Source organism: Arachis ipaensis, chromosome B3, assembly GCF_059453495.1.
Source record: "Arachis ipaensis isolate K30076 ecotype BB chromosome B3, ASM5945349v1, whole genome shotgun sequence".
NCBI classification, from domain to species: Eukaryota; Viridiplantae; Streptophyta; class Magnoliopsida; order Fabales; family Fabaceae; genus Arachis; species Arachis ipaensis.
Genome location: NC_142438.1, coordinates 34,368,211 through 34,429,207, shown reverse-complemented (window position 1 = coordinate 34,429,207; position 60,997 = coordinate 34,368,211). Strand labels below are relative to the sequence as shown.

Genomic DNA, 60,997 nt, shown 5'->3' with positions numbered 1-60,997 from the left:
TCACAAAAAAAGCAGGTTAGCTGAGATTTTAGATTCAATTTTTTCGATATGGAAGGGTGTGTATGTCTTCTCCAGATATGGAATCATGGGGTACCAGACCAATCTGTGGGGCAGATTTTTTGTTAGTGTCAGATCCAAGAACTCGGACCGTGCGAGTTCATTAAATTTCAAATTTGGCTCCACAAATTGGAGGGTCCGATTTGGAGCTGGTGAAATTTTGAATTTTCGGAAGGTGGTAATCGGACCCTCCGTGTTATTAGTAGTGTGTAATTTTTTTATAAATTCGCAGAGTCTGATTTTCATTCCACCCTGACACCACACCAATGTGAAGCCCCCCTCCTTCTCATAACCGAGTGCAACACCAACTAGGCTTCGATGTACAAATTAAAAAGCGGAGATTTTAAACCTGTTAAAATAAAAAAAAGGCGCAACAGGTTGATTAAAATTGTTAAAAATTGCTAGTGCCAACAGTTTATTTTCCCAATTCTCTTCTTAGGTTCATCCCTCTTTGTAATTATGAACAGCAACAAGTAAAAACATAACTAGTCCAGAACCTAGACACGATGAGCAACTGTGAGCGAACAATCGACAACGAATATGTGATTGCAATTTTGCGATGGTGAATCTGATTTTGATGGCGAAGTTGCAAAGAAGAGAGTTGGTGTGTGCTTGACAGAGGAGGAGGTATGAGTGCATGACTACTTTGATGTCGCCGCAGGGTAGGAGTTTTGGAGTGAGAGGCCGCTGCTCGCCGCCACTGTCTCGAGCTTTCAAAAGACTTGCTTCGTGAAGTTGAAGATGATGATTGATTCGGTGAAGAGAGAATATTAAAATTTTTCAATTATGTTGTTCTGCTTTTTGCTTATTGCGCTTGATGCTACTTATTGATTATGCTAAAAAAATGATTGTGCAAATAAATTCTAATTATGTGTTTTGATTGTGCAAAAAAAATATTTGTTTTTTTATTATGTTTAGGATTTATTGGATTAATCATTAATCTTAGTAATTGCATAGTAATTTAGCTTTATGTTTCGGATTTATATTCTGATTATCTTACTAAGATGGGAGCTAACAATGATGGCAACACATTTGATTGGTTTGCCCCGCTGGTGGAGTTCGATGTCATTGTTAACAAGAAAGCAATGGAGCTTGACGTCATTTTTACATGTTATTTTAAGAGGGATTAGATAGAATTTACCAAATATTATATGCATAAAATTTTAAATATTAATTCCTTTGGTGATATAAAAAAAAAACAAAAAAAAAAAGGAACAACAAAACAAAGAAAAACTAAGCCGAATTTTTGCGTGGTCTAGAATTTAGAATAAATTTTTATTGCAAGTATAGCTTCTAAACCAATAAAAGTTCTTTCTTACAAACGTTTTGGTTGTCACAAGTAATAAACCCCTTTAAAATTGATAACCGAAGTATTTAAACATCGGGTCGTCTTCTCAAGGAATTGTAGGGAGGTATGTTCTTATTATTGGTTATGAGTTTTGTAAATTGGGGGTTTTTGAAATAAGGAGCAAGTAATTTAAATGACAAGAAAAATAAATTAATAATAATAAAATCTCTTGACAAGGTATTAGAATTTAGAATTTCTATCCTAGTTATCCTTATCAAGTGTGATGAGAATTGGGTTTTAATCCCACTTAGTTAAGTCAAGTGGACTAACTAGCTTGATCCTCAAGTCCTAGTCAATCCCCGTGGAAAGACTAGCTTTAGAGCGATCTAGATCAATTAGTAATCTGCCAATTTCAACCACTGCTGAGTTTGACAACTCAAGTGTTACCAATTACTTAACCAAGCCAAAAGGGGAAAAGTAAACTTACTCGAATAAAAATGTCTTCAGATTGGAAGCAACAGTAACATAAATAAAAGAAAGCAGTCATAGACTGAAATACCTCAAATAACCTTAATTAAGAAAATCATAACATGAATGTAGCATAAGCTAAATTGGAAAGATAAATATCAATTAAAGTAATAAAATAAAAGTAGAAAAATAAATTAAAGGATCATTGAACCTTTGATGAAGAAGAAATAATCCTAAATCCTAAAACTAAATCCTAAGAGAGAGGAGATAACCTCTCTCTCTAAAAACTACATCTAAATTCTGAAAAGAGAATAATTGGAGACTCTTCTTTGAATGGATGCATTCCCCCACTTTATAACCTCTAATCTGTGCCTTCTGGACTTGGATCTGGGCCAAAAAGGGTTTCAGAAATCGCTGGGAGCGTTTTCTGTGATTTCTTGTGCGTGGCGTCTGTCACGCGTTCGCGTGGGTCACGCGGTCGCGTCATCTGGAGTTTTCCTTATCACGCGTTCGCTTCGGCCATGCGTCCGCGTCATCTGTGTTCTGCTCATGGCGCGCGTCCGCGTCAGTCATGCGTTCGCGTCACTGTCTTTTCGCGCTAGGCATGCGGCCACGTCGTCCATGCGTTCGCGTCGCTACCAGTTTCTTCAATAACTCCATTTTGTGCTTTCCTTCCATTTTTGTATGTTTCCTTTCCATCCTTTAAGTCATTCCTGCCTTAGAAGATCTGAAACTTCTCAACACACAAATCACGGCATCGAATGGTAATAAAGGGTAATTAAAATAAATAATTTCAAAGCATAGGAAACATGTATTTCACATATATCACATAATAAGGAAGGGAGAGTAAAACCATGCAATTTACATGAATAAGTGAGTGAAGGATTGAATAAATCACCTAAATTGAGCACAATATATATCATAAAATATAGGTTTATCAACCTCCCCACACTTAAACAATAGCATGTCCTCATGCTAAGTCCAAGATAAAGAGTAAGGTAAAGTTAAAGTGGTGGAATCACATGCAGTGCAATCTATCCTAAATGCAACTACCTAAATGAATCATACAATTCTAATTGTTATTCACTTGTATATAAAACTTACATGTAGTTAAATTAATTCACATTCTCAAGGAATCATATATGCATAGCCAACCTTAGATAATGTTAAAGCACTTTTACAATTGAGATGGGTAAAAATATTTTTCAAACTTGCAAGACAATTAACAATTTACGTAGAGATATATGGTGATGAGCTATTGAACCCTCACTGGATTTTGTGTTTACTCTCTAGTCACTCAGTGTTTATTGGGTTAATCACTCTATTCCTCTTTTTATCCTTACTTTCTATAACTTTGTTCTTCATCTAACCAATCAACAATTATAGAATACAGACATACAAAAATCACGAGGTCTTTTTCAAGGTTGTAATGGGGCCAAGGTAAAGGTAAGGGTATATGTATAAGGCTAAGTGAGCTAATAAGTGAATCCTTGATTAGTCTAAGATCTCACCTAACATACATATTTTGTAATTCAAAGTTTCTTAACCTATTTGCCTAACTTTTCTCACTTTGTACTGCAAGCTCATGCATTAACTTTAATTTTATCCCATGTGCATTGATTCTTTCTTATTTTGCAGTTGGGGATTTTTTTGTGTCCCCTTAATTAAATACCGAAAATAATTTTTTTTAATGCACATGGTAATTCAATTGTTTTGAATTCGCATGAGTGTGCTTCTCAAATTTTTGAAACATCTTTATTCTTTTTATCTTTCCACCTTTATTTCTATCATCCATGTTCCCATAAAGTTCCCCACACTTAAACAATACACAATTTCTATCTTAAGCTAACCAAGGATTCAACTTGAGATTTTTATTTTGTTTTTTTTTTTTTTTTTTTTTGCTTAAGGCTAGTAATGTGGTTTATAGAACAAGAGGGGATTAAAAAGCTCAAGGGGGCTAACAAGGGTGATGTAAAAGGTAGGCTAATTTGGGATAAGTGAGCAAATATTTCAAGCAATGGCCTCAATCATCTCTTAGTATGTATCTATACTCTATATTGGACATATAGATTAAAACAAAGCAAAGAATATCAGAATAAAAAGAAGGGCGAAACACACAGGAATAAAAATTATGGTTTGAATGCAACCATACAATTATGCTCAAAACTCATAGGCTGTGTGTTTTCTAGCTCAAAAATCATATATCAGTTACACATGTCATGCAAGTAGAATTTAAGAATTCCCATTATTCTCAATGTAAAATTTTTTTTTTGGTGGCTTTAAAGTTTTAGTGTTCCTCCTTGATGAAATGTTGTTAACTAACTAACATGTTATGTTCTATATACAAGGTGTGTGGATTGTTTTTTATTATGTTAAAGTCTCTAGTTTACTTCCTTTTTATTTTCAATTTAAACCAAACTATCATATGCTAAAAGGGGTAAACTATATTAATTAATCCACATATTCTATAACTAATAATTTTAGAATTGCAACTAAATTAAATGGCTAAAATATAAACTAAAGTGCAAAATACGAAAATAGAGTAAAAATACAGCAAAACAACAGTGTGCAAGTATTGAAAGATAAAAATGAAAATAAAGATAAAAATACAGAAAAATAAACAAAATAAGATAGAAAGAGTCTGTAGTGGTTCACCAAAAAGATACGCCAGAGATGGCGACCTCCCCACACTTAAAATAAAGCATCGTCCTCGATGCTCACTCAAACCGGGTGTGAAGGAGTGTCATCACTGGAAGGATGGGCTGCTGGAGTCTCGGTGGTGACCTGAGGATCTGCAGACTGGATGAGGGTACGAGGATCAGTTTGCTGCAGTGGAGGCTCTGACTGGATGGAAATCTCGGGGTCTGCGGCCTGTATCTGGTGTGGCTCCTCCTGCTGTGGCGCAGCCTGCTCCGGTTCTGCTTGTGCAGCCTGGGCATGTGTCTCCTCCTCATGAACGCTCGCCTCTGCCTCAGATGTGTTAGAAGGGGTGTTCGGCTCGGAGGGGATGTCGCCGCCGGATCGGATCATCAACTTGAGGTGCTCATAGCGTCGCTTGTTGCGACTCTCCATACGGTCCAAACGGGCGAAGAGTCGATGCACCAAATGGTAAATAGGCTCAGGAGCAGGTGGAGGTGCAGTGGGTGGGGCTGGTGCAGCAGTGGAAGAAGAGGGGGCAGCTGAAGGCGTGGCTGTCTAAGCAGAAGTGGTGAGGAATGGAGGTGTATAGCCTAAAGCCCAAAACTTTCTGCTGTGAGGGATAATCTTCTTGCAGTCCGCAGCAGGTGGCTTTTCATCAGCATCCTCCCAAGGTACGTCAGCACGACGGCCTAGCTGGGTAACCAGGTAAGGGAAAGGAAGGGTGCCTCTGATATAGACCCTGGCCATAAAGTGCCAGATGAATCGTGGCAAATACAGGTCCTTACCCTCCAGTACACACCATAGAAGGGTGATCATAGTAGCAGGCAGCTCCGTCTCATGAGTGCTCGGCATAACAAAGTTGCTCAGGATCTGGTGCCAGAGCCGAGCCTCATCATTCAGATACATAAGCTTGATTCCTTTAGGCATTGTGGTGTTCTTACCCATGACCCAGGGGACAGTAGGGTCAAGGGCTATCCTCTCTTTGACAGCATCCCAGTCGAATCTTAGAAAGCGCATGTCCTCTTCAGCCTTTTGGTAACCGTCAGGCTGATCGGGCTTAGGCTGAAAGCGCAGAATATCCTCAATGGCCTCTTCAGTGACCAGTATCTGTTTCCCTCTGAGGTGCACTACATCCAGGGAAGTCTTGAAATAATTGCAGTAAAACTCTCTTACCCAGGAAGCATTGACCTCAGTCAGATTTCTTTCCAAGAAGAACCAGCCTCTCTATTTGATCTGATCGGAGGTGTACTGCTGTAGTTCTTCTGGAATTTTCAAAGTCCGCTCCAGGTACATATTTCTGGAGGTAGCAAACACTGGATACTTCAGCTCACAGTATCGGTTTGCAAACTTAATTGGATCATTGGCAGGGAGGAGCTGGTCAGCCTTCTCCTGCGGGGTAAAGTGCTTTTCCCGCCAGGAGTCATCATGCATAATCTCCAGGATAGACATAGAGGATTCACCTCTTTTCCGTTTGCCAGTGGTAGCCTTGCCTTTTCCTTTTCTTTGAGGGTCATACATCCTGAAAAATAGAAATCTAGGATATAATAAAAACAGGAAAACAAGTAGGCAAATAACAAGATAAGCACATAGTGGCAAAGGAGCAGCAGAATTATGAAATGAGTTGAATAATTGTGTATTTTGGATTGTTTCGGAGTTAAAAATCGGGGATGAAAAATAACAATCCACAATATTTTATGAGTGGAATACTTGTTGAGTAGGAGCAACAATAATCATGCCATGAGTGAAAAAGTTGAAAGAGTTAGTTTAAAAGCAGAGGGGGAAGTTAGAAAGTTAAAAGTGGGTAAAATTGAAAAAGAGGTTAGAAAGCGAAAATTAGTGAGTTAGTAAAAAGAAAGTCAGAGTAAGTGGCATGATGATTGGTTTCTAAGTAACAAGAATTTCACAATTTTAAGCAACAGACAACTCATATTCAAGCAAGGAAATCAAGTTGTTGATGATTCATATAGATATAAAAATAGCAAAAATTAAAATCTAATCATCAATAAAGCGATTTATTAACCGGGAAAACAGATGAATAGGAATGTTGGCCCGTGCATTCATGAATTGGTTTGGTAAAAGTTGAGGAGTGCCAAATTTAAATTGCCAAAACCAAAATATGAATGAATATCAAAACAATTTACAGAAAATTGGACAGCATTCCAGCTAAAATTGGATGTTCCCGGGTAATAAACAGCAAGCAGAATAGTTCATATAAATTAAAACAGATCTGCAAATAGGCATAAATAATATGAACATGAAAGAGCAGTCGCAATAGTAGCATGAACAGTAAGAACATCATATTAACAAAACTAACATCACAGCAACAGCAGAATTGCGAAAATTAGAAAACAAGTAGCAAGAACAGCGCAATGAATCAGGCCTAAATCCACTAACCACATCCTAGCTACCGAACCACCTAGAATCCACTACAACATACATATCTAACTATCCTAAATTTAAACATAAACTGAGAAATATGCAACTAACTACGAATGAAAGAAAAGCAGCGTTCGGCGGAACCTGGTGGTTAGAGGCACAAGTATGGAATGACGAGAGGTGGTGGGAGTGGGGTGGTGTTGGCGGCAGTGCAGCGGTGGCGTAGGGTGGCGCGGCGGCAAACCTTGGTGGCGGCAGGGATGGTTTTGTGGTGTTGGGTTAGGGCTGGGGTGCAGGGAGTTAAGGTTAAGGGGGAAGGAAGGGAGGGGGGTGGGCGTTGGTGGCGGGAGGCGCGGCGGTGAGGGCGCGATGGGGGGGGCAGTGGCGGAGGGGGGGAAGAGAAAAGGGAGGGGAAGGAAGAGGCGAGAAGGAGGGGGGTGTCGGTGGTGTCGCGGTCGTGGTTGGGTGGTTGAGGGTGCTGTGGCGGTCGGAGGTGATCGGCTGGGAGTGGTGGGTGGTGAGGGGGTGGGTTGCAGAGAAGGAAGGGAGAAGAAGGGGAATTGGGGGCGCGACGGGTAGGGTTTCGCGTCACTGGGGGTTAGTGAATTTGAATCCACGCGAACGCGTGGGGCACGCGGTCGCGTGGCTAGGGTGGACGGGCGGTAGACGCAATCGCGTGAGTGACGCGATCGCATGGAATGGGTAAAAGGATGAATGATGCGGTCGCGTGAGGCATGCGACCGCGTCGCTGGAAATTGTGCTAAACACACAATTCCAGCGTTGTTTCAGCGCAACTCTCTGTCTCCTTTGGGGTGTTGTGCGATCCACGCGACGCGAACGCGTCGCTCACGCTTTCGCGTGGGATGGGTGTTTTGCAAGTGACGCGTTCGCGTGATGGACGCGAACGCGTGGGCCCTTTTGTGCTAAACGCACAACAGCCACACGATTCTAGCCCAGATTTCTGGGCGTTGGATTTTACGTCGATTTCCAGATCACGCGGCCGCGTGAATGACGTGGACGCGTGGGAGGTGTTTTTCGCAACTGACGCGAACGCTTTAGCGATGCAGTCGCGTCGCGCGCCTTCCTCTCTTTTGTTTTATATGCGAGTATGCAATTATGCAATATGCAATGCTAATGCAAATGCTATGAATAACATCCAGGTTCAATAAAAATAATATAACATAAAATCAAATAGTACGAAATAAAAATTGAAAAAGAACGACCATACAATGGTGGGTTGTCTCCCACCTAGCACTTTTAGTTAAAGTCCTTAAGTTGGACATTGGATGAGCTTCCTGTTATGGCAGCTTATGCTTAAATTCATCTAGAAATCTCCACCAATGTTTGGAATGCCAACAGCCTCTGGGGTCCCAAACTAGGCATGTAAAGCTTCTGAGCAGCTTCAAATAGATTTTCAGGCTTCCGGGGTGACGAATATCAGAATATTTTTCAGGATCCCAAACTTTGCTTTTAAATCAGCCTTCGTCTTGATCTATATTTTTCCATCCGGGCGGTTTAGAAATTAAATTCTCACCAAGATGACTAAACGTTTTCCAAGATCCATTCGATTGAACATGATACCAATCCGTGCACTTCGAATTGAAGCGTGGAACCTTATTGAACCTTGTGCACCAGCTCTGAGTATGAGCCATTTCCCTCTTACTCTTAAAGCCGCAGAGAGCTCTGAGCTGGCCATCTATTTCAAGCAAACCATATTCAAGTGGAAAAATAAAGTTAAAGGTTAAGGATTGTACCCACTTGAAGCTTATATTGGGTGGTAATGGCCTTGGGATAGGAGTTTCCAGTGGCTTTGTAAGTTCTACTCCCTTGTAATCTTCTGCGAATTCCTCCACTTCCTTGCAAACTTCTTCAAATGCAACCACGTCTTGATCAAAGTCTTCTATGTCTTCCTCATCACTTAAGTTATAAGCTGGAGGTTGAGAGAAATCTACCTCCGCATCATCTTCGTATTCACTTGGGAAAGATTCTTCGATCTCAGAGAATTCGGTTGCGGATGCAAGTTCATTACTAGGAGAACTTGACTTGAGACTATCATCATCAAGGAAACGTGCGTCTTGGGTTATTATCTTCAATCAGTACTTCTTCTTCTTGGATAATTTGAGCTTCCTCCATTGTTCCATAACAAAGTTATGCTCATTACTGCCCACTGGGGTTTCAAGTGTCTCCTTCATGCTACGTTCGTCTTTAGATTCTCCACATAAAGCTATTGGAGTTCCTTGAGGGTCTAAACGTCTGGAAGATAATTGATGTATTGCTTGCTCCAGCTGATGAAGGGTTGTATGAAGTTGGTCTATTGTTTTCTTGAGGCGAGCCTGTGATTCTCGAGGTGATGGATTTGGACATGGTACATAGGGAAGTGGTGGTGTTTGGGAGTAATTGGATTGGAATTGGGGTAAATAAGGATCGTATGGTGGTGAATGGTGAAAAGGAGCTTGTGAGTGTGGTGGTTCAAAGTTATGTTGAAAGGATGGTCTATAGGCACAGGGTGGGGCTTATTGGTAGTTACAAGGTTGTCCACCATATCTATTAGCTTGGTATGCATTGTAAAGTGGTCCTCGTCTGTGATACTGTGGAGGGTGTTGTTGCCTAAAGGGTTGATCAAGTCCTCGTGGCTCCATCCATCTTTGATTGTTCTGACCTTGATGCATGTTCCTGCTATAACTTCCGTTTCCTTCAACAATATTAGAACCAAACTCAAAGCGAGAGGGGTGAGAATTCATAGTAGCTAATGGAAATAAAAGGAGAAAACAAAAACAAATAAACAAATAAAAGAAAAAATATTTACAATAACCAATAATAAGGCACACGTTTGCAATTCCCCGGCAACGGCGCCATTTTGAAGAGAGAACTTTTGCGTGGTCTAGAATTCAAAATAAATTCACGTTGCAAGTATAGCTTCTAAACCAACAAAAGTCCTTTCTTACAAACGTTTTGGTTGTCACAAGTAACAAACCCCTTTAAAATTGATAACCGAAGTATTTAAACCTCGGGTCGTCTTCTCAAGGAATTGTAGGGAGGTATGTTCTTATTATTGGTTATGAGTTTTGTAAATTGGGGGTTTTTGAAATAAGGAGCAAGTAATTTAAATGACAAGAAAAATAAATTAATAATAATAAAATCTCTTGGCAAGGTATTAGAATTTGGAATTTCTATCCTAGTTATCCTTATCAGGTGTGATGAGAATTGGGTTTTAATCCCACTTAGTTAAGTCAAGTGGACTAATTAGCTTGATCCTCAAGCCCTAGTCAATCCCTGTGGGAAGACTAGCTTTAGAGCGATCTAGATCAATTAGTAATCTGCCAATTTCAACCACTGCTGAGTTTGACAACTCAAGTGTTACCAATTACTTAACCAAGCCAAAAGGGGAAAAGTAAACTTACGAATAAAAATGTCTTCAGATTGGAAGCAACAGTAACATAAATAAAAGAAAGCAGTCATAGACTGAAATACCTCAAATAACCTTAATTAAGAAAATCATAACATGAATGTAGCATAAGCTAAATTGGAAAGATAAATATCAATTAAAGTAATAAAATAAAAGTAGAAAAATAAATTAAAGGATCATTGAACCTTTGATGAAGAAGAAATAATCCTAAATCCTAAAACTAAATCCTAAGAGAGAGGAGAGAACTTCTCTCTCTAAAAACTACATCTAAATTCTGAAAAGTGAATAATTGGAGACTCTCCTTTGAATGGATGCATTCCCCCACTTTATAACCTCTAATCTGTGCCTTCTGGACTTGGATCTGGGCCAAAAAGGGTTTCAGAAATCGCTGGGAGCGTTTTCTGTGATTTCTGGTGCGCGGCGTCTGTCACGCGTCCGCGTGGGTCACGCGGTCGCGTCATCTGGAGTTTTCCTTATCACATGTTCGCTTCAGCCATGCATCTGCGTCATCTGTGTTCTGCTCATAGCGCATGGTGCACGAAATTGTGATCTCAGGCAACGGTGCCAGAAACTCTGTACGCACGTCTTAATAAATCGTTTTTCATTCACAACTTCGATACAACTAACCAGCAAGTGCACTGGGTCGTCCAAGTAATAAACCTTACGTGAGTAAGGGTCGATCCCACGGAGATTGTCGGCTTGAAGCAAGCTATGGTCACCTTGTAAATCTCAGTCAGGCGGATATCAAATAGTAATGGAGTTTTCGAATATTAATATATAATAGAAAATAAGGATAGAAATACTTATGTAATTCATTGGTTAGAATTTCAGATAAGCGTATAGAGATGCATTCGTTCCTCTGAACCTTTGCTTTCCTGCTGTCTTCATCCAATCAATCTTACTCCTTTCCATGGATGGCTTTATGTAAGGACATCACCGTTGTCAATGGCTACTTTTTATCCTCTCTGGAAAATGGTCCGATGCGCTGTCACTGCATGGCTAATCGTCTGGAGGCATCACCCTTGTCAATGGCTGCATCCCATCCTCTTGTGAAAATGGTCCAAATGCTCTGTCACAGCATGGCTAATCATCTGAGGTTCTCGATCATACTGGAATAAGATTCACCCTCCTTTTGCGTCTGTCACTACGCCCAGCACTCGCAAGTTTGAAGTTCGTCACAATCATTCAATCCCAGAGTCCTACTCGGAATACCACAGACAAAGTTTAGACTTTCCGAACTCTCATGAATGCCGCCATCAATCTAGCTTATACCACGAAGATTCTGATTAAGAGATCCAAGAGATACTCATTCAATCTAAGGTGGAACGGAAGTGGTTGTCAGGCACGCGTTCGTGGGGGAATGATGATGATTGTCACGTTCATCACATTCAGGTTGAAGTGCGAATGAATATCTTAGAAGCAGAATAAGTTGAATTGAATAGAAAAACAGTAGTACTTTGCATTAATCTTTGAGGAACAGCAGAGCTCCACACCTTAATCTATGGAGTGCAGAAACTCTACCGTATGAAAATACATAAGTGATAATGGTTCAAGCATGGCCGAATGGCCAGCCCCCATGAAAGTCTAAGATAGCATAAAACTGATCAAAGATGTCTAATACAATAGTAAAAAGTCCTATTTATACTAAACTTGTTACTAGGGTTTACAGAAGTAAGTAATTGATGCATAAATCCACTTCCGGGGCCCACTTGGTGTGTGCTTGGGTTGAGCTTGAATGTTACACGTGTAGAGGTCAATCTTGGAGTTGAACGCCAGTTTGTAACGTATTTCTGGCGTTCAACTCTGGCTTGTGACGTGTTTCTGGCGTTTAACTCCAGACAGCAGCATAGAACTGGAGTTCAACGCCCTTTTACGTCGTCTAAACTCGGCTAAAGTATGGACTATTATATATTTCTGGAAAGCCCTGGATGTCTACTTTCCAACGCAATTGGAAGCGCGCCATTTTGAGTTCTGTAGCTCCAGAAAATCCACTTTGAGTGTAGGGAGGTCAGAATCCAACAGCATCAGCAGTTCTTCTTCAACCTCTGAATATGATTTTTGCTCAAGTCCCTCAATTTCAGCCAGAAAATACCTGAAATCACAAAAAAACACACAAACTCACAGTAAAGTCCAGAAATGTGAATTTAACATAAAAACTAATGAAAACATCCCTAAAAGTAACCAGATTCTACTAAAAACATACTAAAAATAGTGCCAAAAAGCGTATAAATTATCAGCTCATCACAACACCAAACTTAAATTGTTGCTTGTCCCCAAGCAACTGAAAATCAAATAGGATAAAAATAAGAGAATATACTATAAATTCTAAACTATCAATGAAACATAGCTCCAATTAAATGAGCGGGACTTGTAGCTTTTTGCCTCTTGAATAGTTTTGGCATTTCACTTTATCCATTGAAGTTCAGAATGATTGGCATCTATAGGAACTCAGAGTTCAGATAGTGTTATTGATTCTCCTAGTTCAATATGATGATTCTTGAACACAGCTATTTTATGAGTCTTGGCTGTGGCCCTAAGCACTTTATTTTCCAGTATTACCACCGGATACATAAATGCCACAGACACATAATTGGGTGAACCTTTTCAGATTGTGACTCAGCTTTGCTAAAGTCCCCAATTAGAGGTGTCCAGAGTTCTTAAGCACACTCTTCTTTTGCTTTGAACCTTGACTTTAACCGCTCAGTCTCAAGTTTTCACTTGACACCTTCACGCCACAAGCACATGGTTAGGGACAGCTTGGTTTAGCCGCTTAGGCCAGGATTTTATTCCTTTAGGCCCTCCTATCCACTGATGCTCAAAGTCTTGGGATCCTTTTTATTTATCCTTGCCTTTTGGTTTTAAGGGTTATTGGCTTTTTGCTCTTGCCTCTTGGTTTTAAGAGCTTTTGGCTTTTTCTGCTTGCTTTTTCTCTTTTTTTTTTTCTTTCTATTTTTTCGCTATTTTTTTTTCTGCAAGCTTTTGTTCTTTGCTGCTTTTTCTTGCTTCAAGAATCATTTTTATGATTTTTCAGATTATCAAATAACATGTCTCCTTATCATCATTCTTTCAAGAGCCAACATATTTAACATTCTTAAACAACAATTTCAAAAGACATATGCACTGTTCAAGCATTCATTCAGAAAACAAGAAGCATTGTCACCACATCAATATAATCAAACTAAGTTCAAGGATAAATTCGAAACTCATGTACTTCTTGTTCTTTTGAATTAAAACAGTTTTCATTTAAGAGAGGTGATGGGTTCATAGGACATTCATAACTTTAAGACATAGTTACTAACTACTAATGATCATGTAATAAGACACAAACATGGATAAGCACTTAACATTAAGAAAACGAAAAACAGAAAATAAGAACAAGGAATGAGTCCACCTTAGTGATGGTGGCGTTTCCTTCTTGAGGAACCAATGATGTCCTTGAGCTCTTCTATGTCTCTTCCTTGTCTTTGTTGCTCCTCCCTCATTGCTTTTTGATCTTCTCTTATTTCATGAAGGATGATGGAGTGCTCTTGATATTCCACCCTTAATTGTCCCATGTTGGAACTTAATTCTCCTAGGGAGGTGTTGATTTGCTCCCAATAGTTTTGTGGAGGAAAATGCATTTGAGACATCTCCGGGATCTCATGGTGATGAGCTTCATGCGTCTCTTGAGATCCATGAATGGACTCTCTTGCTTGCTCCATCCTTTTCTTAGTGATGGGCTTCTCTTCCTCAATGGGAATGTCTCCTTCTATGAAAGCTCCAGCTGAGTAACATAGATGGCAAATAAGATGAGGAAAAGCTAGCCTTGCCCCAGGAGAGGGCTTTTCGGCTATTTTGTAGAATTCAAGTGAAATGACTTCATGAACTTCTACTTCCTCTCCAATCATGATGCTATGAATCATGATAGCCCGATCCACAATAACTTCAGATCGGTTGCTAGTGGGGATGATGGAGCGTTGGATGAATTCCAACCATCCTCTAGCCACAGGCTTAAGGTCCAGTCTTCTTAATTGAACCGGTTTGCCTTTGGAGTCAATCTTCCATTGAGCTCCTTCCACACATATGTCCATGAGGACTTGGTCCAACCTTTGATTAAAGTTGACCCTTCTAGTGTAGGGGCATGCATCTCCTTGCATCATAGGCAAGTTAAACGCCAACCTCATATTTTTCGGACTAAAATCTAAGTATTTTCCCCGAACCATTGTAATATAATTCTTTGGGTTTGGGTTCTTACTTTGATCATGGTTCCTAGTGATCCATGCATTGGCATAGAACTCTTGAACCATTAGGATGCCGACTTGTTGGATGGGGTTTGTTAGAACTTCCCAACCTCTTCTTTGGATTTCATGTCGGATCTCCGGATACTCATTCTTCTTGAGCTTGAAAGGGACCTCGGGGATCACCTTCTTCTTGGCCACAACATCATAGAAGTGGTCTTGATGAGCTTTGGAGATGAATCTTTCCATCTCCCATGACTCGGAGGTGGAAGCTTTTGTCTTCCCTTTCCCTTTTCTAGAGGATTCTCCGGTCTTGGGTGCCATCAATGGTAATGGAAAAACAAAAAGCTTATGCTTTTACCACACCAAACTTAGAATATTGCTCGCCCTCGAGAAAGAGAAGAAAGAATAGATGAAGAAGAAGAAGAAAATATGGATGAGAGGGGGAGGGGTGTATTCGGCCAAGAAGGGGAAGAGAGGGTTGTGTTGTGTGAAAATGAAGAAGAATGGAGGGCTTTATATAGGGAATGGAGGGGGGGTAAGGTTCGGCCATAAGGGTGGGAAATTGATTTTGAATTTTGAAGGTAGGTAGGGTTTATGAGGTAGGTTTATGGGGAAGAGTGGATGGATGTGAGTGGTGAAGTGGTTATAGGGAAGAGAGATTGAGGTGATTGGTGAAGAGTTTTGAGGAAAAATGTTTATGGGATTGTGTGAAAGTGGGGTGAGAAGAAGTGAGTGGAGGTAGGTGGGGATCCTATGGGGTCCACAGATACTAAGGTGATCCTGTGGGGTCCACAGATCCTGAGGTGTTCAAGGATTTACAACCTTGCACCAAATTAGGCATGCAAAATGCCCTTGCACACAACTCTGGGCATTCAGCGCTAGATTGGTGCTTGTTCTGGGCGTTGAACGCCCATTTGTTGCCCATTTCTGGCGTTGAACACCAGAACCATGCTTGTTCTGGGCGTTCAGCGCCAGCTCTTCTCCAGGGTGCAATTCTGGCGTTCAAACGCCCAGATGCTAGCCATTTTGGGCGTTCAGTTCCAGAACCATGCTCTGTTCTGGCGTTGAACGCCAGCCAGATGCTTCTTATTGGCATTTAAACGCTAGTAAGGTCTTTCTCCAGGGTGTGATTTTTCTTCTACTGTTTTTGATTCCGTTTTTAATTTTTATATTTATTTTGTGACTCCACATGATCATGAACCTAATAAAACATGAAAGAACAAGAAAAATAAAATTAGATAAATAAAAATTGGGTTGCCTCCCAACAAGCGCTTCTTTAATGTCAATAGCTTGACAGTGGGCTCTCATGGAGCCTCACAGATGTTCAGAGCATTGTTGAGACTTCCCAACACCAAACTTAGAGTTTGGATATAGGAGTTCAACACCAAACTTAGAGTTTGGTTGTGGCCTCCCAACACCAAACTTAGAGTTTGACTGTGGGGGCTCTGGTTGACTCTGTTTTGAGAGAAGCTTACTGTGCCTCTTTTCCATATTTACAGAAGGGTAACCTTGAGTTGTAAACACAAGGGAGTCCTCATTCAATTGAAGGACTAATTCACCTTTGTCAACATCAATCACAGCTCTTGCTGTGGCTAGGAAAGGTCTTCCAAGGATGATGGATTCATCCTCATCCTTCCCAGTATCAAGGATTATGAAATCAGCAGGGATGTAAAGGCCTTCAACCTTTACTAACACGTCCTCTACTTGTCCATAAGCCTGTTTTCTTGAATTGTCTGCCATCTCTAATGAGATTTTAGTAGCTTGCACCCCAAAGATTCCCAGTTTCTCTATTACAGAGAGGGGCATGAGGTTTATCCCTGAACCAAGGTCACACAGAGCCTTTTCAAAGATCATGTTGCCTATGGTACAAAGTATTACGAACTTTCCAGGATCCTGTTTCTTCTGAGGCAATGTCAGTTGATCCAGATCACTTAGTTCATTGGTGAACAAGGAAGGTTCATCTTCCCAAGTCTCAATACCAAATAATTTGGCATTCAGCTTCATGATTGTACCAAGGTACTTGGTAACTTGCTCTTCAGTAACATCCTCATTCTCTTCAGAAGATGAATACTCGTCAGAGCTCATGAAGGGCATAAGGAGGTTCAATGGAATCTCTATGGTCTCTAGATGAGTCTCAGATTCCTTTGGTTCCTCAAAGGAAAACTCCTTATTGATCACTGGACGTCCCAGGAGGTCTTCCTCACTAGGATTTACGTCCTCCCCTTCCTCTCCAGGTTCGGCCGTGTTGACTATGTCAATGGCCTTGCACTCTCCTTTTGGATTTTCTTCTGTATTGCTTGGGAGAGTACTAGAAGGGATTTCAGTGATCCTTTTACTCAGCTGGCCCACTTGTGCCTCCAAATTTCTGATGGAGGACCTTGTTTCATTCATGAAACTTACAGTGGCCTTAGATAGATCAGAGACTAAGTTTGCTAAATTAGAGGTATTTTGTTCAGAGTTCTCTGTCTGTTGCTGAGTGGATGATAGAAAAGTTTTACTATTGTTAAACCTATTTCTTCCACCATTATTAAAGCCTTGTTGAGGCTTTTGTTGATCCTTCCATGAGAGATTTGGGTGATTTCTCCATGAGGGGTTATAGGTGTTTCCATAAGGTTCACCCATGTAATTCACCTCTGCTATTGCAGGGTTTTCAGGATCATAAGCTTCTTCTTCAGAAGATGCCTTTTGAGTACTGTTGGATGCAGCTTGCATTCCATTCAGACTCTGAGAAATCATATTGACTTGCTGAGTCAATATTTTATTCTGAGCCAATATGGCATTCAGAGTATCAATTTCAAGAACTCCCTTCTTCATAGGCATCCCATTACTCACAGGATTCCTCTCAGAAGTGTACATGAACTGGTTATTAGCAACCATGTCAATGAGTTCTTGAGCTTCTGCAGGCGTTTTCTTTAAGTGAATGGATCCACCTGCAGAGGTATCCAATGACATTTTAGCTAATTCAGACAGACCATCATAGAATTGTCCAGGATGGTCCATTCTGAAAGCATGTCAGAAGGACACTTTTTGGTCAGTTCTTTGTATCTCTCCCAAGCTTCATAGAGGGATTCACCTTCTTTCTGTCTGAAGGTCTGAACATCCACTCTAAGCTTACTCAGCTTTTGAGGCGGAAAGAACATGGTTAAGAAAGCCTTGACCAGCTTATCCCAAGAGTTCAGGCTATCCTTAGGTTGAGAGTCCAACCATATTCTAGCTCTGTCTCTCACAGCAAAAGGAAAAAGCATGAGCCTATAGACTTCAGGATCTACTCCATTAGTCTTAACAGTATCACAGATCTGCAAGAATTCAGTTAAGAACTGAAAAGGATCTTCAGATGGAAGTCCATGAAACTTACAGTTCTGCTGCATCAAAGAAACTAATTGAGGTTTCAGCTCAAAATTGTTTGCTCCAATGGCAGAAATGGAGATGCTTCTTCCATGTAAATTGTAATTAGGTACAGTAAAGTCACCAAGCATCCTCCTTGCATTATTATTATTTTCGGCTGCCATCTCCTCTTCTTGTTCAAAAATTTCTGAAAGGTGCTTGCTGGATTGTTGTAATTTAGCTTCTCTTAGTTTCCTCTTCAGAGTTCTTTCAGGTTCTGGATCTGCTTCAACAAGAATGTTCTTGTCCTTGCTCCTGCTCATATGAAAAAGAGGGACAGAAAAATAATAATAATAGGGGTCCTTTTTACCACAGTATAGAGGTCCCTGTGTGAGTAGAAGAAAAGAAGAAGAAAAAATTCGAACACAGATGGAAGAGGGTGTTCGAATTTGGGTGATATGAAGTGTTAGTAGATGAATAAATAAATAGAAGGAGATAAGAGAAAGAGAGAGAGAATTTTCGAAAATAATTTTTGAAAAAGAGTTAGTGATTTTCGAAAATAGTTTTTGAAAAAGGTTAGTAATTTTCGAGAATTAAAATAAAAAATTAAAATAATTAGTTAATTAAAAAGAAATTTTGAAAAAGAGGGGAGATATTTTTGAAAATTAGAGAGAGAAAGTTAGTTAGGTAGTTTTGAAAAAGATAAGAAACAAACAAAAATTTAGTTAGTTAGTTGAAACAAATTTGAAAATCAATTTTGAAAAGATAAGAAGATAAGAAGTTAGAAAGGATATTTTAAAATCAAATTTTGAAAAAGATAAGATAAAGAGATATTTTTGAAAAGATATGATTGAAATTAGTTTTGAAAAAGATTTGATTTTTAAAATCACAATTAATGACTTGATTCACAAGAAATCACAAGATATGATTCTAGAACTCAAAGTTTGAATCTTTCTTAACAAGCAAGTAACAAACTTGAAATTTTTGAATCAAAACATTAATTAATGATGTTATTTTCGAAAATTAGGAGATAAAGATAAGAAAAAGATTTTTGAAAAATATTTTTAAAATTTTCAAAAATAAATAAGAAAAATGAAAAAGATTTGATTTTTGAAAAAGATAAGATTTTTAAATTGAAAATTTGATTTGACTCATAAAAACAACTAGATTTTAAAAAGTTTTGAAAAAGTCAACTCAAATTTTCGAAATTTATGAGTGAAAAAGGGAAAGATATTTTTTTTTTGAATTTTTAATGATGAGAGGGAAAAATATGAAAAAGACTCAATGCATGAAAATTTTGGATCAAAACAATGAATGCATGCAAGAATGCTATGAATGTCAAGATGAACACCAAGAACACTTTGAATGTCAAGATGAACATCAAGAACTTATTTTTGAAAAATTTTTAATGCAAAGAAAACATGCAAGACACCAAACTTAAAAATTTTTCATGTATAGACACTATGAATGCAAGAATGCATATGAAAAATAAGAAAAGACACAAAACATGAAAACATCAAGATCAAACAAGAAGACTTACCAAGAACAACTTGAAGATCATGAAGAACACTATGAATGCATGAATTTTTCGAAAAATGTAAGATGAATATGCAATTGACACCAAACTTTCAACTTGACTCAAGACTCAAACAAGAAACATGAAATATTTTTTATTCTTATGATTTTTTTTTGGATTTTTGTATATTTTTTTCGAAAAAAAATATAGGAAAAAGAAAATAAGGATTTCAAAAATTTTTAATATGAATTTCAGGAATCTTGTATTCTTAGTCTAAAGCTCCAATCCGAGGGTTAGGCATGGCTTAATAGCCAGCCAAGCTTTAGTATGTAACTCAGACATGCCACGGCTGACATTCCAATTAACTTGCTTCTATGCTGATGGTTGGAAGCCCCTATCCAAAAGAATTAGACATGGCTTTACAGCCAGCTAGGCTTCAACATGCTTCATGAAACTTTAGAATTCATTCTTAAAAATTCTGAAGAAAAATATATTTTTGAAAAGATTTTTTTTTCGAAAACAGATGAGAAATTTTTGAAAGGTTTTTGAAAAATTTTTGAAAATAAAACAAAAAGAAAATTACCTAATCTGAGTAACAAGATGAACCGTCAGTTGTTCAAACTCGAACAATCCCCGGTAACGGCGCCAAAAACTTGGTGCACGAAATTGTGATCTCAGGCAACGGCGCCAGAAACTCTGTACGCACGTCTTAATAAATCGTTTTTCATTCACAACTTCGATACAACTAACCAGCAAGTGCACTGGGTCGTCCAAGTAATAAACCTTACGTGAGTAAGGGTCGATCCCACGGAGATTGTCGGCTTGAAGCAAGCTATGGTCACCTTGTAAATCTCAGTCAGGCGGATATCAAATAGTTATGGAGTTTTCGAATATTAATAATAAATAGAAAATAAGGATAGAAATACTTATGTAATTCATTGGTTAGAATTTCAGATAAGCGTATAGAGATGCATTCGTTCCTCTGAACCTCTGCTTTCCTGCTGTCTTCATCCAATCAATCTTACTCCTTTCCATGGTTGGCTTTATGTAAGGACATCACCGTTGTCAATGGCTACTTTTCATCCTCTCTGGAAAATGGTCCGATGCGCTGTCACTGCATGGCTAATCGTCTGGAGGCATCACCCTTGTCAAGGCTACATCCCATTCTCTTGTGAAAATGGTCCAAATGCTCTGTCACAGCACGGCTAATCATCTGAGGTTCTCGATCATACTGGAATAGGATTCACCCTCCTTTTGCGTCTGTCACTACGCCCAGCACTCGCGAGTTTGAAGTTCGTCACAGTCATTCAATCCCAGAGTCCTACTCGAAATACCACAGACAAGGTTTAGACTTTTCGGACTCTCATGAATGCCTCCATCAATCTAGCTTATACCGCGAAGATTCTAATTAAGAGATCCAAGAGATACTCATTCAATCTAAGGTGGAACGGAAGTGGTTGTCAGGCACGCGTTCGTGGGGGAATGATGATGATTGTCACGATCATCACATTCAGGTTGAAGTGCGAATGAATATCTTAGAAGCAGAATAAGTTGAATTGAATAGAAAAACAGTAGTACTTTGCATTAATCTTTGAGGAACAGCAGAGCTCCACACCTTAATCTATGGAGTGCAGAAACTCTACCGTATGAAAATACATAAGTGATAATGGTTCAGGCATGGCCGAATGGCCAGCCCCCATGAAAGTCTAAGATAGCATAAAACTGATCAAAGATGTCTAATACAATAGTAAAAAGTCCTATTTATACTAAACTAGTTACTAAGGTTTACAGAAGTAAGTAATTGATGCATAAATCCACTTCCGGGGCCCACTTGGTGTGTGCTTGGGCTGAGCTTGAATGTTACACATGTAGAGGTCAATCTTGGAGTTGAACGCCAGTTTGTAACGTATTTCTGGCGTTCAACTCTGGCTTGTGACGTGTTTCTGGCGTTTAACTCTAGACAGCAGCGTAGAACTGGCGTTCAACGCCCTTTTACATCATCTAAACTCAGCCAAAGTATAGACTATTATATATTGCTGGAAAGCCCTGGATGTCTACATTCCAACGCAATTGAAAGCGCGCCATTTTGAGTTCTGTAGCTCCAGAAAATCCACTTTGAGTGCAGGAAGGTCAGAATCCAACAGCATCAGCAGTCCTTCTTCAACCTCTGAATCTGATTTTTGCTCAAGTCCCTCAATTTCAGCCAGAAAATACCTGAAATCACAGAAAAACACACAAACTCATAGTAAAGTCCAAAAATGTGAATTTAACATAAAAACTAATGAAAACATCCCTAAAAGTAACCAGATTCTACTAAAAACATACTAAAAACAGTGCCAAAAAGTGTATAAATTATCCGCTCATCAGCGCACGTCCACGTTAGTCATGCATTTGCGTCACTGCCTTTTCGCGCTAGGCATGCGGCCGCGTCGTCCATGCATTCGCGTCGCTGCCAGTTTCTTCAATAACTCCATTTTGTGCTTTCCTTCCATTTTTGTATGTTTCTTTTCCATCCTTTAAGTCATTCCTGTCTTAGAAGATCTGAAACTTCTCAACACACAAATCACGGCATCGAATGGTAATAAAGGGTAATTAAAATAAATAATTTCAAAGCATAGGAAATATGTATTTCACATATATCACATAATAAGGAAGGGAGAGTAAAACCATGCAATTTACATGAATAAGTGAGTGAAGGATTGAATAAATCACCTAAATTGAGCACAATATATATCATAAAATATGGGTTTATCAATAACCAAATCATCAGAGAGGATGACTTGAAGCCCTGTCTATGGGAAAAGCCACTTTGCATAGCATTTACTATCCATGATAGAAAATTTAGCCATCATATCAGCAATGTTATTTGATGTTCTTTGAACTAAAGCAAAATTAACCTGCCAATGAAGTTGCACCATGTCTTGAATTCTTTGAATCAGATCACAATCACGGCCAGGATATCATGTATCTCTGTTAAGGATCAAATTGTAAGCTTCCAAACAATCGGTTTTATAAATCATTTTTTTGTAACCACACTCCCAAGTCAAAATTAACCCTCTCTAGATGTTATGCAGCTCATATTTGAAGATACTCCATAAAGAAAGAACACTACTGTAACCCTTCAACTATCCACCATTAGAATTGCGCAAAAGCAACTAAAACCCGCTTTTGTAGTAGCCTCATTAATACTAGCATCAAAGTGCAATTCTTTAGGAATACCTTTAATAAGATTCACCACTTTATTGAAACTTCAAAACTCATTCGGATTAAACACTCATTGTTCTTATCACGCCAAATCTACCAAATACTAGAAGAAAAAAAAAGAAAAAGATTGCCACTTTTATCTTTATGAAGCCACATAAGAAGGTCCAGGAGAGGTAAGACAAGATTTAAATGATTTCAAATAACAATAGCTTTAGGAAAGTTCTTAAGGCAATGAAGAATGGTTTCCGGAGCAAGCAAGCAACGTGGGTATAAATTAAAATCAGACAAACATCTATTAAACCTCGAGATTGCAGTTAGAAGCGCATCATGGATACAGAGCCAGATTAAGATTTTATATTTTTCAAGAACTAAAAGACGCCAAATCCACATCCAGTTGCAAGTGTCCTCCCAGCCAAAGGCCCTTTTACAAAGCCAAGAATATCTGCTTCTCACAGAAAAGATATCAAAAGAGGATCCGTTCCAAAATCAACCACATCCCTCTCTGGCTTGAGAACTAGGATTATAGGATATGAGACTTTGGAGTTTGGACAATATGGTTGGAAATAATAGTCAATAATCTCTAAAATTTTCAGTTTTTCATGCCAAACATCTCCAATGGTGAGCTTTGTGCTTGAAATATGAACAAAAGGAAGCTTTGTGTATACCCTTCCAAGCAATCATCACTACGCTAACTATGAAACCAAAAAGATTGGTTTAGAGGACTAATGCACCAAGAGACTCCATCTTTTAAGTGCACATAAGCTTTGTGTATACTCTTCTAAGTCCAAGAATAATTATTGAGTAGTGGCATGTTGAAGGCATTAGTGTTTGTCAAATATTTTGCTGTAAGAAACTGCACCCAAGGTTTATGGGTATAATAGAATAATTGCCAAAGAAGTGTACCCAATAAAGATATGTTTGCACAAAAAAGGCTCCAAAATCCCAATCTCCCATATTTCTTAAATGTCACAACAACGACCTTCAGTTTGACCATTCCATAGGAAGTGGCACATCATTGAGGAATCTTCTTGTTCACCCAGTTAGAAAAAAAGAAAACTAGCATTTTATAAGTTGAAACGACAGCAGCAACAAAATTAATATGGTATAGTCTTCCTGCTCTATTTAAAAGCCTCCCATTCTAAATTTGCAAGATGACTCCTAATTTTCTCCAAAATATTTTGGAAAGTCATTCTAGAAGTACGGGCATGATTCAAGTTTATCCCTAAGTATTTACCTAAATCATGAGTAAATTTTAACGATGAGATTCCATAAAGACATCCTTCCTACGGTTAGAGACATTTTTAGAACAAGGTCCTAGATTTTTTAAGATTGACCTTCATTCCTGAGGCTTTGCGAAAGGAATTCAAAGTATTCATCACCTTTTGAACTTGAGTGTTTGAAGCTTTATAGAGAAAAAGTAAATCATCAGCAAACATTAAGTGGGATTTCCTTAAAAATTGCAACTGACTCTTAAAGTCCAATATCAACCTGATGAGATATTTGACAAGGAAAGCACTTCATGCAGAGAACAAACAAACCTACTACCATTTTAGAGATTATCAAGTTAATGGTAACCTCAAGAAAGCCAAATTTAAAAACAAAGTGTTTTTCAAAAACTTCCAATCCACCATATCATAAGCTTTTTCCAAATTATTTTGAAAGCCAAGGTACCTTTCGAGATTTGTTTGTTTCATAAAGTATAGGATAACTTGAACTATGATGATATTTTCTAGGGCACCTTTACCAGGAATAAACCCCCTTAGGCCTCATAATCTCAGTGATAAAAGACCAAAGGCAAGTAACCAACACTCTAGTAGTAACTTTATAAACAACAATGCATAGACTGATTGGCCTAAAATCTTTCATAAAGGTTGGATAGTTAACCTTTGGGATAAGAACAATTAACATTTCCTTCATACTAGGCTTGAACAGCTCTCCTAATAAGACCCTTTGAACCACACTCCAAATATCAATATCAGTAATCTCCCAAATTTTTTTAAAGAAAAGGCTTGCAAACCATCTGGTTCAGGTACCTTAGAAGGACTCATACTAAAAATAGCATTCTTCACCTCTTCCAAAGTGATAGGAGCAATGAGAGTTTCACAAGCTTCTCTGCTAAGAATGGAAAGAGGATTGTCACCAATAAAATTCATCTTTATGTTGTCAGTAGAATAAAAGAGATTCTTATAATAGTTGAGAGCTTCCTACAGTAAAGTAATAGGGTCGGTTGACCAAGATCTATCACTTACAAATAGATTATGAATTTTTTTGTATTTCATCCGCACTAAAGTCTGAAGATGAAAGAATTTGGTGATTCTCTTGCCATACTTTACTCATTGTTCTCTAAATTTTTTATACCAAAATAATTCCTCTTGAGGCAAAACTCTATTATAGTCCTCATTTAATGCTCTTTCTTTTGCTATGAGAAAAGGAACATCTCTAACTTCCAATTGCTTTTGAATATCATTGATGTGGCATTCAAGGGATCTTTTCCTCAAATGTTACCAAAGGTATTGGAGTTAAAATCAAGAGATACCTTTTTGACCTTCCTTAATCTAGGAGTTATACAACGATCCTCACAGCACCAAGCTTGTTGCACAACATTTTTATAGGCCGGATGGGTGGACCACATAGCTTGGAACCAAAAGGGATGAGCACCTTTTTTTGTAACACCTTACCACACAAAGCTTTACGCCTAGGACCTAAATTAGAGGTGGTGAGGCGTTACGACCTCTAAAAGTGAAATACATACATATATAACAAGGATAATATATCTAGCAGCCTTGGAAGAAAAGAGTATGATCAAAACAAAACCGAAGATGTATCGCTCACGAAAAATGATAAGGCAGAAAGCTTATACAGAAAACTAAAAGACAAATATATATAGAGCTCTAACGGATAAGTATAATCAAGTTCTAGATTCGACCTGCGAAGCATATACTGGCTAGAATATATATATATATATATATATATATATATATATATATATATAATGAAAACCCCAAAAGTATATCTTCGCTTCTGTAAGAGTCTCCAGTACGCTCAGCATGGTGCCTCACGTCCTGTATCTGAAAAACAAAAAATACGTATGAAATGAGAACCGGAGGTTTTTAGTATGGTAACGGTGCCCACATATATAATAAATAATGTTCCAGAATATGATAACTATATCTAAGGAATCTAATCTAACTCCTCACTTCTCATTCTCTACAAACCTCCATTTTAACATGTAGAACGACCCTCAGCATCTCCTCCACCAGCATAAGGGATCTCTCAGAAAACAAACACAAACAAGACAGATAAGGAAAATATAATTATAGTAACAGATACAGCAATTAGATCAAATAGTAGTTAGTTACAAATAAGCAATTAGGCAAGCCAAACAAATGCATACTCAAACAAATCATTCAAATACACACGATGCATGTCTACCCTTTGGCAATGATATCATCTGTCAGTTATATAGCCAAAATCCTACATATCAAGTAGCGAACCCTGGACAGAAACACCACCTCGCGGAGCAAGTGGGACTAAGCCACAATCCTTGCATACTACCCGCTTAATCCAGAGCAAGTGGAATGAACCACTACTACTGCGTACTACCCAGGCGGGTATTTACAAACTCAACCTAGAGAAACTAGGTCGAACCACAACCCTTGCGTATTGTCCAGGTGTTTCAATCGTTAACCTTAATTCCTTATCACTTAATCAACTCCACTCGTAATCATAATCACGCCATTATCATATCTCAGTCTCATCATCATTTACATTATTCTCATAATCACAATCAATCATTCTCATTATCATAATTATTTCTGTCGTAACTCAACATCTCAACATCATAATCATTTTCATCATGTCCCAATCAAAAATCATTTAACCTCATCATAACTCTCATTACACTTTATTCATTTTTCTTCAATATCAATTCAACACCCTCAATATGTTCGCTCTTATTCCGAAATCTAAAAACTATCTATCGGACCTTAAACAGGGGTTGTAGAAGTTTACAAGCTTGTCAGAAAGGTCAAACAGTTAAAACAGAATTTTGTGTGAAAAACAGGGCTTATGCGTACTCACGCACCAGAGTGAATTTTCAGCCTGTGTATACGCACACCCCTCGTGCATACGCACACCCCTCGTGTATACGCACCAGAGTCTCATCACACGTCCTGTTCTGTGCGTGTGCACGATAGGGTGTGTGGGCACATAAACCAGAAATTCTGGTTTTCTGCAAACTCTCAAAATTCAGTTTTTTATACCTAACTTCCAATGTTCATAACTTTATCTACAAAACTCCATTTTTCTTTATCTTTAAACCGTTTTAAAGATCTTATAATCATATTCGATTTAAGATAAAATTCACTCAATTCCAAATTCCAAGGGCCAAATTATGACCCGCCAAAGTTGATTAAAAATCAGTTTTTTTCCAAAGATTCAAAACATTTTGTTTTCCAAAATTCTCAATCCAAAACCAACCAAATCATAACAAAATCATTTCTATTTACTCATATACACTAACACATACTCTTTATCCATTTTATAATTATTCCAACACATAAATTCATCAATCCATTCAATTTATTTTCACACATAAGTTAACCAACTTCACCAATTTATATATTCAACAATTTCATTCATAATTACATCCAAATCACAACCAAATCAATGCTAATTACTCCTAACCATTGTCACATACCTCTCAATCACTCCACAAATATATCAACACATAAATCCTCCAATCCATTCAATAAATACCAATATTGAACATCAACTCATCATCATACTCCTCATACATCACATATATACACATTCAATTATCAATATTCGATATCCAATATATTGTCAACTCAATTTCACAGTTCTTCCAAAAATTTCAATATTTGAACATCAAAAATTCACATTACATGCACATACCATATCTAATCAATCAAATTAACCAAATTCACATTATTCAAACCTATTCTAAGGCAACTAGCCTATGTTTTTACGCAACATTATATGTTAACTACAAGAAATCGAAATCATACCTTGACCGATTTTTTTCAAGCCAAAAAACACCTCAAGACCTCGTTTCCACCAGTTTTCAAGCCTCCAAAGTCCACTTGCCAAGCTTCTAACCCCTAGAGTTCCAATTCAAACACTCCACTTCACTAATTTGATGTCAACTTTATATATATTCAATCTAATTTCATACACATTTACAATTTTAAAACCCTAATCTTATAAAATTGGAAGATTTAAAGGGTTAATGGTTCTTACCTTTACCCATTGATGATTGGGATAAAATCCAACAATTATACAAGTCTAGATTACACCTAAACCACCAAAATCATCAAAATCACTCAATACCCTTAACCAAAACGCGAATTCAAAAAGGAAGAGAAAACTGGGCATGAAATACAAAGTTTCTTACCACTTTATTCAGATAAGATTGAAGAGGGTCTTTAGACGAACGCGTGACCACATACGGCTCATCAATCGGAGCTCCGGATTGAAAATTATGAGGAGATAAAGTTGGGAGTGAAAAAGGGGTTAGGGTTCTAAGTTCTCTCTTCTCCTTTAGCGTGATTTGTAATGAAGAAAGGGGGGTGACTAAGTTCATCATATATACGTTGGACCTTGAGCCCAATACGGGTTCGGTTCAATCGATTCGATCTGTTAGTCTAACTTTGGGCCAAAATCTTTAAAATTAGTGTTAAAATTTATTTTTTAAATATTTTTATTTTTTAAATTATAAAATTTAATTTTCTAATATCCTTGACTCATAATTAATTTATTAATTAATTATTTATTAATTTATGGAATTTTACATTTTTTCTTAGAGGTTCCATAGCCATGCACAAGGAAATGGTAGTGGTCAGAATGTAATCTGCTTAGATTTTTAGAATATGCTTCAAGAAATTGAGTAATTCACAGTTTATTAGAGAAGACTATATCTATCTTTTTGGCTATGTCTCGACCATTCTGGATATGTCTGTACCAAGTGTAATTTCTCTCAATGGTCTTGAGTTCCAAAAAACCACAATTATCAATAGTATAAGAAAAAAATCCAGCTCTATTAGTAGAGAAAGAACAACCATTATTATGTGTTGAACTCAGAATTTTATTAAAATCTTTCAAAGATAAACCAAGGTTTGTCATATTGAGAGGCAAGCTGAGATAAATGATCCCAGAGATGAATTCTTCTGTTGAATTGAGGACTGTCTTAAATAGCACTGCAGCATCAGAAAGTGCATCACATATTCACTTTTACAATTACACACGGTCCAAAGAGCTCAATAACATTGTAGTTGATATTAGATAAAGAAAAAAGAAACCAAATACCACATTTATGTTCTAGAGCCTCAACAATATCAAGGGTGCGTTTGGTTTGCATTTTTATTTTTTGTTTTTATTTTCAGTGTTTTTTATTTTTTGAATTTTGTGAAGAAAATAGTGAAAATAGGAGGTAAAAACTAAAAATAGGAATTTATTGTTCCACTTTTTTCCTTCAAAAATTTCAAGAAACAAAAAACACTGAAAATAAAAACAAAAAATGAAAACGCAAACTAAATGCACCCTAAATTTTTCCAATTTTTTTTAAATTTTCGAATTGAGTTAGTTTCTACAAGAATGAATAAAAAAGGTTGATAAATTCTTACTAGATTTTTATAGTGTATCCGGGTCATTTTGTTAGATGCACTCCTCACATTCTAAACTATAATATTAAACTTGTCCATAAAAATAAAGAAGAATAAAAAGAGAGACAAGGACATTAGGATAAAGATCTTGCCGCTTCCTTATCTTGGACTTGTTCTCCTGGAGCTGCAAGCTCTCTAGCGGTTCTACACTACTTGTTTTATCCAATGGCAATCCATGAAGGGAGGCTGGATAACGACGCTTCCTTACTGTTCCAACAAAGAGAGGCTGAGGTAAAGCCCCAGTGTATTGATTCTTTGGAATGTTAGTCGTCCTCCTTGGATGGAAGTGCCACTGTGATGAGATTGATTGGCTTTGTTAGTCATTAGCTTAATGGAAATACCTTTTTTCATATAGTTCTTGGCTTGAGGAGTTTTCTTGTATGGAGTTTGGGGCCTTTTTTTATGGGACAATGAAATAGTAAGAAATTATTTTTTACTTTTTCTTTTCTCACTGCTTGTGTCCAACTAATATCCTCTACATGAGCATGATCAGTTGCGTGATCTTCATGCACCTTGTCGTCCACATAATTCGGGATTGATTTCTTCTCTTGATCTTCTCAATTAATTATGTCAAATTTATACATTTTCTCTTTTTAATTTTCCATCCCGATTGGAATTTACCGCCGAGGAGTTTAGTTTCACCATGTCGTTGTCTTTTTTCATACCTTGTTGAGATAACTCCTCATTTCTTACGGTAACTGTATGGTTGCAGTTCGAAATAGACGCTTCCTTGCATTCTCTCGCCATATGACTATAACATGAGCAAGACCCACAAATGAGTTGCAAGCTCTCATATTCTACTTCTTAGTCGAAACTATCCACTGTTATCTTCTTTGTATCTAATAAGTTTAAATCAATTTGGATATAAGCTCGGACATATTTTTCTTTCTCTGCCGACTTTATAGCCAAGTCTACTTTGATAGGAATTTCAACTGCAGTCGTAACTCGCAACATTGCTCCTTCTTGATAGCACCAGATAGGTAATCCAGATATACGGATCCATACCAATGTGGAGCCAAAAGAAACCTTACATAATCCGAATTTCAATTTCCATAGTTTGGCAGCTACATAGTTACTCTTGATCAACCAAGGTCCCCAAGCATCACTTTGTTCCTATAATTCTATCTTCCATGGAATCAAACTTTACTAAGAAATATCCAATTCCAATGTTGAGTATTTCATAACCTCCCATGATTTTTCAGACCGCCCTAAGTTTCTAGTACAAGGCAGTGTAGCTATAATGTTTTTCTAACACCTTAACCACTATAGCATCCAATATAAGGTTCTACCAGCGACTTCATCTTAGTGTCCTTATCATGAATAATGTTAGGATCCAAACTTTTATGAGATAACCTTAACTTAGATTCACCGAAAACTTCATCATGCTTCCCACTTTTGTCACTCCGAACAACCCCGCTCCCACTGCTCTCTTCGCTCATGATTTTTGTTGTTTCTTTTTATGCAAATAGCTATTTTAAATATTAATTTAAATAAAAAATTTAGATTATTGTTCGCTATTAACTTTAAATTATTACACAATTTTTTTTGTCGGATGGATTGAATAGCTCCCAATCCAAGATTCGAATCTAGATATAGCATATTAAGAGGCATACTAATATATCATTTCAACTAGACTTCAGTTGCTACTACACATACTTAGGATGATGTGTTTGAGGTTTACGTGGGGGAAGAGAGAAGCGCGTTTGAATATCTGTAACGCTTCATTTTTATGTTTGGCAACTTTGGGAACTTCTGAACACAGAAGTGCTTTCACCTCTGAACACACGTTCACGTGAAGCTAAAAATTGTAGCTTCTGCATTCACGTTGATGGTAGCTGGTTACCATTGAGAAATTATGTGAGAAATTTATTTCTTTTCTACCAACCCTATCTTTTATTTTCTTCTATAAAAAAGATACAAGTAACCATATACTTTTACATTAGTTCTTTGTGGTTCTTCGTTCTAATTTTTTTTTATCAAGATCTTTTAGATTTGTTTCGATCACTGCTAAGGTAAATATTTTAATTTTTTTTATTATTTTTAGTATTCTCTTTCATATTTTGATTTTTATATTTTTTATTATTTTTTATTCATATGATAAATATTTTTTATATTACTTTTTTAGTGTTATTATTTTATATTTTTAGAGTTTATACTACTTTTAGTTTATGAGTTTTTTTTATCATTTACTATACTATTTTTTATATGTATATTTTTTTATATAATTTTTTTAATTTTTATTTGGTTTTATTCATATGATTTTTTATTTATTTTATTGTATTTTTTATTCATATAACAAATATTGTTGATATAAATTCTTATTTTTATTAATTTTTATGGTATTTTTATTATTTTTTGTTAATATAAATTCTTTTTTTTTATCTTTTACTGTACTATATTTATGTTATGTATAAAATTTTTTAATTTTTTATTTGGTTTTATTAATATACATTTTATTTATCTTTTATGGTAATTTTTTTGTTCATATGATATATATTATTGATTTTATAAAATTTTTATTATTTCTTATTTGTATGAGTTTTTTTTCTATTTTTTACTGTATTTTATTTTCGTTTTGTATGAAATTTTTTCATTTTTTATTCGACTTTATAAAATTTGTAAATAGAATCTATTCAAATATCTAAAGTAAAATGATAGGATAATATAAAAAATTATTTAAATTGATATTTTTTTAATAATTTTTTATCTAAAAGTGATTTTGAGTAATATAATCCAAACAATATTTATTTAACTATAATCCATTTTAATATAACGATTATCAAATATAAATCACGTTAACACAAACTTACTTTTCATAAAAAAATTACTAGTCAATTATTATTATTATTTTTTGGTGTTTACTTAGTCAATTATTAATGCAGGGCAATTAGGCAAAGAGCCGAATGACAAACATAAAAGCATGGGAATGATGTTGACGAGCCCAAATGAATCTAGGTTATGGTCCACAAATAGGCCATTTTAAATAAATAAAAAAATTCATTATTTACAAATTATAATTATATATAAATACACCATTATTTATATTTATAAATTATAAGTATTATCTGACAATTTTGTTCGCTAGTTTAAAGGAACGAATGTGTGGGAATTTTGCTGGCTTAGAGGAAGGAAACGTTCTTTCTCAAATTTGCTATCAAGTGAGTGAGTGAGTGAGTGAGTGAGTGAACGAAATTAAAGTTACCAAATTCTATAAATAGCGTTTGAAGTTCATTTTATCTTTTGCCAATTTCATTATTCAGGGCATAAGATCGCATAACCCATGGTGAAGTTCTGATGACATTTACAACGAACTTGAAAATAAAGATTGAAGTGAAAAATATTTTTTTATTTTTTTTAGAAAGGTTGGGAATTGAGAAAGACGTGTAAAATGAAAATGAGGTGTGAGTGGAGTGGCACGCTTTTACCCTGACACACTCCAACGGGCAGCAATGTTGGGTTTTTTTTTTTTTTTTGGCTTTATTATGTGTTGTTGGTGTCTTCTCCTCGCCCGCTATACATTCAACACAATAAATAAATTAAATACTAATCATTTAGAAATAAAATTCTACAATAATTCAGGTAGAGTAAATTCAAATTCAGATGGACACAAAATTTGATCATTTGATCAAGTACTCAAAAAGATTCTAACTTCTAAGAATTTTATACAAGTAAAACATTTATCAATTTAAACATATGATTAGTAGCCATGTCTCTCATATAACAGTTTAATGTTATATTATTTCATTCTCATATTTATATAAATTTGATCATTATGGAATAATTACTTGAACTAGGTAGATAAAGCTGAATTTGTTTTTTTTTTTTTATTATTATTAAATAAAGTTGCGGTTACATGTAATTTTTTTAGGTATATACTTTTTAAAATTAGATTATACTTCGTTTTTTTTTTTTTATAATAATGTGAGGAGATGTAAGAGAAGTAAAGTAGAGTGTGTCTGAGTGAAGTTGAAGCTCTTAAAAAAAATCATCACACTGTAATGTGACTGTGTTAGCTCCGACAGAGAAAGAGAAGGAGCCGTCGTTACTTTTTCTGCGCATCGGAACGTTAGGTGAGGAGGTCAAAGCTTCAACAACGAAGAAGAAGAAGTAGAAGCTTCAGCTTCAGCTTCACCTCTCGTTGTTAGTTACAAGTAAAGTTGGGGGCAGAGCCGCAGAGGCAGCTGCACATGGCGGCCACTCGCTTCGCTCTCATCATCTTTGCGGCTTCGCTTTTCCTTATGCTTCTTCCAGGTTCGTCTTTTGCTCTTCTTCACTCTGCACTCACATCACCATTCCCCCTGTTTCTTTCTCTTTCTTCCTTTTTTTTAATTGAGTGACAGAACCTTCAATTTTTCCAGCTTTAATTTGCTTCAAAGAATGTCGGTGCTTCTCAACCTTATTTTTTATGTGCATGCAGTTGGTGGTTCTTTCTTAGCTTCCAAAACCCAGTGTTATTACTTGTTGCTAGAATCACATGTCGCTCTGTTTTTAGTTTGAAACTTAATGTGTGGGGACTTGGTGGTATCTACCTACTTCATGTTATAATGTGACACACCTTGTGCCATTTAGATTGAACAACAAAGTCATGGATTGTTATTTTCTCCTTTCTCAAATTTAAACTGAACCGCTTCAATCTGCTCATTTCTGTGTTCCCTTTTAATGTTGATGCAAATCTGTGTCAGATTGCTGCTCTGGGAGCTTTATTGGGATCTGCTATGGAAGAAATGCTGATGACCTCCCTACACCTGATAAGGTGTCTCAGTTGGTTCAGCTTCATAAGATCAAATATGTCAGGATTTATGATTCCAACATACAGGTCCTCAAGGCCTTTGCAAACACCCCTGTTGAGCTTATGGTAGGGGTTCCCAATTCTGATTTGCTCTCACTCTCCCAGTTCCAGTCTAATGCAGATACTTGGCTCAGAAACAGCATCCTTCCTTACTATCCGGCCACAAAGATCACATACATTACTGTAGGTGCCGAAGTCACCGAAAGTCCCAATAACGCCTCTATGTTTGTAGTGCCTGCCATGACCAATGTCCTTACAGCACTCAAGAAAGTTGGGCTGCACAAAAAGATAAGGGTATCCAGTACCCATTCTCTGGGAGTTCTGTCCCGATCGTTTCCACCTTCGGCTGGAGCTTTTAATAGCAGCCATGCATATTTCCTAAAGCCAATGCTAGAATTTCTTGCTGAAAACCAGTCACCGTTTATGATTGATATGTATCCTTATTATGCTTACCGAGATTCCCCAAAGAAAGTGCCTTTAGACTATGCACTATTTGAGGCATCCTCTGAAGTTATTGATCCAAACACTGGTTTGCTGTACACAAGTATGTTTGATGCACAGATTGATGCTATTTACTTTGCGCTGACGGCCCTAAACTTCCGAACGATTAAGATCATGGTGACTGAAACAGGTTGGCCTTCCAAAGGGTCGCCTAAGGAGACGGCTGCAACTCCTGATAATGCACAGAGATATAATGCTAATCTGATAAGGCATGTTATCAACAACACTGGCACCCCTGCAAAGCCTGGGCAGGAACTAGATGTCTACATTTTTTCATTGTTCAATGAAAATAGGAAGCCTGGTTTAGAATCCGAAAGGAACTGGGGATTATTTTATCCAGACCAGACAAGTGTGTATAACCTGGATTTCACTGGAAGAGGTGCTGTTGACATGACTACCTCGGCTAATATAACCAGATCAAATGGAACAACATGGTGCATTGCTTCAAGTAAAGCCTCACAAATGGACTTGCAGAATGCTGTAGATTGGGCTTGTGGTCCTGGCAATGTGGATTGTACGGCCATTCAGCCTAGCCAACCTTGTTATGAGCCAGATAACCTTGTCTCGCATGCTTCATACGCTTTTAATAGCTATTACCAGCAAAATGGGGCTTCTGATGTTGCCTGTAGCTTTGGAGGGACAGGTGTTAAGGTTGATAAGGATCCAAGTATGTTCGTTACAACTCATCATCGGTTTTATTTTTATTTGCCTTTTCTCTTATCATATATACTAGTTTATTCATTAACTATTGGATACATAACCATTGATTGCGAATTAATTGAAAGATCTCAAATCGGAAAAAAAAAATTAGGACCTTAGTAGTTGAAACTGTTTTGGTAGTAATCCTGGATGTTCAAAGTTATTCATGTTAACTGTGACCGACTCTGAACAAGCTAGGTATGCTTTGAAAAAAGCTTATAAACATGAAAATCATTTTAGTTGAGGAAGTGTACTTTCTAGATGGGTATGCTTTATGTGCGAGTTGTTGAATGAAAGCGTGGTTGATTAAATTATATATCTTGCCGAAAGCTGTGCTTTGTCAAATTGTCTGGCATACTCTATTTTTCCTTTGTCATTGAAGTTATGAACAAGTACTTGTGTTCAATTCTGCAGGCTATGACAACTGCATCTACATGAGAGCTGGGTAAGTTAGATACATGTTTCTTACTAACACTCAGAAAATTGTGTATGTAATTGCTAGTTATTATTCAAATTCTAATGCGGCATTTGGGTTTTCTCTCTGTGTGCAGAGGCAATAACAAAACTGTGACAGGTAATACAACAGCAATGTCTTCAACTTCATCTACAGCACATAAAGGAAGTTCTTCATTAATTTATGGTTTTGTTCTTGTAACTTCGCTCTCCATTCTATTGAATATTCAACGGTACTGAAAAGCTTGATTATAGCATGATTTTGCCATGTTGTGATAGATGTATGCTGCATTTGACATGCAGGGGAGGTAGTTGTTATTATAATACATCATAAAAGTGTAAACTCCTTTGCTGGTTGTTATATAAGAATAAGAAAAAGGGTTTCTAAGTTCAACGTAATTTTGTGAGCCAAGTGATAGGCAAAAACTTGTAGATGACTCACTCCTCTTCGTATGTAATCGCACATATGATGAGATCATTAAGAGTTAAGGAAATGCTGATGTTTTGGTCCGGCTGCTTCAATTGCATTTGCATATTTGCGTTCCGGGCTAATTAACTATTTGCTTTAGAATCTGGAAATATATTTTGTTTCTATTCCCCAAAAAATAAAAGAATAAAGTTTTGAATGAGAAACTAATGGGTTACAAACTAAAATTATAACCATTTGTTGTGGACTTGTGGCTAAGGATGAATGAGTCGAGTTGGAATGTAATAATTCTAGATCCGACCAACCCACTTGTAGAAAGCACTCGGTTAGGGTTACTATAAACCCGTGAGTTGGAAATTCCCCCAAAAAACAACGGAATTATGATGATGAAGGCTACTTTAATAGTATTATATTCTTTTCGTGAACATGATGAATGCTACTTACGAATCATGCAAAGCACTCATTGTTGAAGTCATAATCCAGACATATGTTCATTCAACCGATTACAGTACACTAGGTCACTAGCCATTCAACATAAATTTAATATTATGTTCAAAAAAAAAATTATAATATTTTCGTGGCGTTACATACAAGCTATCACATAAGATAATAATCTCTGCATTTTTGGGGGGATGTTAGACAGCATATTAGTTATTCCAGCTAGTGCACTTTGAACAATCTAGGGTCGGAACAGAACAGGCGGTAGATTAGTCAAACCCGTCCTTTTTAAGAAAACAATTAGACAGATATTTCTTTTACAACCATTAATCACATAAATGGTAGAAAAAGAAAAAAAATTAATGAAACTGAATTTAATTTTGATGTATATATCTAATATTGCATCAAAATTAACTTTAAAAAAAAAAAGGAAAGAGAAAATTGCCCCCCTGATTGACATAAGTTGCAGAACCTAATTAAATGACAAGTCGTTACTCGTGAATTTGGTTAGCTACTTAAACTTGTTTTTGGTTGAAGGTTAATTCAACTTATACATGGACAATAGAGAGACACCATACCGTCCTCCATAGTCAACGTTGCTCGGTACTTCAATAATGGTCTCCTTACAAATTACCCAAAATGATGAGCTAGGGAATACTTTCTACAATTTTCCACTGAACCCATTTTATAGAATTATTATTGCAATATAGACTGTACTACTTTGAAAATTGCGGTTATGTACTTGAACCAATCATTTCTTATCCTATAAAAATATATCCTTGGGATATTCTTCTAAAGGTTCCACTTTTTTTTTTTTCTTTTAAAAGAATTCTTACTATTAAAGTTAAGAAAAAAAAAACTAATTACCTTAAAAACAATAAATCAAAAGGAACATAATGATAATATACAGTAGGAAAATAGGAAATAGGAAGGGGAGTGTGAGTATATAAATATGTCATTATACCATAGATAGTATGCATGGTTACTGCCAAATAGATAAGAATCTGCAAAGTTTATATAAATATGCCAATCATTATACCATAGCATTAAAAATTAAAACCACTGTAATGTATACAGGTTCCCCACTAAAAAAAAAAGTACATCGACAAAGATTATGGTCATTACTTCTCAAGCCCCAAACTTTTTTTCATTTTTTTTTCTGCAACATAACCGTAAAATTATTATACTAGAATCAAGCATTCCCAGTTCCAACTCCGGGTCGACGCAAAAACCTTGTACAGAAGCCAATGAAATATGCTATGAACCATAAGAGATAGAGAGAGTAAGAGAGGATTAGAGACCCTGCTCAATGAGATAGTCACCGAGCCTCTCAACAACCATGTTGCACTGACCCGGGGTCATTGGTTCATCATATATGCCAATGATCAATGCCTGATTGGTCTTCTTAATAGTAACACCACCAGGACCCTGGATAATAGGCGCAAATGCTAATGTCTCAAGGCCAAACATACAAATGAAGACACAAAATCTACACAAGATACTCAACAAGAAACAACCAGTGTGTCCACGTCTCACTAAATTTCACCATTGAATCCATAAGTTTGGAAGAACAGAAAAATCATTTAAGTATTATAGATTGTTAAAAGAAAATATGCAGAAGAGAAAGACCTGCATGTATATCTGTCTATACTCATCCATAAATTGATTGAAATATATAAACCAGACACGTGGAAAAGGACTAGATTTTCCTTCATGTGGGTGTTATTCCAAATACAAGTGAATGCTCAATGCTCTAAGAAGATATATGTCATAAACTCATAATATCATATGCAACACACCGTTACATATTATCTAATTTACATGGGTATATTACTTCACTATAAAATGTGCAAATCAGCCCTTTAGAAAAACATAGATCGCAGCACTTAAAATGACATGATACAGCTCAATTTACAACATGATTCGAATACCAATTTACAAAAATGAATAGTAAGAGATATCATAAATTTATATTCACGTAGAAAATGTAGGATATATATATTCTAGATCATTACATTATCTTCTGAATTTATACAATCAAGATTCAAAAATAAAGATTGAATATTAGAAATAGTCCTTACCTTCTTCCCTCGGATGACAGCTCCGGGCTCACCTTGGATTACCATATATTTTGTTCCACCGAGGTAAAGTCCAGTAGGAGCAAGTGTTCCGGGCTCCGCGAAATCATTCATGATAGCAGTGATTTCCTCAGGCTTGAACTGCCAAAAAATTAAAACATTATACACAAATAAAAATCAATACTAGCGGGAACAGATCTGCTCGCACACAAATTCATTACACCATCCTACGTGTGTTGTGAATCAATCAAACATCAAAACGAATAGAAATGTAAAATCATAAGCCTTTAATAATAGCAACAAGTTTTAGTATATAACTAATTAACAGTCGCAGAAAATTCAACTCCCTAGTCAAAATTAATATTCTTTGTTCAGCTAGGATTTCGTAACCTTAAAAACATGCAACAAGTTTGAAACTTTTTGCACGGTGACACCTCTCAAATCTCCAAAACAGTATTAATCGCTGTAACCCCAATTTATAACCGCAACGAGCTGAAATCGGCAAATCTAGAACCTTTACAAGGAAGATACACAATCCCCCCAAATTCCAATACGATCAATCATCCAATCTCACAAATCGCATAAAGAAACTTGAAAATTGAAATAAAGAGAGTGTACTATCCAAGGAAGCAACATCCATCATCAACAACAACAACAAAATCAATCTTTTAACTAGAGCAAAATAGTGAGCCGATCCAAACTTTGATGAACGATTAAATGAGAAAAAAAAAAAAAAGAAACCTGAGGGAAATTGGAGCTCTGAGCCCAAACGCTGCCGTCTTGGCCGAGGATGGCGGCAGACGTGAGCTGATTACCCTCGATGTCGCAGATAAGGTGCTCATCGACGTAGGCCTGCCACGACATGATGGAAAATGAGAGACGATTGAGATTTTCTCGGGAAAATGAGTGCTTGAATGCTGAGAAAATGGTCTCTTTTTTCTTCTTAAGCTAACTGAGCTGCGTTGCGGTGAAGTGCGGTAGCGTTGATACTACGGAGCTATAAATCCGACTCATGATTACTTTAAATTACCAGAATGCCCTTTTCATTACCCTATTTTCGCTGTTTCGGGCTGGCATGCAGGAAAAAGGAATTTTAATAACACAAAAAAAATTATAATATAATATCTTAATAATAAATAAATAAATATTGGGAAACCGTTTCAAAAAGAAAAAAAAAAAGTCATTTTCTTTTCTTGAAGGTTCAACGTCGCTTCTAATAATTCTTTTTCTTTTTTCTCTTTTCTTTTCTTCTCTTTTCTTTTCCTTTTTCAAATACCAACAAACCATTGTCTATTAGAGTAACCAGGGTATTATATGTAACCAAAAAAATTATAAAAAAAAATTTTCTGGTAACTTTAATTTTTGCATGTGGCAGCTAAACCAAGATAATAAGCAGTTTGTAGATGGAAGAAATATATTTATTACCATGTTTTACAATACAAATAGATAGTCAAAAGTAGGAGAAATTATTTTTGGATGTCTTCGAAATATATTTAGTAACAGATTGCTTCTAATAATTTTATAACTACATATTGATATTTTTAATAATTATAATTAAATATAAAATAAAAAATTAAAATATTGGACACTTTAAACGTAAATTTAAGGGTAAAAAACCCTAATAAGCCAAGGCAAGAAATGTGTAATGTAAATACGCCAAACTGAAAATCGTTTCAGCAATAAGCCAAAAGCTATTTTTATGTAATTCGAACCAGGGTGGTTCGAACTACGAACCTTAGTAATTCGAATCAGGGTGGTTCGAATTAGGTGGAGAGGAGCTTTGAATGTAATTCGAACCAATATGGTTCGAACTACTACCACAAGTAATTCGAACTCACCTAGTTCGAACTATAGGCAATTGTGTAATGTATGTAATTCGAACCAAGCTGGTTCGAATTACCCTTGGCGTGCTCCTTCATAAATCGAACCAAGCTGGTTCGAATTAGGGGTGATTCGGCTTAGGGGTGCACATGGGCCGGGTAAAGCCGGGTTTGATGTGACCCAGACCCGATTCAAAATATACACAGGGTCTATTTATTAGACCCGAACCCGACCCTAAACCCGATGAAATCAATACACTTTCGGGCCACAATTATACCAGGTGAAAACCGGGCCGTTAACATTACGTTACGTTGATACCTTCTTGTAAGCTAGCATGTAAAAATATTCAAATTTTTAAGACTCCAACCATTATTTAACATGGTAAAATTCACTTAGAAAAATATAACAAAAACCAACCCTTCTTTAAAATTAAAGCATAACCACAATCAATACTAAAGCAAAACCACAATCAATACTAATATTGTCTAATAATACCAAATATTTAAATCAATACAAATAACACAATATTATGCATTAGTCTAAAGTCTTATGCATTCTAAACATAAAACATTAACTTATAGTCTTATAATGACTAATAAAACAAAATATTAAGGTTTACAATACTTAAATTCCACATAAGAATAGTCATGATCCATCACTAATAACACAAAATATTAATTGTGTATGATGACCGGACCACCGGGCCGACTTCAGGTGACCCGAGCTATGGCCCGGACCCAACTCGAAATAATGACCGGGTCTATTTTTGAGACCCTTACCCGACCCTAAACCCGATGAAATCACACCAAATTAGCCTCTAAAATGTTCAGGACCGGGCCGAACCTTCGGGCCGGGCTGGGTCTGTGCACCCCTAATTCGGCTATATAAGGAGTTCGAATCACCCTCATTCGAACTATTATTCCTTCCCCCTACCCCACCAAATCTCAGAGAAAACGACCCAGATTCTCTCCGAGGAAGACCTGAACGGAATACTCTGCTGATGGGGGACGATCCGGCACGGTTATATTGCTTGGACGGAGTCGCTCATATAGCCGGGGTCATCAACGACGAGGTTAGTACGGAAATATTTTTGATTCTAGCGGTAGTTGTGACTTAGTGGTTTTGCATGTGGGTTAGATGGTGGTTTATGTTAGTGGTTTATGTAGGTGGTTTATGTGAGGGGATTTTGTTGGTGGTTTATGTTAGTAGTTTAAGTTAGCGGTTTAAGTTAGTGGTTTATGTTAGTGGTTTAGGTTGGTGGTTTAGGGTAGTGGTTTATGTTAGTGGTTTAAGTTAGTGGTTTCTGTTAGTGGTTTATGTTGGTGGTTGATGTTACCGATTTTTGTGAGTGATTTATGCAAGCGGTTTATGTGAGTGGTTTAGGGTAGGTGGTTTTCGTTAGTGGTTTTATGTTGGTGATATGTTTGACTTGTTTGATTGTAGTTGTTTTACGCTAGATGTTTCATGTAAACCGGTTTAGTTAAGGTTTTTCTTGTTAGTGGATCTCGTTAAGCCGATTTATGTTAACGGTTTAGTTGTGCGGTATATGAGTTTCTTTTCCAGTTGCTTATCTTTCATGTAATGTTATGCGGTTTTATTTAGCAGAATGGTTTGTTGATGATTTATCGTGTTGCTTACGGTTGTGGTTGGTTTTTAAGCTGGTTTTAACTATGCGGTTCATTTCATGCGCAGCCCCAGCGATGCATTAGGAGCATGCGGCGGTAGCAGGGCATGCGACTTGATGACAGATACGTTCCGTACTTGCAAATGGCAGGTCTATACCATCTTGCAAGGTTGAACGACCGATGGTTTCGGCTAGACGAGGCCCTTGTCAGTGCATTCGTGGAGCGATGGCGTCCCGAGACGCACACGTTTCATATGCCGTTCGGAGAGTGCACTATCACACTCCAGGACGTGGCATACCAGCTGGGTTTGCCAGTGGACGGCCATTACGTGAGCGGGTGCCTGTCAGAGTTCCATATATACATCGAGGGTGGCCACCCAGCCTGGGTCTGGTTCCAGGAGTTGCTCGGAGTTATACCTCCTCCTAGTCAGGTTCAGAAGTACGCAGTGAACTGCAGCTGGTTTCAGGAGACTTTTGGCGAGTGCCCTGAGGATGCAGATGAGGAGACTGTGCGCCGATATGCCCGTGCGTACATCATGATGTTGTTGGGCACGCAACTGTTTGTGGACAAGTCCGGGAACCGGATTCACATCAGATGGCTTCCGTACGTAGCGAGGCTGGAGGAGCTGGGTACCTACAGCTGGGGTTCTGCAGCACTGGCTTGGTTGTACCGGTGCATGTGCCGAGTGGCGAACAGACATGTCGTCAAGTTAGCGGGCCCGCTTCAGCTACTTCAGTCTTGGATCTTTTGGTGCTTTCCTCGGTTTAGGCCTGCAGGATATGAGACGTTCAGCTGGCCGTTGGCCTCGAGGTACTAGAAACGGCCTTATCTATTTCAATTTTACACACAACACTGCATTTCATTAATAGTCTATTGCATACTCTAAACACATATTTCAGTTGATGTAACACATGTGTATGTTGCAGATGGTCAGATTACAACCCTTCCGGGAGCGAGAAGGGTCCTAGAGTGGCGATGTGGAGGCTCAGGATAGACCGGTTACAGGACAGGGAGGTGAGTATGCAAGTTAACAAATGTCCTTTTATAAGCAAGCTTTTCGAGTTGGTTCCAACAGTTGCCCTGACAAGGGTGGGTTCCTTGTGTTGTGCAGTTTATATGGATGCCGTACAGTAGCCCCGACGTACTTCAGGTTCTGCATCCGGAGGTTTTGGAGCCTCGGCATATGGCGTTGTGGCGCTCTGTGACCGCGCTGATCTACTTTGCTGTCATAGAGTGGCATCAGATAGATCGTGTTCTTCCGCAGTTTGGAGGGGTACAGCCCCCTCCGCTTCCCGCACTGAACATTGACTTTCTGATGTCCAAGGACGGGAGAGGTGGCGATCGGTGGTTCCCGTCTTATTTGCAGAAGTGGCATCTCTACTGGGACTCTCGTCAGGAGAGTGTGCTGAGGTTCGACGTTGTTGCCGACCCCGGACCGTCGCATGAGTTCCTTGAGTGGTGGAGTTAGCATGGGAAGAGGTTCTTGTCTCCGGACACGTAGCTGGGGGATCCGAGAGCAGTTCCGGTTCCAGTTGAGGCGTCACAGCGGGGTCCGGGGCGAGTTCCTGACATGGATCGTCCTGAGGACGTGCCGGACAGGCGTAGGGTTGAGAGGAGGATGGGTGTGGGGACACGGCGGAGCCAGCGTGAGTTTAGGTGGCCTGATCATGCTATGGACGATGATCACGACGCCGGTCCCGTTAGAGGTGGACGACGATTCCAGGGAGGTAGGGCGAGGGGGCGTGCTGACCGTGGGGACGACAACGATGATCAGCATGGGCACGTTGGCGGGGGTGGTTCAGGGGCTGTTGCAGCTGTGGGTACTAGTACACACGATGGTGGTCATGGGGGTGAGTGGTATGGTACAGGGATGGGTGACGGGGCTGACACGGGTGACGCTGGACTTGGATCGGCCCTCTTGGACATTACTTCGTTGGTGTGCCAGCCGATGACCAACCTGAACAGGGGGTACACCTTGGGTTATCCCGGGGTCACAGTGGTCAGACTTTATTGGGTCAGACACGCTTGTTGGGGACTTTGGGAGTCCACGCTTCCTAGAGGAGATCACCGCCATCATGCAGGGGGACGTCACTCCCCGCAGTGGTGGTCAGACCTCAGGCACACAGGCCCCGTTAGATGTTGATCTGAACGAGCCTCCATCGTCATCCGGTGGTCACCAGTTCGGTCTCGGAGGTACCCCTCCATCCGCCTTCACCGCTGCATCACAGTCTGTCGCAGGGCTGGCTGCGGCACCCCTGCATGTTGCGCCACCTGCACAGCCTGCCCCGCAGGAGGATGGGGATGACATCGAGGATGAGAAGCCGTTTATCCGCCGAGGTCAGAGGGCACGGGTAGCCCATCGCTGTGGTACTGGATCGCATCTGTTTAGATGATTCACGTTTCATGTATTTTGTTCCCTATGGTTCAATCATCTATGATAGTGATATGTACTTTTCTTGTTATGTTGTAGTCTATTTACCTATGTTATTTGTTATTTGTATTGTGGGACATTGACTATTTATAATCATTGAATCATGAAACAGTTTAGTGTTTACCTTTGCATATTAAAATTTGCATCGACGGAACTTGTAGCAGTATTCATAATGAAAGACAACATATTCATTACTACTCGCAACAATCAAAGTACAATGTATAAAGATCAAACAGTTACATACGTGCTCAAACATTGCATCTAACAGGAAAACTAAAATGTAAATAATACTAACACTAACAACATGCCCACTAATGGCACCCTGTCTGAGACGATCCTCCTAGCTGTGGGCAACAACGTCGTGTGTGTCCGGGTTGGCGACATAGGCCGCACCTCTTTGGCCGATTCGGATCTGCCTCGTCCATATTCGTCCGTATCCTTGTGGATCTAGGATGACCCTCTCTCGCACGCCTCCTGTCAGGGTCTGGAATCACCGTGGTCCCGTTGTAAGGTGGCCAGAAGCCCTCCGAGATCGGAGGTGTGAATTTCATCTGATACACACTGAACACCGAGCTAATCTGATAGACGCTGTGAACGTAAGAGGTCCAGGTGACCCGTGAGTAGGCACAGCATGCAAGTGCATGCTGACACGGGAAATGAAGTGCCTGGAAGTACCCGCAGTCACATGTCCGCGAGGCAAGCGATACTCTGTAGGTACCCAAGGAGAAAGAACCAGTCGGAGTGGTCTCTGCTACGGTGAACTCGGAGTTATCCCGGTCATACAACGTCACCGTGAAGTACCTGGCCGTCTTCAAGTTGGCCTCAATACACTTCACCAAATGCTGACTGAATTGTTGTCCGGTTCCCATCTGGGCCTCAGCCTCTGTCCCCTTGCGAACAAAGAGTTCCGCAAGCCTATAATATTTTGCCTTCACCAGGGATGCTACAGGGAGATTTCTGACCCCCTTGAGGATTGAGTTCACACACTCGGAGATGTTCGTCGTCATGTGACCGAATCTCCGCCCCTCATCACGATGCTGAGTCCACAAGGAGTAATCAATCCGGTTCGCCCACTCACACATCGCCGGGTCTTCAGACCACAAAATATCAAACCAGTAATCGAATTCAACCTCGGTCTTCGCATACGCCGTATTCACTAGAAGCCTCCTAGCGTCTTTTCCCTTGAAGATAAGGGCAAAATTAGCCGCTACGTGTCGTATGCAGAATGCAGAGTACGCAGATGGCGGTAACCAACCTCCGTCAGGGCCTCAAGCGCAGCCTTGATGCCGTTGTGCCTGTCCAATATAACCAGCAGACCGGGCTGCAGGGTCACGTGCTGTCGAAGGTGCGAGAGAAAGAATGTCCAGGACTCTGCATTCTCACCCTCTACTAGTGCGAATGCGACAGGTAGAATGTTGGAGTTCCCGTCATGTGCAATCGCGATGAGCAACGTTCCCCCATACTTCCCATACAAATGTGTGCCGTCAATGCTGACTAGCGGCTTGCAATGACGGAATGCCTCGATGCACGGAGGGAAAGTCCAGAAAAGTCTGTGGAAATACACTTGAGACTCGTCCACCTGTCCTCCAACTCGAACCGGGCTCGTCCTGAGGACCGCAACACTTCTAGGCATCGTCAGCTGGACACCCAACACCCACCTAGGTATGTCGTTGTATGACTCATCCCAGTCACCGTAGATGAGGGCAATAGCCTTCTGCTTTGCCATCCATACCCTCCTGTAAGTCGGCCTAAAACCAAAGTGCGCTGCCGTGGCGTTTAGGAGCACCTTTATGCTCACGGATGCGTCAGCCCTAACCATTGGCATAATGAACGCCGAAATCACATGATAATCCAAACTCCTGTGGTCACTTGAGATGGATGTGGCCAGGCAAGTGTGAGGTCCGTTGTACCGTTTGACCTCCCAAACCCCCTTGCGCTTCCGGAGACTCAGTCGAATCAACCATGTGCACCCATTCCCAAACTCGAAACACTTGCCCACATACCGGCGGTGATCGGACTCCAGCACCTTGTACTGTACCCCTCGCCGGATGCTGTAACTCTTCACACTTAACAGGGCCTCGTCTTTATCCTGGAATTGCTGACCAACCTAGAACTCTATCAGACCAGCAGTCCCTTCCGCATCTCTAGCTCCGAATCCAACAGCGTGCCCTAAAACCCCCTCATGCCTCATGGCGTCCAGGTCCAACGAGAAAAAATGTGGTGGATACTGCTGTGTGCTAGAGCTAGAACCACCGCCCGCCAATGCAGGACCAGTCGCTCCAACCTCGTCGCCGCTGTCATCCTCAATCGTATCCGGCTCGACGTCGTCCTCATCTGCATCACCCAAGACTCTGTCTCCGACGCCAACCGGTGGAACGCCCTCTAAAGCGTTCGGCAGAATATCAAAGGATCCTATCTCGTCGCCTACGCCGTCATTCAGATCAACAGCAAAAGACGGGGAGGCGACAAGTTGGACCGCTGGCTCGTACACTGGGATGGAGGAAGAAGCCACGGCAGCCCTGGAACTGGAACCAGCTGCCATGGCTACATTGGTGGTATTCCGGTTGGAACCCCCTGAGCTGGATACCACATCAATCAGCTTTGCGAGCAATTCTGGTGTCCTCACCTCCGGAAACTGCCTCCGACAAAGAAACATGACTTGCAGGTCCTCATCACTACCAATCGTGAGACAATCATACTTCACCGTATCGTGCAGGATCGTGACTGGAATGCGATAGAAAAACTTCTTAACCCGCTTCGCACCTTCCAGGCCAAGTTTCATCAGCACAGATCTAACAAGGTCATCATAGCTTGTCGTTGGATTCACGACAATACAGAGAGGATCCTTATCTGTGAACTTCACTCTGGAACGAGTTTTCCTCTTAATGGATCCTCTGTGGTGAACCAGAACAACAAAACTCTCCTCACTAGCCATCTTACTGGTTTAATGAGACCAACTCACGCTTAGAACGGTTATATAGAGGTCTCTCTCCCACTAATTCGAACCGGCCCGGTTTGAATTATGGTTTGTGTAATTCGAACCAGCCCAGTTCGAATTACTCAGGCCGGACTCTCTCTATAATTCGAACCTCCCTGGTTCGATTTATGAAGAAAATTTAGGTAGTAGTTCGAACCATATTGGTTCGAATTACATTCAAAGCTCCTCTCCACCTAATTCGAACCACCCTGGTTCGAATTACATAAAAATAGCTTCTGGCTTATTGCTGAAATGATTTTCAGTTTGGCGTATTTACGTTACACATTTCTTGCCTTGGCTTATTAGGGTTTTTTACCCTAAATTTAATGTATATTATAAAATTTACAATTACATTATTTTTATAACTAGAGCTTTTTTTAAGGAGAGTAAAGTGCCTGAAGCCTGCACAACAAGAAGGATCCACCCCTACAAAAAAATTTTAGAATACTAACGGATTTTATGGAATAAAAAAATCGGTCATTAATAATTTAATATAATAATCAATTTAAGCGACAAATTTTAATTTTATTCGTCATATAAAACTCAATTAGTGGCACAATTAGCCATTAATTTTATCACTAAAAACTATTTTACTCAGCAACATAAAACAAAAGTAAAATATTATTGGTTGTTAAATTAGTCACTATTTTTATTGTTAGTGACTAATTTACTAACCAACATAAAAATTAAGTTGAAAAATATTAATCAGTCTATAAATTAATGGCTAATAATTAAAGATCAATATATTTAGTAATGTTTAGAAAAATTAATATTTTTTATGGTTTTTCACGGTATTCTCCAACCCGACAGGTCAAGGACTAATTCGTCGCGGTATTAAGTCGTTGGTCAATGAATTGCTGCATGCACAATGTGGGATTTGAACCCCCCGACAATTACTTAAGTAGACTAGTGAGCTAACCACTAGACCAACCCAACTTGGTTAAAATTAATATTTTTTATTTAAGAATAAGCAAGACGGAGTAGACCCAAAAATCTCAAAAAGGTGTGTAATAATATTTTAAAATGATTATTAGTTCATGGAATATTTGGGGGTTAGGGGGTGATGGGAAGCTGAGAATGGTGAAAGAACTTAAGAGGAAGCATAGGTTGGATATGTTAGGTTTGGTTGAGACTAAGAGACAGTTAGTAACAAGGTTTGATGTTGTGAATATATAGGGGAACGGTTGTGTGGGGTGGGAGTATGTGGAGTCTGCTGGTGCATCTGGTGGGTTGTTACTAATGTGGGATGATGGCTTTTTTAAAATAAGAAATTGATATAAAGGTGAGTGATGGCTATGTGTTGAAGGGGTACTGTCACAGAATACTATTAACTGCGCCTTTTTCTTGGTTTATGGTGCTCACACTAGAGATGAAAAACTTGTTGTGTGGGAGGAGCTGAGTTACATGGCTGGTTTATGCCCAGGCGCCTGTTGCTTTCTTGGAGACTTCAATGAGATTGGACAAGTGGAAGAAAGGCGAGGCTTAGAAACCTTACCTTTGTCGGCACAAGATTATCAGAATTGGGTACATGACATGGGTTTGGTGGACCTACCGATTTCTGACCGTAAGTTTACATGGTTCAGAGGACAGTCGTGCAGCCGTATTGACAGAGCTTTGGTTAGCTTGAAATGGCTTGAGGCATTTCCGGAGACTTGCCTGAGAGGTGCTCCACGGGGCTTGTCAGATCATTGCCCTATCATAGTGGAAGAGAAGAGGCTGCGAGACGGACCGAGGCCATTCCGAAGTCTGGATTCATGGTTTACTCATGAGGAATTTTTAAGGATGGTCAAGGAGGAATGGAGAGGGCTGGGGGAGATACCATTCACTGATAAACTGAGGGCGTTGACGGTTCCTTTGGGGAGATAGCATAGAGACAACTTTGGTGATATGGACAAGAAAATTTTGAAGTTTGAGGAAGAGATTCAGAAGATTGATGACATGGTCAGTAATGGGAGCTATGATGGGATAGTGGAGGCAAGACGGAAGGCGCTAGTGGCTTGTTCTGAGAAATGGTATGTGAGGAAAGAACTACATTGGAAGCAGATGTCAAGGTCGAGGCATGCGAAGGACATGGATAAAAATACGAGGTACTTCCACAACCTAGCTTCTGCCAGACGGAGAAATAATAGGATTGATACTTTAGTCATTAATGGAAGATTGATATGGAATCAAGCTAGGATTAAGCTTGCCATCAGGGAGTTTTATAAAGACTTATATCATCAAGAGAGGTCTCCTGAGATGGGGTTTAGAGATGGTCTGGTGCAAAGGATTAGCGAAGAGGATTCTATTGCTCTAGAGATGCTACCGTCACCTGAGGAGGTTAAAGAGGCGGTGTGGGATTGTGAATCGTCCAAGGCTCCAGGATGTGACGGTTACAACATGAACTTCATAAAGAAGTGCTGGGCTGATATAGGTTCGGATTTCACGGTAGCGGTACTTGGCTTCTTCCAATCTTCAAGGTTGCCGCATGATGCTAATATCATGTGGGTGGCGTTGGCCCCCAAGTTCACTGGTGCTAAGGAAATCAAAGATCTGCGTTCGATTAGCATGGTGGGGTGTGTATACAAGGTAATTTCGAAGATGCTGGTTAGGAGAATGAGAGGTGTCATGCCAGGGTTAATAGGTGAAACACAGAGTGCTTTTGTTAAGGGTCGGAAGATTCATGACGGAGTTCTAATCGCATGCGAAACGGTTCAGTGGATCAAACAGAGGAAGAAGAAAGCGGCAGTAATAAAGCTCGACTTTCAGAAAGCATATGACAGAGTCAAGTGGAGCTTTGTAGACCTTGTCTTACAGAAGATGGGATTTGGTCAAAGATGGAGGGGGTGGGTTATGGAGTGTGTGAGCACGTCCTCTATGTCAGTGCTGATAAATGGCTCGCCGTCCAAGCCGTTCAAGATGGAAAGGGGCCTGCGACAAAGGGGATCCTCTATCCCTTTTTCTATTCGTATTTGTTGTTAATGTCCTACATAGGATGATTGGAGAGGCTGTGAGAAATGGTCGCATATCGCCGTTGCTGGTTGGGAGAGATCATATTGAGCTGTCGTACCTACAGTTTGCAGATGATACTGTCTTATTCTGTCCTCCTGATGAAGAGACAATCAAGAACTATAGGAGGCTGCTTCGATGCTTTCAGTTGATGTCAGGTCTAAGTATTAACTTTGATAAATCTAGCCTGATCCCATTTAACTGTGATGAGTAGTGGGTACAATGTATGTGCAGTGTGTTGGAATGTAAGCAAGCCAATCTACCAGTTAAATATCTGGGCATATCGCTAGGAGCAAACCCAAGGATGGTTAAGACATGGAAGCCAGTAATAGACAAAGTGGAGGAAAAGCTTAGCCTCTGGAAGGCCAAGATCCTGAATAAGGCAGGTAAGTTGGTGCTTATCAAAGCTGTATTAAATAGCTTACCGGTTTATTATCTGAGCCTGTATAAGATGCCAAAAGCTATTGCAGAGAAACTAATTTCCTTGCAGAGGAGATTTCTATGGAGTAAAGAGGATGGTAAGAGCGGTATGGCTTTGGTTAAGTGAGAAGTGGTTCAGACTCCTAAAAAGCTAGCTGGATTGGGGGTTGGAGATGCCATGATACGAAATTCAGCTCTGCTGTTTAAATGGTGGTGGAGGTTCTCTAAAGAGGAGTGTCCATTGTGGAAGAAGGTTGTCTGTTCCTGTAACAACCTGAATCCAAACGAGCTCCTATCATCCCAAGAACTACCTATTCGAGGAGGCTCGTGGAAGGATATTTGTCAGCTACAGTTTAAGAATCAAGAACTCAGGCAGAAGATGATTACTGGGTTGTCCATGGAGGTGGGTGATGGGAGATGAACTCGATTTTGGGAGGATGTCTGGATTCATGGAGGTTCTTTGAAAGACCGCTTTCCAAGGCTCTTTGATGAGCGGATAATTTATACGCTTTTTGACATTATTTTTAGTATGTTTTTAGTAGGATCTAGTTACTTTTAGGGATGTTTTCATTAGTTTTTATGTTAAATTCACATTTTTGGACTTTACTATGAGTTTGTGTGTTTTTCTGTGATTTCAGGTATTTTCTGGCTGAAATTGAGGGACTTGAGCAAAAATCAGATTCAGAGGTTGAAGAAGGACTGTTGATGCTGTTGGATTCTGACCTCCCTGCACTCAAAGTGGATTTTCTGGAGCTACAGAACTCGAAATGGCGCGCTTACAATTGAGTTGGAAAGTAGACATCCAGGGCTTTCCAGCAATATATAATAGTCCATACTTTGGCCAAGAATAGATGACGTAAACTGGCGTTCAACGGCAGCTTTCTGCCCAAATCTGGCGTCCAGCTCCAGAAAAGGAGCCAAAACCAGAGTTGAACGCCCAAACTGGCACAAAAGCTGGCGTTCAACTCCAAGAAGGACCTCTACACGTGCAACACTCAAGCTCAGCCCAAGCACACACCAAGTGGGCCCCGGAAGTGGATTTATGCATCAATTACTTACTTTTGTAAACCCTAGTAGCTAGTTTATTATAAATAGGATCTTTTACTATTGTATTAGACATCTTTGGTCTCAGTTTTAATCCATTGTTCATCTTAGGAGACTATTGATCACGTTTTAGGGGGCTGGCCATCTCGGCCATGCCTGGACCTTTCACTTATGTATTTTCAACGGTAGAGTTTCTACACTCCATAGATTAAGGTGTGGAGCTCTACTGTTCCTCAAAGATTAATGCAAAGTACTACTGTTTTCTATTCAATTCATCTTATTTCGCTTCTAAGATATTCATTCGTACTTCAACCTGAATGTGATGAACGTGACAATCATCATCATTCCCTATGAACGCGTGCCTGACAACCACTTCCGTTCTACCTTCGACTGAATGAGTATCTCTTAGATCTCTTAATCAGAATCTTCGTGGTGCAAGCTAGAATGATGGCGGCATTCAAGAGAATCTGAAAGGTCTAAACCTTGTCTGTGGTATTCCGAGTAGGATTCAATGATTGAATGACTGTGACGAGCTCCAAACTCGCGATTACTGGGCGTTAGTGACAGACACAAAAGGATAGTAAATCCTATTCCAGCATGATCGAGAACCGACAGATGAATAGCCGTGCCGTGACAGGGTGCGTTGACCATTTTCACTAAGAGGATAAGATGAAGTCATTGACAAGGGTGATGCCTCCAAACGATTAGCCGTGCCGTGACAGGGCATTGGATCATTTTCCCGAGAGATGACCGAAAGTAGCCATTGACAGTGGTGATGTATCACATAAAGCCAGCCATGGAAAGGAGTAAGACTGATTGGATGAAGATAGCAGGAAAGCAGAGGTTCAGAGGAACGAAAGCATCTCCATTCGCTTATCTGAAATTCTCACCAATGAATTACATAAGTATTTCTATCCCTATTTTATTATATTATTTTCGAAAACTCTATAACCATTTGATATCCGCCTGACTGAGATTTACAAGGTGACCATAGCTTGCTTCATACCGACAATCTCCGTGGGATTCGACCCTTACTCACGTAAGGTATTACTTGGACGACCCAGTGCACTTGCTGGTTAGTTATGCGACGTTGTGAAGATATGTTTAAACCATGGTCCTGTGCATCCGTTTTTGGTGCCATTGCCAGGGAATCAATTTCGAACAACAATTCACAACCCGAGTAGCAATTTCGCATACCAAGTTTTTGGCGCCGTTGCCGGGGATTGTTCGAGTTTGGACAACTGACGGTTCATCTTGTTGCTCAGATTAGGTAATTTTCTTTTTGTTTTCCTTTCAAAAATTTTTCAAAAACCTTTCAAAAATTTCTCACTTGTTTTCGAAAAAAAAATGTTTTCAAAAATTTTATTTTTCTTTAGAATTTTTAAGAATGAATTCTAGTGTTTCATGAAGCATGTTGAAGCCTATCTGGCTGTAAAGCCATACCCAAACTGCTTTGGAATTGGTCTTCAACTAATCACCTCAATGGAGTCATACCCAATTCTTCTGGATAAGGCATGTTAGGCTTGTCATGTCTGAATTACACTCATATTTTTATTAAAGCTTGGCTGGCTATTAAGCCATGCCTGACCCTTTGATTGGAGCTTTAAGACTAACATGGCAAGATTCCTGGAATTCATATTAAAAATTTTGGAATCCTTATTTTTATTTTTCACAATAATTTTCGAAAAAAATTAAAAGAAAATACAAAAAAATCATAGAATCATAAAAATCAAAAATATTTTTGTGTTCTTATTTGAGTCTTGAGTCATGTTATAAGTTTGGTGTCAATTGCATGTGCATCTTGCATTTTTCGAAAATTCTCATGCATTCATAGTGTTCTTCATGATCTTCAAGTTGTTCTTGGTAAGTCTTCTTGTTTGATCTTTGCATTTGCATGTTTTGTGTCTTTTCTTGTTTTTCATATGCATTCTTGAATTCTTAGTGTCTAAGCATTAAAGAATTCTAAGTTTGGTGTCTTGCATGTTTTCTTTGCATTAAAATTTTTTCAAAAATGTGTTCTTGATGTTCATCATGATCTTTATAGTGTTCTTAGTGTTCATCTTGACATTCATAGCATTCTTGCATGCATCACATGTTTTGATCTAACAATTTCATGCATTGCATCTTTTTAGTGTTCTTCTCTCTCATCATAAAAATTCAAAAAAATCAAAAAAATATCTTTCCCTTTTTCTCTCCTCAAATTCGAAAATTTGGATTAACTTTTTCAAAAATTTTTAAAATTAAGTTGTTTCTTATGAGTCAAATCAAATTTTCAATTTGAAAATCTTATCTTTTTCAAAATCTTTTTCAAAAATCAAATCTTTTTCAAACTTCTTAGTTATTTTCGAAAATTCCAAAAATCTTTTTCAAAAATCTTTTTCTTATTTTTATATCAAATTTTCGAAAATAACAATAACAATTAATGTTTTGATTCAAAAATTTCAAGTTTGTTACTTGCTTGTTAAGAAAGATTCAAACTTTAAGTTCTAGAATCATATCTTGTGATTTTTTGTGAATCAAGTCATTAATTGTGATTTTAAAAATCATATCTTTTTCAAAAACTAAATTCTATCATATCTTTTCAAAAATATCTTCTTATCTTAACTTTTTCAAAAATTTGATTTCAAAATATCTTTTCTAACTTCCTAACTTCTTATCTTTTCAAAATTGTTTCAACTAACTAACTAACTTTTTTTTGTTTGTTTCTTATCTTTTTCAAAACTACCTAACTAACTCTCTCTCTCTAATTTTCGAAAATATCTTCCCTCTTTTTCAAAAATTTCTTTTTTATTAACTAATTATTTTTATTTTTTATTTTAAAAAAAATTTCGAAAAAAATACTAACCTTTTTCAAAAGCTATTTTCAAAAATCACTAACTCTTTTTCAAAAATTATTTTCGAAAATTCTCCCTCTCCCATCTTATTCTATTTATTTATTCATTTACTAACATCTCATCTCACATCTCTACCCTCCTCACAGTTGTGTTTCTTCCATTACATTACATTCTTTGTCTCCCTCTTTTCTCCCACTCACAAAGGGATCCCTATACTGTGGTATAAAAGATCTCTATTATTATTATTTTTCTGTGCCCTCTTCTTTGTCATATGAACAGAAGCAAGGACAAGAATATTCTTGTTGAAGCAGATCCAGAACCTGAAAGGACTCTGAAGAGAAAATTAAGAGAAGCTAAATTACAACAATCCAGAGATAACCTTTCAGAAATTTCCGAACAGGAAGAGGAGATGGCAGCCGAAAATAATAATAATGCAAGGAGGATGCTTGGTGACTTTACTGCACCTAATTCCAATTTACATGGAAGAAGCATCTCCATTCCTGCCATTGGAGCAAACAACTTTGAGCTGAAACCTCAATTAGTTTCTCTGATGCAGCAGAACTGCAAGTTTCATGGACTTCCATCTGAAGATCCTTTTCAGTTCTTAACTGAATTCTTGCAGATATGCGATACTGTTAAGACTAATGGAGTAGATCCTGAAGTCTACAGGCTCATGCTTTTCCCTTTTGCTGTAAGAGACAGAGCTAGAATATGGTTGGACTCTCAACCTAAAGATAGCCTGAACTCTTGGGATAAGCTGATCAAGGCTTTCTTAGCCAAGTTCTTTCCTCCTCAAAAGCTGAGCAAGCTTAGAGTGGATGTTCAAACCTTCAGACAGAAAGAAGGTGAATCCCTCTATGAAGCTTGGGAGAGATACAAAGGACTGACCAAAAAGTGTCCTTCTGACATGCTTTCAGAATGGACCATCCTGGATATATTCTATGATGGTTTATCTGAGTTATCAAAGATGTCATTGGATACTTCTGCAGGTGGATCCATTCACCTAAAGAAAACGCCTGCAGAAGCTCAAGAACTCATTGACATGGTTGCTAATAACCAGTTCATGTATACTTTTGAGAGGAATCCTGTGAATAATGGGACGCCTATGAAGAAGGGAGTTCTTGAGGTTGATACTCTGAATGCCATATTGGCTCAGAACAAAATATTGACTCAGCAAGTCAATATGATTTCTCAGAGTCTGAATGGAATGCAAGCTGCATCCAACAGTACTCAAGAGGCTTCTCCTGAAGAAGAAGCTTATGATCCTGAGAACCCTGCAATAGCAGAGCTGAATTACTTAGGTGAACCTTATGGAAACACCTATAACTCATCATGGAGAAATCATCCAAATTTCTCATGGAAGGATCAAAAGCCTCAACAAGGCTTTAATAATGGTGGAAGAAACAGGTTTAACAATAATAAACCTTTTCCATCATCCACTCAGCAACAGACAGAGAACTCTGAACAAAATACTTCTAATTTGGCAAACTTAGTCTCTGATCTGTCCAAGGCCACTGTGAGTTTCATGAATGAAACAAGGTCCTCCATTAGAAATTTGGAAGCACAAGTGGGCCAGCTGAGTAAGAGGATCACTAAAATCCCTCCTAGTACTCTCCCAAGCAATACAGAAGAGAATCCAAAAAGAGAGTGCAAGGCCATTGACATAAGCAAAATGGCCGAACCCAATGAGGGAGAGGAGGACGTGAATCCCAAGGAGGAAGACCTCCTGGGACGTCCAGTGACCAATAAGGAGCTTCCCTCTGAGGAACCAAAGGAATCTGAGACTCATCTAGAGACCATAGAGATTCCATTGAACCTCCTTATGCCCTTCATGAGCTCTGATGAGTATTTCTCTTCTGAAGAGAATGAGGATGTTACTGAAGAGCAAACTGCCAAGTTTCTTGGTGCAATCATGAAGCTAAATGCCAAATTATTTGGCATTGATACTTGGGAAGTTGAACCTCCCTTGTTCATCAATGAACTAAGTGATCTGGATCAACTGACATTGCCTCAGAAGAGACAGGATCCTGGGAAGTTCATAATACCTTGTACCATAGGCACCATGATCTTTAAGGCTCTGTGTGACCTTGGTTCAGGAATAAACCTCATGCCCCTCTCTGTAATAGAGAAACTGGGAATCTATGGGGTGCAAGCTGCTAAAATCTCATTAGAGATGGCAGACAATTCAAGAAAACAGGCATATGGATAAGTAGAGGACGTGTTAGTAAAGGTTGAAGGCCTTTACATCCCTGCTGATTTCATAGTCTTGGATACTGGAAAGGAAGAGGATGAATCCATCATCCTAGGAAGACCTTTCCTGGCCACAGCAAGAGCTGTGATTGATGTTGACAGAGGTGAACTAGTCCTTCAATGGAATGAGGACTCCCTTGTGTTTAAAACTCAAGGATCTCCCTCTGCAACCATGGAGAGGAAGCATGAAAAGCTTCTCTCAAAGCAGAGTCAACCCAAGCCCCAACAGTCAAACTCTAAGTTTGGTGTTGGGAGGCCACAACCAAACTCTAAGTTTGGTGTTGAACTCCCATATCCAAACTCTAAGTTTGGTGTTGGAGAGTTTCAACAATGCTCTGAACATCTGTGAGGTTCCATGAGAGCCTACTGTCAAGCTATTGACATTAAAGAAGCGCTTGTTGGGAGGCAACCCAATTTTTATTTATCTAACTATATTTTTCTTAGTTATATGTCTTTATAGGTTCATGATCATGAGGAGTCACAAAATAAATATAAAAATTGAAAACGGAATCAAAAACAGCAGAAGAAAAATCACACCCTGGAGGAGCATCTGCCTGGCGTTCAACGCCAGAACAGAGCATGGTTCTGGCACTGAACGCCCAAAATGGGCAGCATCCTGGTGCTGAACGCCCAGAACAAGCATGGTTCTGGCGTTCAACGCCAGAAATGACAACAAATGGGCGTTGAACGCCCAAAATGGGCACCAACCTGGCGCTGAACGCCCAGAGTTGTGTGCAAGGGCATTTTACATGCCTAAATTGGTGCAGGGATGTAAATGCCTTGACACCTCAAGATCTGTGGACCTCACAGGATCATCTCAGGATCTGTGGACCCCACAGGATCCCCACCTTTCTTCCTCATAATCCTAGTTTTTTTTTCCACATCTTCTTCTTCATTTATTCCTTCTTCTTTTGCTCGAGGGCGAGCAACATTCTAAGTTTGGTGTGGTAAAACAATTATGTAAAGGATCTATAACTCAGTGGTAGAACATGTGGCTGCAAATCAAGAGATCCCTGAGATACCTCAGGGGATGCACTTCCCTCCACATAAATATTAGGAGCAAATCAACACCTCTCTAGGAGAATTGAGTTCCAATATGGGACAACTAAGGGTGGAACATCAAGAGCACTCCATCATGCTTCATGAAATAAGAGAAGATCAAAAAGCAATGAGGGAGGAGCAACAAAGACAAGGAAGAGACATAGAAGAGCTCAAGGACATCATTGGTTCCTCAAGAAGGAAACGCCACCATCACTAAGGTGGATTCATTCCTTGTTCTTATTTCTTCTGTTTTTCGTTTTCTATGTTATGTGCTTATCTATGTTTGTGTCTTCATTACATGATCATTAGTAGTAGTAACTATGTCTTAAAGTTATGAATGTCCTATGAATCCATCACCTCTCTTAAATGAAAAATGTTTTAATTCAAAAGAACAAGAAGTACATGAGTTTCGAATTTATCCTTGAACTTAATTTAATTATATTGATGTGGTGACAATGCTTCTTGTTTTCTGAATGTATGCTTGAACAGTGCATATGTCTTTTGAAGTTGTTATTTAAGAATGTTAAATATATTGGCTCTTGAAAGAATGATGACAAGGAGACATGTTATTTGATAATCTGAAAAATCATAAAAATGATTCTTGAAGCAAGAAAAAGCAGCAAAGAACAAAGCTTGGAGAAAAAAAAATAGGCGAAAAAAAAATTATAGAAAGAAAAAGGAAAAGCAAGCAGAAAAAGCCAAAAGCTCTTAAAACCAAGAGGCAAGAGCAAAAAGCCAATAACCCTTAAAACCAAAAGGCAAGGGAAATAAAAAGGATCCCAAGGCTTTGAGTATCAGTGGATAGGAGGGCCTAAAGGAATAAAATCCTGGTCTAAGCGGCTAAAACAAGCTGTCCCTAACCATGTGCTTGTGGCGTGTAGGTGTCAAGTGAAAACTTGAGACTGAGCGGTTAAAGTCAAGGTCCAAAGCAAAAAAAAAAAAGAGTGTGCTTAAGAACCCTGGACACCTCTAATTGGGGACTTTAGCAAAGCTGAGTCACAATCTGAAAAGGTTCACCCAATTATGTGTCTGTGGCATTTATGTATCCGGTGGTAATACTGGAAAACAAAGTGCTTAGGGCCACGGCCAAGACTCATAAAGAAGCTGTGTTCAAGAATCATCATACTGAACTAGGAAAATCAATAACACTATCTGAACTCTGAGTTCCTATAGATGCCAATCATTCTGAACCTCAATGGATAAAGTGAGATGCCAAAACTATTCAAGAGGCAAAAAGCTACAAGTCCCGCTCATATGATTGAAGCTATGTTTCATTGATAGTTTGGAATTTATAGTATATTCTCTTCTTTTTATCCTATTTGATTTTCAGTTGCTTGGGGACAAGCAACAATTTAAGTTTGGTGTTGTGATGAGCGGATAATTTATACGCTTTTTGACATTATTTTTAGTATGTTTTTAGTAGGATCTAGTTACTTTTAGGGATGTTTTCATTAGTTTTTATGTTAAATTCACATTTCTGGACTTTACTATGAGTTTGTGTGTTTTTCTGTGATTTCAGGTATTTTCTAGCTGAAATTGAGGGACTTGAGCAAAAATCAGATTCAGAGGTTGAAGAAGGACTGCTGATTCTGTTGGATTCTGACCTCCCTGCACTCAAAGTAAATTTTCTGGAGCTACAGAACTCAAAATGGTGCGCTTCCAATTTCGTTGAAAAGTAGACATCCAGGGCTTTCCAGAAATATATAATAGTTCATACTTTGGCCAAGAATAGACGACGTAAACTGGTGTTCAACGCCAGCTTTCTGCCCAAATCTGGCGTCCAGCGCCAGAAAAGGAGCCAAAACCAGAGTTGAACGCCCAAACTGGCACAAAAGCTGGCGTTCAACTCCAAGAAGGACCTCTACACGTGAAACACTCAAGCTCAGCCCAAGCACACACCAAGTGGGCCCCAGAAGTGGATTTATGCATCAATTACTTACTTCTGTAAACCCTAGTAGCTAGTTTATTATAAATAGGATCTTTTACTATTGTATTAGACATCTTTGGTCTCAGTTTTAATCTATTGTTCATCTTAGGAGACTATTGATCATGTTTTAGGGGGCTGGCCATCTCGGCCATGCCTGGACCTTTCACTTATGTATTTTCAACGGTAGAGTTTCTGCACTCCATAGATTAAGATGTGGAGCTCTACTGTTCCTCAAAGATTAATGCAAAGTTTTCTATTCAATTCATCTTATTTCGCTTCTAAGATATTCATTCGCACTTCAACCTGAATGTGATGAACGTGACAATCATCATCATTCCCTATGAACGCGTGCTTGACAACCACTTCCGTTCTACCTTCGACTGAATGAGTATCTCTTAGATCTCTTAATCAGAATCTTCGTGGTGTAAGCTAGAATGATGGCGGCATTCAAGAGAATCCGGAAGGTCTAAACCTTGTCTGTGGTATTCCGAGTAGGATTCAATGATTGAATGACTGTGACGAGCTCCAAACTCGCGATTGCTGGGTGTTAGTGACAGACACAAAAGGATAGTAAATCATATTCCAGCATGATCGAGAACCGACAGATGAATAGCCGTGCCGTGACAGGGTGCGTTGACCATTTTCACTGAGAGGATAAGATGAAGCCATTGACAAGGGTGATGCCTCCAGATGATTAGCCGTGCCGTGACAGGGCATTGGATCATTTTCCCGAGAGATGACCGAAAGTAGCCATTGACAGTGGTGATGTATCACATAAAGCCAGCCATGGAAAGGAGTAAGACTGATTGGATGAAGATAGCAGGAAAGCAGAGGTTCAGAGGAACGAAAGCATCTCCATTCGCTTATCTGAAATTCTCACCAATGAATTACATAAGTATTTCTATCCCTATTTTATTATATTATTTTCGAAAACTCTATAACCATTTGATATCCACCTGACTGAGATTTACAAGGTGACCATAGCTTGCTTCATACCGACAATCTCCGTGGGATTCGACCCTTACTCACGTAAGGTATTACTTGGACGACCCAGTGCACTTGCTGGTTAGTT

The 60,997-nt window shown here is 38.7% G+C and overlaps 3 protein-coding genes and 2 non-coding genes across 5 annotated transcripts; 3 read left to right on the top strand and 2 right to left on the bottom strand.

Annotated features, from left to right (window-relative positions):
• The first annotated feature begins 17,460 nt into the window (after positions 1-17,460).
• LOC148570274 (small nucleolar RNA R71) lies at positions 17,461-17,568 on the top strand. The gene has a single exon (XR_015880469.1). It is a non-coding gene; the product is annotated as a small nucleolar RNA R71 (small nucleolar RNA).
• A 15,065-nt stretch (positions 17,569-32,633) lies between these two features.
• On the top strand, positions 32,634-36,023 carry LOC107630196 (glucan endo-1,3-beta-glucosidase 13). The gene is made up of 4 exons (XM_016333268.3): positions 32,634-33,433; positions 33,865-35,139; positions 35,586-35,616; positions 35,723-36,023. Exons 1-4 carry the CDS (start codon positions 33,370-33,372, stop codon positions 35,862-35,864), a joined length of 1,512 nt encoding a protein of 503 aa, XP_016188754.1. The 5' UTR covers positions 32,634-33,369; the 3' UTR covers positions 35,865-36,023.
• Positions 36,024-37,501: 1,478 nt separating this feature from the next.
• On the bottom strand, positions 37,502-39,631 carry LOC107630197 (profilin). The gene is made up of 3 exons (XM_016333270.3): positions 39,309-39,631; positions 38,571-38,708; positions 37,502-37,917 (listed from the first exon to the last, which is right to left on the bottom strand). The coding sequence occupies exons 1-3, from the start codon at positions 39,429-39,431 to the stop codon at positions 37,783-37,785; spliced, it is 396 nt and encodes a 131-aa protein (XP_016188756.1). The 5' UTR covers positions 39,432-39,631; the 3' UTR covers positions 37,502-37,782.
• Positions 39,632-48,825: 9,194 nt separating this feature from the next.
• LOC148570273 (uncharacterized) lies at positions 48,826-49,287 on the top strand. Its single transcript, XM_088506946.1, has one exon. It carries the CDS (start codon positions 48,826-48,828, stop codon positions 49,285-49,287), a length of 462 nt encoding a protein of 153 aa, XP_088363072.1.
• Positions 49,288-55,512: 6,225 nt separating this feature from the next.
• Positions 55,513-55,620, bottom strand: LOC148570272 (small nucleolar RNA R71). Its single transcript, XR_015880322.1, has one exon. It is a non-coding gene; the product is annotated as a small nucleolar RNA R71 (small nucleolar RNA).
• Between the last annotated feature and the right edge of the window lie 5,377 nt (positions 55,621-60,997).

Bases quoted from the DNA above. Each gene is read 5' to 3' on its own strand.
- LOC107630197 (XM_016333270.3), bottom strand. From the start codon at position 39,431: ATGTCGTGGCAGGCCTACGTCGATGAGCACCTTATCTGCGACATCGAG. The intron at 38,709-39,308 runs GTTTCTTTTTTT...ATTTTTTGGCAG, and splicing joins AGAGCTCCAATTTCCCTCAG to TTCAAGCCTGAGGAAATCAC. The intron at 37,918-38,570 runs GTAAGGACTATT...CCTATTATCCAG, and splicing joins CTGTCATCCGAGGGAAGAAG to GGTCCTGGTGGTGTTACTAT.
- LOC107630196 (XM_016333268.3), top strand. From the start codon at position 33,370: ATGGCGGCCACTCGCTTCGCTCTCATCATCTTTGCGGCTTCGCTTTTC. The intron at 35,140-35,585 runs GTATGTTCGTTA...TCAATTCTGCAG, and splicing joins TAAGGTTGATAAGGATCCAA to GCTATGACAACTGCATCTAC. The intron at 35,617-35,722 runs GTAAGTTAGATA...CTCTGTGTGCAG, and splicing joins TGCATCTACATGAGAGCTGG to AGGCAATAACAAAACTGTGA.
- LOC148570273 (XM_088506946.1), top strand. From the start codon at position 48,826: ATGGCTGGTTTATGCCCAGGCGCCTGTTGCTTTCTTGGAGACTTCAAT.